General features: G+C 35.6%; 2 protein-coding genes and 1 long non-coding RNA gene across 3 annotated transcripts; 2 read left to right on the top strand and 1 right to left on the bottom strand.

Moving 5' to 3' along the window:
- Positions 1–20,842: 20,842 nt before the first annotated feature.
- LOC129257309 (5' exonuclease Apollo-like) lies at positions 20,843–24,976 on the top strand. Its single transcript, XM_064096969.1, has one exon. The coding sequence runs from the start codon at positions 20,843–20,845 to the stop codon at positions 22,703–22,705; it is 1,863 nt and encodes a 620-aa protein (XP_063953039.1). The 3' UTR covers positions 22,706–24,976.
- A 4,828-nt stretch (positions 24,977–29,804) lies between these two features.
- LOC129257310 (ER degradation-enhancing alpha-mannosidase-like protein 1) lies at positions 29,805–54,495 on the bottom strand. The gene is made up of 13 exons (XM_054895604.2): positions 54,039–54,495; positions 49,070–49,142; positions 48,386–48,489; positions 46,655–46,826; positions 45,099–45,282; positions 44,597–44,688; positions 43,514–43,596; positions 38,623–38,743; positions 36,832–37,002; positions 36,361–36,434; positions 35,243–35,339; positions 32,568–32,744; positions 29,805–31,967 (listed from the first exon to the last, which is right to left on the bottom strand). The coding sequence occupies exons 1-13, from the start codon at positions 54,359–54,361 to the stop codon at positions 31,890–31,892; spliced, it is 1,749 nt and encodes a 582-aa protein (XP_054751579.1). The 5' UTR covers positions 54,362–54,495; the 3' UTR covers positions 29,805–31,889.
- Positions 34,159–34,747, top strand: LOC135153749 (uncharacterized). The gene is made up of 2 exons (XR_010293252.1): positions 34,159–34,329; positions 34,680–34,747. It is a non-coding gene; the product is annotated as an uncharacterized LOC135153749 (long non-coding RNA).
- Positions 54,496–66,810: the final 12,315 nt, after the last annotated feature.

The raw sequence follows: 66,810 nt of genomic DNA, 5'->3' as shown, positions 1-66,810 counted from the left end.
GTAATCTTCTGCATGGATGGAAATGAGAGGAAGGAAAAACTTTCGAGCATAGATGTTGTAAGAATATGAACAAACACCAAGACATCAAGAGGCAGAGGCGTCGATCCTGGGGGGGGGGGGGGGGCAAGGGGTAGTCTGCAGGCACAGACCCTGTTGAAACTTTGATCAACAAGTGCGTCTCCACGCGAAGTATAGCACATACAAAACTTGCGAGATGGCCTTCGGTACGCAAGGCATGAGTAGTCTGCAATTTCAGACTCTTTACTCGAGTGAAGGGTTAGCACAGCAGACTAGGCAAGGGGGACGATTGCCCCACCAATGAAAATATTCGGGTGACAAGCATATCGTTTTGCCCCCCCCCCCCCCAATAATTCCATAAGTAAAAAAATAATAATATTACACAGAAATCAGCAAATTAACCATGCAAACACAATATAAAATATAGTTTCTACATCTATATTACAGTACAAAATAATGATTTCTCCGCCATTCCATGATTCCATCTATCATTGCAACTTTTGTTAAGGTAGGCCCTACATTTACGCAGGAATCTCATCACATAAGCATAGAATTCTTTTCTGGCAATGAATAAACAAGAAAATGGCAAACCCCCTTTTCTATAGGCGGATCCAGGTGAGTTATGTATATCTTTGAATTAATTCTAACAAACTACTTTAAAAAAAAAACCTTTCCATGACAGTTGATCAAAAATGTCAGCTCGAGATCTGCGCTCGCATCGATTATTAGAAATATATTAACCCATGCATCCTATTCATAGTTATAAAAGTGCTTAAATGTCCAGTTTTCATGCCTTGATATCGACAAATTTCGCGCTCTCATTAGGCTTTTTAGATTAATAAATAAGATAATAATTCCTACTAATCAAATTGTCCCTTTTTTAGATTGGAATATCGACAAGTTTAGGAAGAGGAATAGGAAGATAGCCATCATTTTCATATGACATTATGTCTTTACAATATCCCGGTCCTAAATTTTAAAAATAACACTAATAATATATCAGCTCGCGCTTGCACCATTTATTCATTGCGATCCATATCCACTTCACAATTTCCCTACACAGTGCTTGAAATAGTGCATAAATTGACCCTTCTTCAGATCGGAATATTTTTTTTTCAGCTCGCGCTCGCATTATTGATTTCATTATAAAAGAAATGTATTCAGAATGCCCAGAATCCAGTCCGCATAATTAATGTAGGAAGATACCAAATTACCCATCTTTTCATGATTTCCAAAACATTAGTAGTGTCCTATTTTTAGGTCTAACTGTAAAGTTTTCCTGCTCGCGCTTCGTGTTCGCATCAATTATTTAGTTATATACCTATCTTGTTCATGATTACAAAACGTGCCTAGAATTTTCGATTTTTTTTTTTTTGGTCGGAATGACAAAAAAATTTCTGCTCGCTCTTCGCGCTCGCAAGAATTATTCAGTTACAATACGCATCTTGTTCAGGATCACAAACATTGCTAAAAATGCTCAATATTATATTTATATATATATAAACCTCTCAAAAAAGTTTGGAAATCTGAGTTTGGCCATTATTTTCTCCCAACTCCCAATTTTACACAATGCATATTTGACATCATTCAAAAGATCATTTAATTCTCTTTAGAATGATACCATGCTTATTATGATCATGCCATCACGAAAAGAGCAGGATTCAAAAGTGTTGGATGAGGTCTGAATTGAAAAGCTGCAAAACGAGCAGAAATAGTCATGAAGGGTCAATACAGAACATGATTCTTTTGTCTGTGTCAGTAGAGATAAAAATCCATTTAAATCAAGCCCCTGCTTGATTTTTTATGTTTTGTTGTGGATTATGTAGTGATGGTTCTGTGACACTAGCGTACCTAAAGGGGGGGGGGGCAGACTGCCCCCCTGACAAGTCACAACTCATGCAGGGGAGGTATCCCTGCCCCCCCCCCCCCCCGACGAGTCACAACTGATACAGGTTATGTGCCCCCTATGAACCTGAAGACCTTTTTTTTTTTTTTTTGCATGTCAAATTTTTTTGTGGTAAGAAATCCTTTATTTGTGGTCGAAGACAATTCTTTTTTTTTTTGCTTGTCAAATTTTTTCGCGGACGAAATATCCTCCAAAAAATTTGCCCCCCTTCTGGAAAATCCTAGGTACGCCAGTGTTCTGTGAGATAACACGGTTTGAGCCGTGGTTTGAAATACCCATGCATGTTTGTTGGTTTCTTATGCGTTTGCTTGTGCAGAGGTGTGTTTGATTCCATGTTAATGTTAAGGTACATAAAAACAAAAGAAACCGCTGAGAAACTCACTCATCACTACGGAAAAAAAGAGCAGTAACTCAATATTGTGTCATTTTGCAACTTTTGAATTTTGACCTTGCCCCACATTTCAAGGCACTGCACCTCTATGTGAACCATAAACATATCATGTAGGGTACCATTTTAAAGAGACTCAAATGATCTATCTATTAATATTAATTACACAATGATATTTACTAAGACCGAGGAGGGATTTTCGATCAAAGTCAGATTTCCAAACTTTTTTTGAGGAGTTTATATATATATATATAATATATATATATATATATATATATATATATATATATATATATATATATATATATATATATATATATATATATATATATATATATATATGCATATATATATGTGTGTGTGGGTGTGTGTGTGTGTGTGAATGTGTGTGAGTTTGATTTTTGCGATCGGGCGCCTTTGTATTATTGTTGATTTATAACTCACGATTTTGCCCCCAATCTGAAAATGGATCGACGGCCCTGTCAAGACTGCAATAGGTAACACAGATCACTTCATAATCAAAGATGTAACCACCATTGTTCAAAATTTCACGTAAAAAGGGATTATGAAATGTATCCGATGTTGTAAACATAGGGATGTATTCAAGACATTGTACATGACATTGATAAGAAAATAGGGTTCTCATTAAAACTCGTATATGAAAACTTATTTTTAAAAAGTTTTGGTTTTTTCTGGTCTTGGTTGCAATTTTTTGTATTTGACCTCGTCAAAGTGCACTTGAAATGCAAAAAATATGGAATGTTTATTAATACCAATTTGTACCCTGCTGTGCAAAAGAGGGGTAAAATGTTTAAGAAAGTAGGATCAAATCCTATCTTGCGGAATTATCATGGACACGTTGGGTTTTTTAAAAGTACCACTGGACAACTCAAGACTGAGTGAAGTATTGAGTAGGCATTCATTGGAGAGTGTTGGCTCCTAGTACATTTGAATGTTGTATTGAAAAGGTAATATGTCATGAAGTCAGACTGGTTTCGATAAAAGAATAAAATAAAAGAAACGTAATAGTAAAAGGTCGTTGAAAATTCGGATAGAGTAACAGAGTTGTAAATCATTTTGCGACGTCACATGCGTGCGCCCCCTGTACATTCCATACAGGCCCCTAAAAGAATTGCAACTATATGGTGTCTTCTTATTTTTTTCCTTAGAAGTATGTGTTTGAAACATTTTTGATTATTTATTGAAAAAAATCACTGGTGTTAAATTTTCTGTACTAATGAAAAATGATGGTATTTATGGAATTTTTATTCAATGGCTGATCGTATCTGACGTCACAAAGTCACAGAACTATATGTTATTGCTGAAAAGGTTCCTGCTAAACTTTCTATCATGTTTTACCCATTTGTGCTCCTTTGTATAAGCTACCTTCATAATTTATGATGAACTTTACTTTTTAGTAACAACTCTTTATGAAGGCTTTAGGCCTACCCGTAAAGGTTCCTTGCAAACATTACAATGGAATTCTAAATATTATCTTACCATGACCGTAGCTAAAGTTGTCATCGTACTTTGGGATATTTTTGGTGCAGAATGAGATTTTATCATTCATATGGATTAACCATTAACTGTGTTTTTCGGTTTGAAAAAATAGTGTTAATCGGAAGCAATCTCTTCACATAGATTGAAACGCATGTTTAGATTTCAGGAAAGCTAGATCATAACATTCGTATTGTTCATAATTACTTATACATATATCGTCAGCTAGCTATGTTATTATTATTATTATTTTATTCGGCATAATCAATACATAAACAACATATACAAACAATAGGAATAGGAGAGTCACATGGATGCCGGGAAAGGAAAAAGATTAACTAAATAACTATAACCCGAAGGTCTTCCTTTCCAATCCATGTGACTTTACAAAAATAACATGCATACATGTACTACAAAATAGTAAAATACAACTATATAGTTGTTGAAGATGACAACAAATTAAATTAGAATTAAATCAAGAATTAAAAAGAAGAAGTGTCAACCTGGGTAGAAGTAGAGCTCACGAGAAAAAAAAAATTATTTCAAATAATAATTAGATGTGAGCACGTGCCCAGATTGACACAATTTGAATGAAGAGGGCGCTGTGCAATAAATGATTTAGCATGCATGTATACAAAATGATTGGCATATAAATTAAGTTTGATTAGACCCTATACATGTAGGCTGAAATGCCAACATTATGATTGAGACAAGAGATTACTGGTCCCCCCGCAATATATGACCAAAAGCAAGTTTTACAAATTCATTGATGTAAACTGAGAATAATTATGATCAATGTAAGGAATTTGGAACAATTAATTCAGAAAAAAAAACACGTTAGAGTCTCATGTACACTGCACAACAAAGCTTACAAAAATCTGGAAAGCTGTCAGAGTTAAAATTTAAATTCGTTGAAAATAAAATGAGTTTACATTCAACCGGTTGATAATACATGTTGTTTTAATTTATTAAGCCAGGTGTGAAAGGACAGTAGTACAATATCTACCTTTAAGGTAGAAGGTAGTGAATCCCACACACGAGGAAATGTATGAATAGCAGAACCATGCAATCTTTGGGTGCGAGCTTTTAGATGTTTGAATTGAATCACTTCAAAATGTCTTGGATTAACATGGATATTATATTCAACAGCTTCACATTTAATGAGGCAAAATAGTACTTTAACAATAAAACTCATCAAAAGATAATTCCGTCTAGAATTGAGGGTGTACCACTTCAAATTTTGAAGGCGTATGGGATACTCCATTTCCTGTCTTCTCTGCTTGAGAATAATGCGCGTTGCTCGCCTTTGTATTTTTTCAATTTTATCAATATGTCCCTTACTATGTAAAAACCAGGCTGGTTGCCCATATTCAATGAGTGGGAGAACAAGGCTTTTGTACAAACACATTAAAGTGTCACTGGATAGATGTTTTGCTACACTGATAATGAAGCCTAACATGCGGTTTGCCCTTGATACCACATAATCAACATGATTTGACCAAGTCATTCTGCTGTTTAAAATAACACCAAGGTATTTGAACTCTGAGACAACCTCGAGAGCCAAGTTGTTGATATGGTAATGAGGCTGCCCAGGATTTCTACCTTGGGTTATTCGCATAACCTTACATTTGGAAATATTAAGTATCATATCATTTTTCTTACACCAGTCACTGATTGCCGTCAGGTCAGACTGCAATAAATTTTCATCCTCTTGGGTATGGATAGCACGGAAAACCAGTGAGTCGTCAGCAAATAACATCTGACCAGTGCCAGTCATGACTCTAGAAAAAATATCATTAATGAGTAAATCAAACAGGAGCGGGCCGATTACGCTACCCTGTGGTATTCCAGAAGTAACCGAGTACCAACTTGAGTAACAGCCTTTGTAAACAACTCGCTGTTGACGGTCTTGTAAGAAAGACTTAAGCCATTTCCAGATATTACCACTTATATTAAACTGTGTAGCTAATTTCATCAAAAGTACATCGTGAGGCATAACATCGAACGCCTTGGCAAAGTCTAAGAAAACTGCATCAATTTTTGGAGGACAGGGTTTGTCAAGAATATTCAACCAGGCATTAATTACATTCATCAATTGTGTTACACATGAACGACCTTTCATAAACCCATGCTGCTGGGGATTCACCAGACAGTAGTCATCCAAATGGGCTCTAATAGATTTCGCCATAATGGATTCCATCAGTTTACAAACTATAGATGTTAGTGCTATAGGTCTGTAGTTTTTCAAGTTTGATTTATCGCCACTCTTGTGAACAGGCGTAACATTAGCTTGTTTCCAGGCGACAGGAAGTTTACCATTTACAAGCGTTAAATTAAATATTTGGAGCAAAATAGGAGAAATTACATCTTTGCAAGATTTTAGAAGTCGTGGTGTTATACAATCAGGTCCAGGGGACTTGTTGTTAGGTAGTTGTGTGATCAGTTCTCTAATAGTACATTCCTGTATAGAAACTGTCTTTAAAGGGGGAATTGCATATTCACACTCTGTAGGTTCAACTGGGAGTTCACCAGCAGCACTGTGTACAGATGCAAAGTATTGACCAAACAATTCAGATATCACTTCAGGTTTATACTCTACTCTACCATTATTATCAATTGTATGAGGACATGAACCTTTTCTCTGATCCCGTACAAATGCAAAAAATCGCTTTCGATTATCTTGAGTATCACGGAACAAACCATCTACATAATTATGATAAGATATGATAAGATGATATGATATGCACTATGTTTCTACTTATATAGGTTTATGCACTGTAAAAAAAAATGAAGTGCTAATTAAGCACTTCAAGTGCTTGTATAGTGACTGCACTACGAGTGCTGATATTCTAGTTCAAATTTGAACTAGAAAATCAGCGCTCGTAGTACAGTCACTATACAAGCACTGTATAAGTGAGTGGTTTTCTATTTTCCTTTGCTGAATTAACATCAACGACCAGAACATTGTTTCCCATTACATTGAAGTTGAAACCAACCCAAGTGGAAAGATTTTTAGTAATGATAGGAACTAGTAGGTAAGGAATCGAGAAAAAAAGGACAAACATAAAATCATTATTTTTTTGTAAAGGTTGTAAAAGAATGTAATCATTATCGATTATTACTGCCATAAGTTTGATAGGTAAAACTGTTAATTTGTGGTTCATTGATTACACTTTGTGCTTTAACAAAGAAATCATACTGGGATGTTATTTTCTTCGATGTATCAAAAGAGCAGTGGTTGTTTGCTCTTAAAACACAATCAGTCAAACTGACTTGATCCGTAGTCAGTTTGGTGTAACTGATATGTCAAGACACGTTTCTGACGTATATTTTAGTCAGAAATAACTCTGTTCTAGTAAAATACGACTAGAAAATAGTCAAATATGACTAGAATAACAGTTGCACCCAGCTGACCCGATTGACTAGTCATTTAGACTGATTTGTTTTGGGAGTGTTTGAAAATGAGGTGATATTCCCTTTACATCACTCCAGACGAATTTGAAGTATTTACAGAAATCGTATGTATTTGAGTCAAAATAATTCATATGTAATAATTTAGTGATATTGATTTCCATTAAATAAAGGTTTTCTATTATATCAAACCTTGAGTACATTGCATATTGTACAAATAATTAATACTACATTCACAGATGAAAAATGTTAATTAGAAAGTTTTTTTTTATTTGTTGCTTTTATGCTTTAATGATAACTACACCCACCCAAGTTGTGCATTTCATTAGTCTTTTTTGGGCTATACCCAAATACATATCTCATATTGGATGTTTTACGCCGAATCGAATAAATTCGATTCGGAATTTCAGGCTAAAATTTTCCAAAAAATAATAGCAGACGCCTAAAAATATGCTTTCTGCATCGCAAAGAAAATTATTTTGATTCTTAAAACAAATTCTGAAAATCGAAAATGGATATGACAGTATTTTGTTGGTAATGTTAATTTGTTGGGAGATTTTGAAGCATTGGTATCACCAATGCACCAATGCTTCAACCTCTAATACTGTATATTTCAAACTAAATATTTGTTGAAGTAAAAGTGCACTGAAATTATTATGGCCGTTATTGATTTCTATAATTCAATTCATGTTAAACGTATTTTCAAGAAATTGCTCACCGCTTTATAATTTATTTACCTATAAAAGCATTAAAGGTGTTAACTATTATCTCCTGAATATCATGATAATAATTATGTTAAGCCAGCAGGTTTTTTTTTAATATCTCTCATTCCGTTTGCTTCTTCTTATTAAACTAATTATTAAACATTTTTCATAGGCTTAGCATGACTGCCTAACATTTACCATTTTTGTTGGAAAATTGATTAGTTTAGTTGCTCTCTCTCATACTTTGTCTTTGTTATGTTTATGTTTTCATCGCAGATTTCTTGACATTTGATATCATGTGACAGAAAAAATAATACACAATATCATTGTTATTGTCGTTTTCTTAAAAGGTCACCTTATTGCATTTTATGCATAATTATTGTAAAGTTTATATTGAATACATACTGTAGATGTACAGGGTTCGAAAACATAGGTGCAATAGTGTATAAAGATAATTTGTGCAGGTGTTCACAATGGAATTTATTAAAAACTTAATATTTTGTGGAAGGGGTGCCTGAGTTTCTGCGTATTCTGTAAGTTGTCAGGGTTGTAGCATTCTATTTCATGTATTTGGTAGGCCTATGAATAAGACAATGTAGATGATAATACCAATGGGGAAAAATAACAATTCTTTTTCTAATATATTAATGAATACCCCGTCTTAAAACTTGTAATGTCTTCTTCCAATTAAATAATTTGATACCATTTTAGGTCGTAGCAATAAATATTTTCAGGAGATGTTTCTTTTTTTTTTCTTTCATGCATGGTGTTTTATGAAGTGTTACTTTGATTTGTGCAAACTTAAACTTTGACAGCAATGAAGGAACCCATGGGGCTGCATATTTTGTCCTCAGTCACAAAAATATTTTGGATCTTAAGTGTTACAAATTTTTTTTTTTTAAATTATGTCCTTTTTAATGTTGCTTTTAAAAAAATGTTGCATCATAACGCTATAGGTTCTGCATGGTCCTTCATTTTTTGTATTCATTGCCCCACTGATGACAATCACTTAAGAAGGTTTAGAAATTTGTTATCATACCAACTGCATGTTAGACAAAATTGATCTTAGTCAAATTGGACATATTGTAGCATATTACACCAACTTGCCATCAGAGAAAGTGGTCGTTAGACCATAGACAGATATAGACCGATGGGTATTGACCAACGGGTCAGACTAAACCGCAATATTGGTAGGGGATCAGAGGGAATTCAAAATCTATAATTGTTTGCATAATTTTGAAAGCGAAAGCGTATTCCAGTTTATTACTTTAGCTTTGTCCTAAAATTTTATGTTGTGGATGCTTAGAGAAAAAATTGTTTTGGGGGAGGATTTTTTTGCATTATTACATCAAAATCCCCCCCCCCCATCTTATGTGGAGTAATGGAGTGGGGTTCTGTCTCTAGGGCGTCAGCACCGGAGAAAGGGGCACCCCGACCGAAAAAAGTCACGTCGGAAAAAATGCCTTTTATTTCAAAATAATGATGTGTCCTATATGTGAAATGACACTTTTAAAAAAATCTGCGCATTTTCATCCCTAAAATGATTCTCTTTTATTTATGTATTATTTGATATATCTTTTTTATCGGCCCTGAAAGGACACTTAGCCCTATACAGCTGGGCCATTAAAAAAATGCCGAAAAATAAATTAAATTTGAAATCTTTTTCAATTCAGTTTCATTTATGGGACCCTGTAGGTTTTACAAGACACTTTAGCAAAATAAAGTGTAATCTAATCAAAATTAAGGAGGAGTTTACATGTATCTCATCCATACACAATCACACCAAGGAGATATCACTCATCCGGGCACTGATCACACCAACACTATAGGAGTGTCTGAAAATATAATGTGGATGACTGATATTTCATCTCTACTTCGTCTCATAGGCCTACACCTGAGATAATCATCCCTTTTTTCGTCTGTAATAAGTTGGAATGTTTTCAAAAGCATTTTTTTCAGTAGGAAAAGTTTTATGGTTTTCATCCCCTCTTCATAAAAAAATATCTGATTTCTTCCGTTATTAGAAACGATTTCATTTGTTTTTATTATACTCGTGTCCTTTTTAATTACCGGTGAATTTGTATCAGACGTGATAGGTCTACTTAGCATTTCCTGTTAATATTTCGGGTAGTTTTATGTCAATTATGATATAGCCTCGGTATAGGTGAAAAATTGCAGAAGAAAATTATATACGGTATGGTATGGCACCATACCACAGTACAGTTGAGTAAAGCGACATCTCTAGTCGACATCAGCGCAAGGCGATGGCGCGCCGAAAACTTTAATTCGACTATATTCCGTTGTAGGTATACTACATCTCCTCCAAATGATCCATGGTTTTTCCTACCAACGAAGCAGTGTCGACAACTTGACTGTCAAAGCGAAACTCGGACATGTGCTACATTACATGTAAAACAACTCAAAATAGGTAAGTAGAGTCTAAATTTTATTAAAGTTATAACGTTATGTCTTATGGTAGTTTGCATTGTGGAGCCAAGCCGGCAAGATTGCATCGGAGACCGAAGTGTTTCAGACGCCTCAGCTCGGGGGGCGCACAGGGCGTTTACCGGTACCGGTACGGTAGCTGGATGGAGGAGCTTCAGGTAGACTGGGGCCCGTATTCTGAAGTCGGGTTTAACTTAAACCCAGGTTTAAAGTTGTGGTTTGAGTATGGATAGCCAATTGGTACATAAATCACTAACAGTAGAGATATCATATTTCAGCTCTTTTGCCTCTAAACTCTAACGTCATTCACAATTGTCTAGAAATTGGGTACCTCGAGGCTCGAGCGATGCTCGTGCAGGCTCCACTTCACTACCGCTACACTACGCTCCACCTACCCGAACATCGAGCCCGTGAACCAATTCGGATATACCGAGTCACAAAGGTGGGATGGCAATCATGATATTGATAATCGTAAAATTTATTTAAAAAATATATAGGCCTAACGAAAAAGATGAATGACTTAATATCTTACATTACACCCGTATTTCACTCGGTTTCCATCCTCCGGTTATCCTCAAAATTTGTGATTTTGGGCCATTATCAAATTCCTCACGTATTATTCATGGCCAATTTCAAAACATTGTATGCAACAAACGTAGAGGGGAGCAACACACATCAGTGTTGCTATTAATTATATTAGGAAGGTCCACTCGATACACGTTTTGAAATCGGTGTGATTTTGAAATTTTGTGACTTGGTATATCTGAATTGGTTCACAGGCTCGATGTTCGGGTAGGTGGAGCGTAGTGTAGCGGTAGTGAAGTGGAGTGGAGCCTGCACGAACATCGCTCGAGGTAGGAAGCATAGGCGGATCCAGCTTTTGGCGAAAGGGGGGGCGCACTGCCGAGCGGCGCACATAGTTTTGCACTTCATCGGCGCCATAAAAGAAAATGTTGAAAAAAGGGGTAAAGTCTTACCCTGTCAAATGCTCTTTTCAAAATGTAGGATTTCTAGTCATGCCATTTTGCATGACCACACGCAGATAATATTTCCGGGGGGGGGGGGGCAAGACTCGAACGATAGAGTAAACGGACCGAGCTGCTCAATGGGGCAATTATTTTTTTTTACAAGTGTAATAAAAGTATTTAGTGCACATCTCACATTTGCACATTTTTCATAGTTTTCATGAAATGTTAAGGAAAAAGAAAGTGTTTTCACGACAGCATTCCCTGAAGTCCACTTAAACATATCTCATTATAACAGAAAATATACATCAATTTTAACATATAATCTTTCAAAAACATATATAGAGAGAGATTGAAAAACTTATTAAAGAAAGAAACTATTTTTACTATATATATATACACAGGGGCGTCGACCCTTTTTTCAGATTGGGGGGGGGGGGCAAAATCATGATTCAACTTTCCAAAGATCACACAAAACAAACAAACTCACACACACACATATGCATATATATATATATTTATTTATATGACTCATGAGAGAGAGACACATATCTCACCAACAAATTAATGCGAGCGCGAGCTGAAATTTTTTAGTATACTGACCTGAAAACAGGAAAAAGGTGCCTGTTTAGGACTGTTTGTAGTAACTCATGAGGATGATACATATCTCACTACACAGATAATGCGAGTGCCGAGGGCGAGCTGAAATTTATTTATATTCTGACCAGAAAGCTTGATATTCTAAGCATTTTTGTTACTAATGATTAAGATGGGTATCTAAAAAAACAATAGATGCAAGTGCTAAGCGCGAGCTTAAAATTTTTATATTTCGATCTGAAAAAAAATGAGTTTAATGGACGTTTTTAATAAAGAACAAGATTATATCCAACAAAAGATTATTGCAAATCGAAACAGGAGTTCTTTTAAGGTTTAGAACTGAAAACGGGACATTCTAGTCACCTATTTAATCATGAAAAGTATGGGGTTTTACTTTTTAAAACAGAAATGATGCGGGCGCGAAGCGCGAGCTGAAAATTTTTATATTCCAATCTGAAAAGTGGACAATTTGAGCATGATATTAAATAAAGACGAGTTGTGTAGCTCAATCTCGCTTGCTGATTTCTGTGTAACATTACCATCTTATTTTATTTTTGCACATGCGGAATCATTGGGGGGGGGGGGGCAAAACAATATGTTTGCCCCCCCCCCAATATTTTCATTGGATGGGCGATCGCCCCCCCTGCCCCCCCCCCCCCAGGATCGACGCCTCTGTATATACAATGATACTACATCATGAATCATTTGGAATACATCACCAATCCAGGTTTATATATTATCATTCAATTTTCATGTACATGTATGATGTATAGGCCTATATACAGAATTTGGTATTTATACACATATTGTAATGCTTTTCACTAAATATAATGCAATTTGTAATGATGAGTAATTTTTATCTAATTACTTTGATGAAACTGGATATAATGCTTAAGACCTGAATTCAGAAAGAGATCCTTCAAGACAGAGCTTTGGAAATAGTTCTCCAGTTTTACAGGTATCGTTATCTTTGTTTTTAAAGTTGAATTAAGAAGACGATTCCAAATATTGAGATATTTACATTAATAGCAACCTTACAACCCCCCAAACACTAATAGGTGATTCGACCCCCCATTTTCTTTTTTCAAAATAGTGAATTTGAACGATTTATCCCTACCCATTTTCCCTGAGTTCGCTCCTGCAATGCCTACCGAGAAGGGTGTTCTTTGAGTGTGACGTCACCGGGGGGTATTCAGTCCCGGTGTAGTGAACAAGGCAGTGCCGTTTTGTGTACTATGCACGTACTCCTTCATATGGAATAACATGCAGTTGAAGTTGTATCTGCGAGCCATAGAACTTGCAAAGAGGAAATGATTAAAATATTTGTGGCCGTACTATTATTCCAAATATGTGAATTCCCTCAGAATGATACCATAGACCCTAAAGGAATAATTTCAAGGTGAATAATATGAAATTTGATCGAGATCTTCTCACCAGTCGATAACGTAGCAGACGTGTTATTATGACATATTTATCCGCGTGTGACGCGGCTCTTGCAAAAAAAACACAGTTGGTTGCGGAATTGCTTTGTGCCGACCGGCCGCCCGCTCCGGCGCAGCTAGCTGTCGAGCTACCGTACCGTTCTTGTTGTCTTCAACCATAGAGATGTATACTAATTACTATATATCTTTCTGTCTTCAACTCACTTCCGTTTGTATGTGTGACGGTGACCCCTAGCGTAATTAAATATAGAAAACAACTCAGAAGGCCGAGAAAGAATACTATACGTTTGGTTCAAGATTGTTCTGTGGAATGAGCTATGAGTGGAAATGATCCAGAGGATATAAAAGTGGAGTCAAAGACAAAAGAAAAGAAGAAAAACGCCAGGGGATCGCTGCACGGCCATGAACTAAGTCGACATACCAGACCATAACAGTACACTCAATGCCTGGGTGTTGTGTGTACTAGTATTATGCGTTCAGCGCGCGCTGAGCTAGCCGCCGGAATTACTTTCCAGCTACTCACTTGATTGAACATCGTGATAAAATAAATGAGAAATAGTGAAAATATCATTCAATAACTCACTGTTTGCTATCTTACATCATGATTGAAGAGTTCATGGTGGTTATTCATACTGTTTTTTATACAGGGAAAGTAAAGATTTGTACATATCAGTCCTATTTGTTTGATTTGAGTTGCTTTGAAAAAAAATTGTAAAATATCTTTCTCTCTCTGCATAGCATTTCTGTATGACATTCAGGCACCTCTTATACTAAATTCCCCCCGGTGACGTCACACTCCGAGTGACTTTTCTGTACACTCGTCTCTCGGGCTCTGACAGGTGGCTAATTTCATAGACTTTCAAAGCAAAATATCGAGAAGGCAGAGGATTATTGTGACATGCTATGTGTTTGAACAACTTATATATACTATATATTGTATGTAGAACCTATATTTATGGAAACTCACCCCCTTCTTAATTCAACTTTAACTTCTTCCCGAGTGATCAGATGAATAATATTTAACTTAATGGAAGATGAAAATAAGTCAAATTTTGTGGCATAAACATTTAAACATTAAAACAAAGGTATTGACAAACTGTATTTATACATTGAAAATTATATTTAGTGGTTTAAGGTCTAACAAATATACGTCTGGTTGCGTAATTATACACTCCCGGTATTAGCAACGGGTTTTAGCAAAGTTTTGGACTAAAATATTGAATCATCTTCATAAAACACTATAGTAGCTGTCTTACACTAAAGGCCATAGAGGTGGCACAATGTGGAATGTGTAAAGAAGAAAAGTGACTGACCTTTTTTTATTAAAGCATTGGAAAATAAGATCAAAATTAAAGGATTTGCTCCACACTTTTGTATGATTCTGGGATTTTTTTAATAACAAATTAAAGATTTCATGACATCTGTGGGCAACTGCCCGCCCCAGTCCACTCTGTACATGCTGTAAGGGTATGCGATAAGCTTTGTTATTCGTTATGACCATTCAACAATAAAATGTATAACCAGGTGCCGCTGATCATTCTTGACCGGCGCCGATCTAGATTTGGTTGGCAATAGGCCCTTCTTTATTATTCTACCGGCGCCTATTTATTGGAACCAGGGGACGCTGATTATTATTGACCAGCGCCGATTTAAATTTAGGTGGCGCCGGTTATTAAGACAAAGGCAGCGCCAATTTGTCTTGACCGGCGCCGATTTAGAACAAGTAGTGCTGATTATTTTTACCGATGTCACGTAAGATTCAGGCAGCGGCAATTCATAATCGACTGGCGCCGATTTAGAACCAGAAGGCGCCGATTATTCTTGACTGGCGCCGATTTAGATTTAGGTGGAGCTGATTATTCATGAACGGCGCCGGTTAAGACTCAGGCAGCGCCGATTTATAACCAGATGGCGCTGATTATTCTTGACCAGCCCCGATTTAGATATGGATGGCGCTGATTATCCTTGATCGGCGCCGGTTAAGAACTCAGGCAGCGCCAATTTTTCTTTACCGGCGCCGATTTATAACCAGATGGCGCTGATTATTCTTGTCCGGCGCCGATTTAGATTTAGGTGGCGCTGATTATTCTTGATTGGCGCCAGTTATATGCAGGCAGCGCACTGCTGATTATTTTCAACCGGCGAAGTTGTTGGGAAAAGGGTAGTTAAAAGAAAAGATAAGGAAGATGATATGATTGTGCTTTGCTGGGGGATAGTCTTTCCTTTACTGTTGCTAATATTATATCAGTGTATAATTTTTTTAAGCGGTGCCTTTTCTTTTCTTTCCTTTATATTTATTTTTTCAAGCTGCACCTTTTCTTTCTTTTACTTTTATTAGGGGGGGCGCGCACCCCCAGTGCCCCCCCCCCTCCTGGATCCGCCACTGGGAAGTATAAAAAGATGATTGTCTTCACCATCAATGAATCAGGAAAGAGCACATTAAACATTACCTCGAGCGAAGTTTGTGCAGGCTCCACTTCACTACCGCTCCACCTACCCAAACTTCGAGACCGTGAACTCTTTCTGATATTCTGAGTGACAAAGGTGGGATTTTATGGAAGGAAAATATTAAATTCATGCAACATCACGATCTTTAAAAACAATTAAAACTAATATTCTTACTTTACACCAAGTTTCATTTCTTTTCCATGCTTCTATCAGTCTCAAAATTGGTGATTTAGAGCCAACATGAAGTTCCTCACACATATAAATAATTCGCTGCCTTATCGCATGCGATATGCGCGAGGTACGTGTCGGGCCCGAGCTCGGACCCTCGCGCGCGCATGCGATGTTTTGAAATCGGCAGCGGAACTTCGCTCGAGGTAATTAAACATAAGAAACATACAATAAAAATTTTGACACTTTTGGCTTCCCATAATTTTAGCACAGAGTTAGACCATGGTCTAAGTTAAACCTGACTTCAGAATATGGGCCTTAGCCTAGGGTCTTCTTAGCCTGGAGGCTTCTGGAGAGTAAAAGTCATTTACTGACGTAGGCTTACTCTCCACGAAGCCTTTGTAGTTTGTATAGAGCACTGCTTTGAGAAGTTTTAAGTTTTATTCAGAATATAAATTGGGGTTGATGGATATTTGCGTAATATATCTTATCAAATAAAAGAAAATGTAATTTATCCATAGGGGCTATACGGTACACAATGTACTGTACATACTACACTGCATATATCCTACCTCGGGCGAAGTTCGTGCAGGCTCCACTCCACTTCACTGCCGCTACACTACGCTCCACCGGGTAGGTGGAGCGTAGTGTAGCGGTAGTGAAGTGGAGTAGAGCCTGCACGAACTTCGCCCAAAGGTACATATATCCCTGCATTGACCACCATGATATATAACAAGCTAAGGCCTGTGTATCTATAGTGTCAGAGAAATGAGCTTCTGAGGTTTAGAATTAGATTATGAATTGTGAATTTGATTGCTTGTCAGCTGATGTAACCCGATGTAACATCAATTGCACATAAATATCACATATCCATATATCTTATACGTACATCACATTTTTAGCCATATCTTCTTCATTTGTAGGATTTTTTAACTGGTTGTGGTGTGTATAAATATGGGGTCAGATAACTACCATGGTAATGCTGATCAACAGCCAATCAGAATCAAGGATTCCATGCAAGTTACCATTGTATGGCAAAGTTACCATGATGGTAACTGTTATGTAACAGGGCCCAGAATAGCTACAACTACAAGTTCAGTATAAATGCCGTAATGTCAGGTTGACTACAGTCCATTGTTAATGATATTTATCTCTCTCCGCCCCCTGAATAAGCATATTTGACAAAACATGTCCTCAATTTCTGAGACAAAACATATCTTCAATTTCTTAGGTATCTAATTCTTAACCTAATAGCTCATTTCTATGACACTATAATTTATAAACAGACCTTGTTACATGTATATGTCTCGGTGGTCAATGCATGGACACACATGTATGCAGTGCAGTATGTACAGTACATTGTATACTATAGCCTTTATGGATAAATAACAGTTCTTTATTTAATAAAATATTTCTCAAATATCCATGAAACCATAAGTAGAGGAATAAAGGCAATATCTACATGAAACCGCTTGCTATTGTTGAACTCGCATTGTCTAATATCCAAGAACCACAAGACAATGAAAACTAACTTTTGGCTGGAAAAAGGTTCTAATAATTTGTAAATTTAGGTAAAATTGCCTTATAACTCTACAAATAATGGTTCAAAAGTAATAATGTTAGGAAAAACAAATTGCTTGCCCCCAAAAACATGTGAATAGACACCAAAACCAGATAAGAACACCACCAAATAAAGAAGTTGTGGCCAAAAATCTGTTTGGGGGGGGGGGGCGTTGGCGGCCATTTTGGATTTTGGCCCGGCACACTTTTTTCTCGGACCCAAGACAAAAAATATTGTCGTTTTATGTTGAGATACATTAAAAGGAATAGAAAAAAACTGTTGCCACATTAAAATGACAAAAGAGGTATTTTTGACCCATGTATAGCCCACTCCTACTACAAACAATGAATATATAGTATATAGGGGAGACAGGGGTTAGTTGGAACGCGGGGTAAGTTGAAACATTGTTATTTTCTTAAACATCTTTAAAATAAATTTCTGCAATACTGCCCTCAATTTATTGTCATTATCAACAGCCATCCACCATATTACAGACAACACATGTGCAACAAGCCTGGTGAAGTTGGAAAGGAATTTTTGTTGTTGACCTTCTGAGTAATTTTTTTCTCTTTCAGAAATGTTTTTTTTTATCTCAGAGAAGTTTATAGATCAAGTTGGCCAGTTTGGGGGTATAATAGACACTTGTACCAAGCTACAAAATGAGGTTATCGATATGCCATGGTGAAGTCCCTTTATTGTGCTGTAAGCTTATAAACGTCAAATGGGCCTCCGGGATTAGTTGGAACAAAATTGAAGGGGCTATTTGGAACATGTTCCAACTTACCCCAAACATAATTATGAATAAAAACATTGGATATGAGAAAAAACATATAAAGTATTTCACACTCTTCTGAACATGTATTGTATACCATGCTTGTTTTGTTTATCAGTTAGGTCTGAGTGTGCATTTAAAGCCCACTTAGGCCCCTAATGCAATATTAACCCTTATCAAACTGGGGGGGGGGGGTCAATTTGAGCCCCCTCCCCCTCGAGAAATTTTGTCACTACGCCGTCGCGCGATTTTTTTTTACTACACTGCTCGCTAACTTTTTACTTTCAAGTCTTTCGCATCATTTGAGACCAAATTTGCGATGCCTGTGCTTAATAAATAGAGTTAAAGGCAAAAACATACCAAAAAAAGCAAATTTAGGTCAATTTCATATGCTTATTTGCATAATTAATGAAAAAAATATAAACTATTAATTTTTGTCTTGTAAATTTGATGCAGAAGTGCATAAAATTGCTGATAGTATAACTGCATGTAAAATCAAACGCACCAAAATATGCGGAATTCTACTACAGTCTGCTTGCTTGAGTGGCTGTATAATAGAAAACAAAGTTCAACAAATCCACACTTTAAATATTTTGAACTTGAAAAAATTAAGCAAACAGGCTAAAACCATGTAATATTACAGTTTTAAGTAGTTTTAGTATAATTCTTAATTGACCATGCAGTGTTCCAACTTACCCCATACCATGTTCAAACTTACCCCGTATTGGGGTAAGTTAGAACGTTTGCGATGGTCTTGTTCAAGGTGGATTTTTTTTCAGTAACCATAATAGAGTTAAAAAATTTATGGGGTACATTTGAAGCCCTTATAAGATATGCTTCAAGCTGATATATTGATTGTTTCTGGAATAAAATCTATTTGGATTTTACAGCCATTTTTTTCAAAAATGTTTCAACTAACCCCGATCTCCCCTATAGTACTGAGTTATGCTAAAATGTCACAATTTGTGGCCCAACTTCATGGATAACCCACATATATATACATGTAGGCATATATATTGAAAAGTTCATTTGAAATAAAAGGCGTCTACAGGATTTTTTTTATCTCTCATTATGCAGCTCTATGTCCAAACTTTTCGCGCTTGGTCATTTATCTAAAAAATGATTAAATATCATGAAAATCTGCCCGGGGGACCACTTACATTGACGAGTGGATATCATGAGCGACCAAAAAATCATGTAAAAAGGATGTCTTTATCAAGATAGGGAGTTACGTACGTAACGGAATAAGGGTGTCAAAAACACTAGAATAGTGAAAAAAGGGTTATATATTTCGCTTGGAAAGCTAGGTGTTCAGGGTCAAATCTGTGAGGGTATAAAAAGGACTAAAATATTTTGAGGATGTACTTTATACCCCAACAGTCAACACTACATGTACGTGTTTAGAGTACGATTTGCACATGGTGTGGGAGGTGGGGCCGTACTTAACCCAATGATGTAGGTAAAGGTAAAACTGACAACAGATATCAGTGACATAACAATTTAAATATCGCTGTACTTGTTTAGGGGTTCAATTCAGGGAATACTTGCCAAGAGTGTCGTTTTGTTTCAAATACTTGTTGAGGGTAGGGTTTCATACGCCAATACTTGTTAAGGGGTGCATTTTCAGAATATGGAAAATAATTGTTTAGGGTGCTTTTCAAGACCCCATGGTTGCGCATGGTATCCACTCGTCAATGGAATTCCCCCCCCCCCCCCCCCCCGGGAAAATCTGACATCATCAACATGAAAAGGGGCCATAATTATATCATAAATTTCTTTTGTATGAGATCAGTATTCATGAAAATATTGACATATTGCTGTACACCTTTAGCTTTAGTGCCCATTCCAAACAAAATCTGAAATTCTGAAAAAGCAACAGGAAATCACCTTTGTCAGGCAGATACATGTATCATTTAAAAAATGCAAGTAAATAAGTTACTGACCAATTTTATAGCATTTTTTTCGTCCATATGATATAAACATCTCACCTTTTGTGCTTGTATGTTCAAATCTCAAAAAATTTTGCGCGAAATACTTGTGTAGGGTTGCACTTTTTTCAGGGCTGTTTTTCAGCTCAGCGCGCACTTGTCGATCGGCATAGAATTTTACAGTTGCAACTCGCAATAATGTTGAAACCTCTTGACCTACATGTACTTCACATTTTCATCAATAAAAGTTTAAAACTAAGTCTGCATCCTTGCCGTCAATGTAGTACATGTAGCTAGGATTTGTATGAAATAAGATATTCTGTGATTAGATTTTATCATGATTCTGTGATATTTATTTTTTAAATGTGCCTGAAGACTGGACACCCGACAGAAATACATCATAACACAGTATATGTGCTTGTACTTGTAGGTTAGAGGGTTTCCCTGGTATGTTCATCTCAAAAAGCAAAGTGTCACCTGTAAGCCAATGATAGGGCTTTCTAGGTGAGAGCCCTGCCCAAGATCAATGAGTGGGCACTTGTTCTGATTCATGAGAGTAATATGCATTCCTCTTTATTTCCTCTTTTCAGCAATGAACGGTACTGTTATTACAGGTACTCCGATAGCAGTTGACTATTGGCGATGTCAGAAGTCTCCATGTAGCAAAGTGTTCTTCTTGTCCCATGCCCATTCAGACCACACCAGCGGTCTATCTTCAACATGGCGTTACCCAATCTACTGCTCAGAGGTTACAGGAAAGGTTGTAGTTGCAAAGTGTGAGGTGAAGCAATCACTCATCAAATCTCTATCAGTAGGAAGCAGACACATCATTCCTCTAGATGAGAGTGGAAAGGAAACCATGACCGTTACTCTTATTGATGCAAATCACTGTCCAGGTTCAACCATGTTCCTGTTTGAAGGTTACTTTGGACGTTTCCTTTACACAGGTGATTTCCGCTACCATCCATGTATGTTTCCCAACACTCTCCTCGGGCTGAATCGTCCAGTGGATAGATTGTACCTTGACAACACCTACAACAGTCCCAATAATGACTTTCCAGGGGAAGATGATTGCAAGGTAAAGATCATGGAAGTTTTAGCTGAGTACCCCTACACAAATGTTGTACTTGGTATGCACCAGCTTGGAAAAGAAGACCTCTTGGTCGATATTGCAGAGTTCTATGGGGAGAAGATTCAAGTGACCCCTGAACGAATGTCAGTTATTGAACTACTGGACTGCAAAGATGTGTTCACAACATCTGAGGAAAGGATCAGGGTGGTACCAGTACACACTATAACCATCAGTAGGGTAGAACAGTGGAATAATGAGTTTCCAACCATAGTTATTATCCCATCAGCTATCTTTAGATCTCAACGGAAAAGTAGCATTGCGAATCATCCCAGTGTATTCATCATTCCATATTCTAGCCATTCTTCATACAATGAGCTTATTCAGTTTGTGAGATGTGTGAGACCCAAAAAGGTAATTCCCATTGTACAACCACCACCATCTAAAGCATCTGAAGCAGTTATTGCTAACATGGGTAACTTCAATCAATATCTAGATCCAAACCCTCCCACTCCAGTCAGTATCCCATCATCTGTACAAACATACATGAACTCCCACCTTTCAGAAGTGGAAAGACCCATTCTTAGAAAAAGACGGTCGGAAACTGACAAGAAGTGTGCTTCAAAGATTGCCAAAGGTGTTGTCTTTGAAGATACAAGTGATGATGAGAGTGAATGTAAAGAAAACACGAATGGAAATGGCATACATGAAACTAATTCTGACAACGATCTTGTGGAAATAGATTTTGATGAAACTCCAGAAAACAATGAGGATGACACCACAAAGTCTATTTGGGATATGAAACCTAACTCTAAAACTGCATATGGATTTGAAAAGCTTGACAGATTGAAGGACAAACTATCTATACAGGCTACAGAGGCTTTACAGAACAATGATGAGGAATCTGATCAGGACATTCAGGATAATGAAGCAAAAGAACCATCTAGAATGTTGCAGGTTTGTACTGGAACATTCTACAGCAAACCTAAGTGGATAAAGCAATCTTCTAGGAAAAAGACTTTACACCATGTTTGCAAACATTCTCAGTCTGGAAAGTCATGTCTTTGCAAGTATCTAGTTTTCAAAGAATCAAAGGTACATCTGACCTCCAAAAAGAGCCTGGATAAATCGCCAAGCAACAGTAACTCCAAGTGTACGACAAATAGATCAATTTGTGACCCTTACAAAAGTGCAAGAACTAACTTTAGTATTGTAGCAGATGAACCATGTGCATCCACAAGTGCAGAAACTGTCAGTCTTCATGAAGATAAGCAAGCACCAAGTATTATGCCAGTAGACCGGAGATCTAGAAAAGATGTAAACTGTTATTCTGCTATTCAAAATTTTTACAAGAGAGTGAAGTTGGGTAGCATTACATCTAGATGATTATAATAAACATTGTATATCTTTGTGAAATGGTGACCAGACTTGGGCCTGAGAATGCTATTTTAATATTTGAGTTATTCAAAAGCCCCCCACAAATACACCAAAAAAAAAACCACACACACAACTCTTTCCTGTGTTGGAATATGATCCAGAGTGATTAGAGATATTGATGGAACATGTAATCAGATTATCAGTCATTAAATGTGGTATTCAGAATTTCAAAAGTAATTCATTTGAGAATAGTGCAATACCTTAATGCAATTTTTCTCTTGTAAAATGAGGCCTTTTTGGCAGCAGTCCTTGGGTCTACTTTGCTATATTATTTTGCATTATAATTCACATAAGTACATGTAAAGCAGATTCAATAGGTACATGTAGGTATTGCTAAATTGAGCCCATTTAACAAAATCAAAAAGCCATGGATGTTCCCAACAACATTGAGTTCTGAATCTTGATCAATGATACTGAAAGTTGGTAATATTAGCATGTTGCCTGTTGTGATTTTCTTTAAAAGTCAATAATGGTAGATACATGTATCTCCTTTAAAGTAGCTGGCAGACTGCCATAATATGCTGAAAGAAACTACTTCTTGTGGACCCGTCTATTGTGCTACTGTCACTTGTTTCAACTCCAGAATGGGGAAACGTAACTGGATTGTGATCGCATTGGACAGACTTCTGTGTTCCAGAAATTCTGATTCAGGCCTACAAATGAACATTCAAATAATTGATTTTTTCAAATGCCTTTTCACTACAAAGTTTAGTCGGTTGATATTGGTTACCATGCCAGACAAGACCTCTGCTCCTGAGTAAAGTGTTGTAAAACTTGTAATTATGGTTCTAGGGATAAGGTTACATGTATCTGTTGGTAGAGGTTAGAAAGAAGGCTTTTTTATGTTTAGCTTTACAATAATGTGCACAATTTTTTCCTCTCCATGGCAGCTTTTGTTGCCAGAGCAAATTTTATTATATGATGAAAAAAATTATACATTTATGTCAACTTTTTTTACATTGAAATGTATTAACTGACTAACCGTTTGAAGGAACACCTTCAATCTTGATACATGTACATGTACATGCATCAGAGGGAAATGTCACAACAGTCATTGTGGTACCTGTACCGACCATACAGAAACATTGTTAGTCTAACAGAGCACTAACAGTAAGCCCAGTCACACTTTCCTGATTGTGATGTCAAACATCAATCCAAGATGTAAAAAAAAAGGTGTATTGTTGTTACATTAGGTATCGCTGCGTCATTAGAGGTTGTAACAGGGTATCTGTTCTCTGTAAGTGCTAACGTTTCTGTGTGGCCGGTCCTAAAAAATAGGTAGTTTTTGCTTTGTGATGCATGACAGATTCAAGAACAGAGTTAAAGGGATGGTCCGGGCTGAAAATATTTGTATCTGAATAAATAGAGTAAATTTCACAGAGCAAAATGCTGAAAATTTCATCAAAATCGGACAACAAATAACCAAGTTGTTGAATTCTAAAGTTTATCAATATTTTGTGAAAACAGTTACATGTATATGCACATCGTCATGAATATTCATTAGGTGGGCTGATGATGTCATATCCCCACTTTCCTTTTTCTCATGCTATTACATGAAATCATAATTGATTCCTTTTCTCATACAAGTGTAAATGATGTGTCTCCATTATGATGAAATAAGTTGCGGCAATAAATAACTAATGCACTTTATCAGTTGTCAATCCAATTGTTCTAGTTCTTGGTAGAAAAATTCAAAATAAATACAAAAGAACAAGTGGGGATATGATATCATCAGCCCAACTAATGAATATTCATAAAGATATGGTTAGAAATGTTTCACCAGAATAATGCAAAAATTTAAAATCAAATTTTCAGCATTTTGCTTTGTGAATTTTACTCTATTGAAATATAAATATATCCAGCCTGGACCATCCCTTTAATGTATTGCATTGTCCATCAAATGAACAGCTGGGAGCTCTTTGTTGAAATTGGGGAACCAGAGCAGCAGTTTTTAAGTTGTTTGTCCAATTTGTAAAGCTGCATTTGTTTACAGAGACAAGATAAATAAGAAACGTGTACACAGTATATTTGTTGCATCGATGATACGTCTTTAATTAAATATATTTTCTCAATAAATTTTATTTCCTAAGCATATATTATCACAGGTAATGTTTTATTTTGTATTTAAAATGCCCTCATCTCAACCTAAACACTTTTACTAAGTTATTCCTTTTGCATTTGATATGAACCATTAAAACTGAGGCTTATTGGAAACAATTTGTGCAGAAGCCTGTTATTTCTCTATGAGTAAAATTAATCTTCATATCATATTGGGTATGAAAAAATAGAAGTTTCATGTGGTGATTACTTTACTCTCTGAGCACCATAATCTTGGTAATTTCTTATGTGACTTAAGGGACAAGTCCACCCCAACAAAAAGTTGATTCGAATAAAAAGAGAAAAATCCAACAAGCAAAACACTGAAAATTTCATCAAAATCGGCTGTGAAATAAAAAAAGTTATGACATTTTAAAGTTTCGCTTATTTTCACAAAACAGTTATATGCACATACTGGCTGGTATGCAAATGAGGAGACTAATGACGTCATCCACTCACTATTCCCTTTGTATTTTATTAAATGAAATATTCTAATTATCTCATTGTCAAGTCAAACAACAATGGTTCCTCCCTGGACATGTGGAATTAGCATTGTTTATCAGTGCGTCCCAGAAAAAACGAAACCGAGATTTATCGATGATTTATCATAACTTAATCACAAATACAATAGACAAGTGACCTACCATTGTAAAGCTTAGAATCTCCTCTTTCATCTGAAATTACTGAAATAATTTTTAATTCACGCGTGAGTAAGCAAAAACAATTTGAAGAAAGGATACCAAAAACTCATTTGGCGGGGGGGGGGTATCTGAATTTCAAAAAGAAAATCACATGCCTAAAAAGTTCAATATCTGCTCTTTTATTTGATACCTTAATCACAGAAAATGGTCAAGAGGTAAAAAAGTTCTGTCCCCTCGAAACAATGCTTGTATTTCCATAATTTCATTAAATAAACATGTTTTCACCGGTTTCCCACAGAAGCTATCGCACGGTTAACAAAAGACTAAATGCATGGCTAATCGTCAACAAAACGGAGTGTCGAGTGACTCGGAACGCTAGCCTGTAAAACCTAATCATTTTATGTAATTATTGAAATTCAAGCCTTATTTCAAATAACCAGAACTTTATTATTTCTTGACCATTTTCATTGAGGTATCAAATTAAAGAGCAGATATTGAACTTTCTAAAAATGTGGTTTTCTGTTTGAAACCCAGATACAGCCCGCCAAGTGACTTTTTGGTATCCCCTCTTCAAATTGTTTTTGCTCACTCATGCGTGAATGAGAAATGTAAGTAGTTTCAGATGAAAGAGGAGATTCTAAGCTTTACAATGGTAGGTCACTTGTCTATTGTATTTGTGATTAAGTTATGATAAATCATCGATAAATCTCGGTTTCGTTTTTTCTGGGACGCACTGTATAGTTCAGTCAAGTTGGTCCTTCTAGTTATATCTGTACAAAAATGAAATAATGTGTAATTCAAACAATAAAAAACGAAAGAAATAGTGAGTGATGAACATCATCAACTGACACATTTGCATGTCACTGAGTTGTGCATATCACTGTTTTGTGAAAAATAAGCGAAACTTTAAAATGTCTTAACTTTCTTACTGTACATCCGATTTTGATGAAATTTTTAGCAATATGCTGGTTTGATTTTTCTCTATTTATTCAAATCAACATTTTCCTGGGGTGGACTTGACCTTTAATAATAAAAAGCTAAGAATATTTTCAATACAAGGTCTTGCCCCCACTCCGATCTGACATTACCTGTGTTACTATGGTTACGGTCAGTGATAAGTGCTTTCTCAGTTAATGAATACTAAAGATTTCACTGGAATTACCAGACAATTTGTACCATGCTAATATCCATCATGAAATGGTGCCCAACAGACCCATTAGGTGAATGAGCTTTGAGCTTTAGTTTCTCCAATTTTCTTTACTAGTAATAGCAACACTTGGAATTTCTTCCTGTCACCATATAAATTTTTGTCAAAAAGAACTGTACTATTTATCAGATCTACATGTACAGTACATGTATGTGTGTAAACTGAATAAGTTTTAGAAGTCCATTATCGTACACATTTTGTATATCAGAATTGTTCGAAGCATGTGAACTCTCCTAATGAATAACATGGTTGTTGGTTTAGGCAAGTATTGTAGTGCTAATTAACCTGTACACATAATTATACTTCCAACAGTACATGAAAAAAAAAAATGGAATGCCTCTGGCGGTCTCACCTGCATCACGTGATTCAATATAGCAGCAGTGCTGACTATGAAAACTACTATAAAATAATTATTCACCAAAAAGCAATCATGATACAATGCTACGTTCATTGACATTTCACCTTGATCATGTGAACTAAAACTTGTCAGTGAAACTTTATTACCCCTATATCCACATTTTATACACTATATAAACTTTGAAAGTTATGACAGCAATCTAATAATTACCTCTAAAATGGCCAAGGTTCAATGACCTTAAATGACCTTTGACTTTGGTATGTGACCTGAAACTCAGACGAAATGTTCAAAGATACTTCATTACTCTTGTGTCCAAGTTTCATAAATCAGATCCATAAACTCAAAGTTATGGTAATTCAACAGATACCCCCCCCCAACATGGCCAAAGTTCATTGACCTTTGACCTGAAATTCGTACAGGATGTTCAGTGATACTTGATTACTCTTATGTCCACGTTTTATGAACTAGACCAATAAACTTTCAAAGTTATGATGGTAATTCAACAAATGCCCCCAACTTGGCCAGTTCATTGACCTTTGACCTTGATCATGTGACCTGAAACTCGCACAGGATGATCAGTGATACTTGATTACTTTAATGTCCAAGTTTCATGAATCAGATCCATAATCTTTCAAAGTTATGATGGTAATTCAACAGATACCCCCAGTATGGCCAAAGTTCATTGACCTTTGTCATGTGACCTGAAATGCGCACAGGATGTTCAGTGATACTTGATTACTCTTATGGCCAAGTTTCATGAACTAGGTCCATATACTTTCTAAGTTATGCTGTCATTTCAAAAACTTAACCTTAGGTTAATTTTGATGTTGATTCCCCCAATATGGTCTAAGCTCATTGACCTTAAATGACCTTTGACCTTGGTCATGTGACCTGAAACTCGGGCAGGATGTTCAGTGATACTTGATTACTCTTATGTCCAAGTGTCATTAATGAGATCCATAATCTTTCAAAGTTATGATGGTAATTCAACAGATACCCCCAATTTGGCTAAAGTTCATTGACCCCAAATGACCTTTGACCTTGGTCATGTGTCGTGAAACTCAAGCAGGATGTTCAGTAATATTTGATTAACCTTATGGCCAAGTTTCATGAACTAGGTCCATATACTTTCTAAGTTATGCTTTCATTTAAAAAACGTAACCTTAGGTTAAGATTTTGATGTTGATTCCCCCAACATGGTCTAAGCTCATTGACCCTAAATGACCTTTGACATTGGTCATGTGACCTGAAACTCAGGCAGGATGTTCAGTAATACTTGATTAACCTTATGGCCAAGTTTCATGAACTAGGTCCATATACTTTCTAAGTTATGCTGTCATTTCAAAAACTTAACCTTCGGTTAAGATTTGGTGTTGACGCCGCCGCCATCAGAAAAGCGGCGCCTATAGTCTCACTCTGCTATACAGGTGAGACAAAAAACCAAAACCAATAATGTAGCTGCATGTATAGCACTAAAGTCACACTATTGATCTTGCAACCGACATGATCGGTCTTAATCATAATTTTGACTTTAATTTAAGCCTAAGGCTGTGCACTAATCTTGCCTCTTGAGTTAAAAATTGACAAACACCCTTTAATAAACAAGGAGTACTTGGATGATTTGTCCATTTTCAAAATAAAGGCACTACACGTATCTAACAAAGCATTACAAGAAATCAATGTTGTGGAAATTAATGACAAAAATGCATTGCCAAGGATTGTTGTTCAGATGTAAGATCTTAGAGCTGAAACTGTCCTTCCAAATATTAGGGTGTAGGCCCGTACATTACATGCCTATAATTGTCAGTTTAAGTATTGCTTTTCAAAACAAGGCACATAATATTATGCTAGGTTTTTGTGTACATGTACAGCTGTCTTAAAAAAAGAATAGGTTTACATACCTATTCATAAACAGTCTGTTTCCTCTGAATGTATTATATCGTCGGCGGTCATCTGAACTGTCGTATCAGTCAATTTTGGTCAAAAAATCGATTTTGAGATTTTTGCAGAAAATTAAAGTACAAGTCCTATTCTATTCATAACTAAATTTCTAGGCAGCAATTTATTTTATTTTCTGAGATATGACAGGATTTTCACGGCGATGCCATACATTTTTTAAATAAAATGCGAAAATCCCAATGGAAACGTGTCCCGCAACAGAGCGATACGACGTTTTGACTGACCGCGATTTCAATGCGCGCGGTCAGCCAAACTGTCGTATTGGCCACCTGCACTGCATTGACTTTGCACGTGAAAAGCGATACAACGTTTTGACTGACCGCGCGCATTGAAATCGCGGTCAGGGTTGTTGAATTCCCTATGGCGTTTTTGTACGAGGGAAATCTAAACCGCTCAAACCGAAATTACAAGCATGTAGCTCTTTTGCGATATTTTCTCTGATCCTTGCTTTTGTGTAAAAATAAGGATACCATTGTCAAGTAATTGTCTTGGTCTTTCCAACCATGTATTTTTCGAGCAATGAATGTTTTACGGCTGGGGAACTAGATGTGAAAATTAAAGTAAACTTTGAAGTCGATTTTCTCTGAAATGGGTTTGCACCGTCGTATGTGTGATACGACGGTTCGGAAGACCGCCGACGATATTTCATGTTGGAGTATTTCAGCTTGCATTAACGCCAACATCAAACCCTCGAGTTCCAAAACTTGCAAGTCAGACTGTTAAATACCAGGGTATGACTCTCTTGGCACACTACTTCTGATTTTGTTTTCATTAGAAATCATTAAAAAAAAAAAATTCAAATCATGCACAATGGTTTGCAGTGGCACGTGAATGCTCTAATCAGACAAGAGATTAGAGTACATCAGAAAATTCCAGCCTCAACTTATCTTTCCTATCACATCAACAAGCTCAGTATTTGTGAAATCAAATACCCACATTAATACAATACTATCCTGGAATAATACCAATATCAATGGAAGTGATTTAAGCTTTGCATATTAGGATGTTTCACTATCTTTAAATCTACTATAGTTATTAGTATCTCTGAAATTTAATACAGTAAAGTATAGGATACTGTACCAAAATTGTCAATTTGATGATTTTGTAATCCTTGGTTAAACTTGTTCTGTCAATAGGGGACGCATATTCGCCTTGTATGTTTCACATAATTTCAATGAATCACTTAACAGACAATCCAATTATCCATTTTGTCATGAAAAGTACATGTTTATCACAAATTAAGTTCCTAATAATTTAAACATGTCCGAAATTATAAGAATTAGCACCATCAATGTCTAAAAGTAAACCAGCTGAAGAACAAATTTTCATAACGTAAAAAACATTCAACTCTACCATTTTGCAGGTTTTGGTAGAATCTTGTATGGTATCACTGATATCCAAAAAAGCAAGCCCCCCCCAAAAAAAAAAAATCATGACCTAGAAAGAAAAAGGGAAACAGTATTTTATGAATACAATATCAAAATCTATCCAAAATTAGATATATTTTTTATTAAAAAGGTCAAAATTTTTGCCTGATTCACATATTTATAAAACTTTTGCTCTATCAGCCATATCTGGCCCCCTCAAAATGTTGTGTTCATTATGCCACTGTATCAAATGTTACACTTTTCCCCATGATTATGACCAGGGGATGCATGTTGGCATCTAGTCATTAATTTAAGTTACAACTAAAAGTGAAACATCCACTAGAGGGATCTGTCCAATATCTGGGTTTACTACCAATTATACTTTTAGAATACACATGACCTTGCACAACAGTTTCTGAATCATCAGCTATAAATTAAATGCAATATTTACTCAATAAAATTGTAAGGCACATGATTTATATATAAACTTTCTACCTCTCACCAATATACTTCATAGCATCACTTATTTATACATAATGTTACAATATCAAGGATAAAATAACAACTCACATGTAATCACATTTAAAATGAATACAGAGAAAACCTGTAATCAAGCAACAAATTATTAAGTAGAGTACCCTGTTGCACTGAGTGTGAAGTATTCTTGATTCAAAGGCAAGTTTTCAAAAGTCTGAACTGCATCTCTCAGTAGGAATTCACAGCAGCATTCCCATTTTCCCCATTATCTTGTCTATGATGAAAACATGAGGAATGAATAGCTGCTTGCTGGATTGCTGCTCAAAAGACCCGACTCTGGCTTTTGACAAAGTGCCTTATTACAAAGCCTTGTTCGGATACATGTATGGCAAAACAAAGCTCAGCAACATTTCCATAAAGATTGATAAGACAAATGGCTTCACATAATGCTTCAACAAATTATCCAAAGTTGTGAAAATTTTGGCATCCATTTCTTTATCAAGTCATTAAAAAAAGAGTGAGATTGGTCTGTATTATTTTATTACAAAGTGAAGAACTAATTTTGCTTGGCTCTGTACTGTGGATTTGTACACAAAAATGTTGCTGAGTTTTGTTGCATACATGTAGCTTGTCGCATCATGGTCTTATAGATTATTTTGCTTAAGTCTATCCCCCCTCTCTCTCTCTCTCTCTCTCTCTCTCCCTTTTCCATAGAACTAAAACTCAATTATTATAAATCAATATTTAATTATCAAAATCCTTAAAATAAACAATTGACAAAAAGAAAGGCATCGTCAACAAGTAATAAATTATGTAAAAGTAAACAATACTGTAAAAAAATAATCATCTTAGGCTGCTATTTCGTTATCTGAGGACATCAGAGGACACACCTGCTTCTCTATTGACTTTGTGCATGGATTAAGAGTTAGCCACTCAGTGATGTAACACATTACTAATGATGTTCTTGAAGTGGCAATCTTACTGGCATGGAGATTGCAGGCAGACAAAGAATAGATCTTGCGTATCGTTATATTCCAACCATGTGATCAATCTGATCCAGATACGAGATGTCGAGGGGCAGTGAATGCTTTGATACACCGATGCACTGACAGAATGAAGGGGAAAGAGAGAATAAACAATGGTTAAGTGGTAGAGTGGAGGTCCAAGGTAATTTTAATTTCTGTTTCTTTCTAAAATATATCGCACGACAGTAAGGTAACAACTATCACTCGAGAAGAAAAGTGAGAAACTGTCTTCATGGACAAGTTTCCTTTGGAACTCATTATTTTAGAAGGTAGAGCCCTTCTAAGAAGTCATTACATTGGCAAGGGGTGACTTATGCAAGTTCAAATATGTCACTTTATCTCAATTGAGTATTTTTTGTCTTCACAACATTCAGTCTTTTCTGCTATACTGGATAGTCTTAAAACTGAATTTACAATACAGGTCCTACAGCGTACCTTTATTTCAGTTTTGCTATTTGAAGTGGGGTGAATTCATTAAGAAATTTACAGGTTACAAAATAAATCTTTATGTTTCCTTCTCAATGACAAAATTACTACTTCCCGAAAATTAGTAAACCTGGGATCTATAATCAAAGTCTCAAATCAATATTATCTAATGACAATACTCAAAATCTCTCATATTTGATGATCGGGTTTCTGTGATCTTAAAAACTCAAATAGAGAAGCCTTTAGAATCTTACCTCTGTATTATTTTGATCCTTTCCTTTATCACATGACTTGTTGAATAAACAGCTATCAGTGTTATATTGCCACCAATCCTTAGATCTATACTGGCTCTTGATAGGAAGCACATGACCTTCAGTGTTGAATATATACCTAGAAGCTGCTCGGTTGATGTAGTTATCTCTATCAAACAACTAGAGAGACAGAGAGAGCAAGTGCGATGAGATTGAGTATCATACTTTGGAAACAATACAAAGGATCACTGATCATACAATGATTTTTTCTATTTCAGATACTCTCCACAAAATAAAGAGTAATAATCATAATCACACTTGCTTATGTAATGTCGGAAAGTGGAATTTTCATTTAGGTCACTTGAGAAGAATGTGCCTAATTTGCATATTATTTTTGTACAGGTGTTTGGAATTCTCTTGATCGGCCGGATCACTAGATAGGGTTAGGATGATTGATGTATGTACACTCGAAAAATATAATTCTAGTTATTTTCTAATCCTTGTTATGTATTTTAAAGGATTTTAAGGATTTGTTTTCTCGTAATATTGAGTGAAAACAATATATATACTTATATCTTTTCATATTGGCTGTTTCGAAGTTTAACAAATCCTTAGCGGAATGATATTTTTGTGGGTGGTTCCGTGACTCCACTGCTTGTTGGCATTTTACGTTAGGTAGATTATTGCACGTCCTGGTTCTGGTGCAGGTCGGACTGCAATCGAAGCAGGCCTGGGAAAGGGCTGATGTAAGTGTCGTTTTATCTTATTTTTGCATAGAATTACAGTAAAATGTAATTAATTTGATAACTAATCGTTTCTATACTATCATGGACAAAATTTTGAGAAAAGAATTACTTGTTTTAAGATTGAATTTAGTCACTTTTACTTTCATGACTTTAGCAAAGCAAGTGTATCTCGGTCAAGTTCAAAGACGAGTTGTAACTTACAAATTATGAGGATATTTACTGGTTTACTTTTTGTGCTAGACATTGTTGGGAATAATGAATATAAGTAATACTTGATATTTGAAAGGTCAGAAATTTAGGATTACTTGTTGAATTGAAGAGAAAGTTTTAGTAGATTATTTAAAAGATAACATAGAGGGCGTTCTATAGTAAACATTGTATTTCAAGATGGCGGCGCCCATAGTAAGGTATGCTTCTAGCTGACCTCGTTATATTATATGATGTGATGATTTATGATTATGGTTCTGAACTAAGAAGTTAGATCTATGACTTCTTTGCTTACTGAGCATACACATATTGTTTGTGGACTTAAATTACTCTTTTAATTGCAGTATCAGATGAGTAAACTGTAATAGAGAATGGTTGTGTTAAGCTCAATAGACAGAAATATGCAGTTTGACTCCGTTCGATAGAGCTACTTGCTCTATCAAGTACTTGGGTCTTGATCAAAACTTTGGAATTAATGAACATAGTTTTTACTAATTGGATTATTTATTCGTGCAAAAGAAAACATTAGATATTTGTGAGTATATCATTACCAATGATTATCCACACTGAAAGTAGTAGAATTGTTTGAGAAATATAATATTTTTAAAATATTAATTCAGGGAATTCTAAGCAATTTTATCATGAGTTGGAGTTATGATTATCTTATGGTTATGATTGTTGCTTTCTTTAATTATAGCTGGTCCGACTCATTTGATCCTCATCGAGATTTTGATAATGTAGAAGCTGCTACTCCTTTGTGGTATCCTGGGTGATGTAGGTGGTGTGTAACCACCAGTAGCCTCTGACTTTGGGTAGGCATTAATTACATGGACTCTTCTATTTCTGTGTATAAATGATTCATTTTAAGTGTATGATGCATTCTTATGTCATCTGACTAAATATGAGTAATATGCTTATTACATCTACTAAATAGTTTTGAGATGATAGCTACAACGATAATATTTACAAGCTGTTTTTGAGGAATGCATGTATTTTATCATTTCAGTAAATGATAGAGATGAATACACCCCACTTTCAATATCAATATTTTGCCATGTATTCAATATCTGCAGTCTATTATGTACATTGTGTGATGCAAGTGCTAATGACATGTTTTTGAAATGGTGTTATTGATAATCTTATTTCATTTCTGTCATTGCAGGGTTGTTGTTTTGTTACTCCTTTCATTTTGTTGGTTTTGGCAAACCTCAATAAAGTCGAAGAAGCTCAGATCTGGTGTCCCGTAGCATCTGTAAAGTTTGCTCCATTACGGTCTTAATTGGCTAACTCAACCCACCCCCCGACATCTCACACTTACTCAGATGTCCCTAATCTCTATAGAGTAATGAATATTTATGCTAGCTTTTATATTAGAATAACTGTCTCTTGTTGGATGAATCATGCCCCCCCCCCTCCATGTAAAATTAGAATCAGAATCTCAACACCACAGGGTTTCCATTGTACAGTCAAATAAATTAGCAGGCACTAATTAAATTCAATGTTTCGATCATTAAAAATACAGGTATTGAGGTTTCAAAATATTTCACAAGCATTTTATATGATTTTCTCATGCACAACATTAACAGTAAACCAATTAAATCATTGATTCACAATCACAATATCATGAAACTTCATTTGGTACATAGACATGTGTAAATAAAACATGAGATTCCAAGTTGTCAGTCATGCACTGATGTATTATCAAGAGTGATATAATGTACATACCAAGTAAAGGTACTTGCATGTTTCACTAAGGAAAAAACTCTCCATTCGATCTTCTTTTGTCTTGGTGATAACATTATGAAGAGTTGCATACCCACATCTGAGAAAAGGAGCAATGGAATTGTTTTACAAAAATAATATGATCAGTACACTGCTGATATACCTCTATTGGTGCAGGAGATCTATGCAGATAATAAACTGGAAGGCCATTGTCATTCCACTATTGCTAGCTCCTCCAATCTACTGTCTGCTCAAGAGCTTTCCTGCACCACTGCTAAACTATTTAAAGGTCAAGTCCACCCAAGAAAAATTTAAATAAATAGAGAAAAGTCAAACTAGCATTACGCTGAAAAATTCATCAAAATCAGATGTAAAATAAGAAAGCTATAGCATTTTAAAGTTTTGCTTATTTTTCACATGCACAACTCAGTGACATGCAAATGTGTCAGTCAATGATGCTCATCACTTCACTAACTATTTCTTTGTTTTTTATTGTTTGAATTATTTCATTTTTTTACAGATTTGACCATAAGGACCAACTTGACCGAACCATATAGTATTAAACAATGCTAACTCCACATGTTCAGGGAGGAATTAATCGTTGTTTCACTTGACAATGAGGAGAAAATTAGAACATTTCATTTCTCATATAATAAAATAAAAAGAAATATCCTCATTTGCATACCGACCAGGATGTTTTGTGAAATCAAGCTAAACTTTAAAATGTCACAACTTTCTTATTTTACATCCAATTTGATAATATTTTCAGTGTTATGTTTGTTGGATTTTTCTCTTTTAATTAAAATCAACTTTTTGTTGGGGTGGACTTGTCCTTTAATATTACTATGGAATTAATATACTGTAAATCTTACAACAAATATTGGTCAATAACAAATAAAAAATTTCAACAGAAGCCATTTTTTATTGTGGCTTGATTTAATTGTGAATGACTTCAGCAGAACATTCTGATACTGGGGATAGATCAAGTGTAATTTCAGTTTAGCTTCATTGCTCAGTGTACAAGTGCAAAACTTTCAACTGAGCTAACACACATGCCTCTGATGGTAAATAACACTGAAATTAAACTTTGCTAAATTTCCACCATGAAGCATGACACTTACTTGGCCTTTGTGTATGTCTCAATACTATCCATTATATCGCTCCCAACAAAGAGGTAGAACGGATGGCCAGTTGCCTGAAGAATATGAGGAAAATATTTTGTTTTGTACCATTACTTTTAGTTACTATTGAGCATGAAATCATCATTGCCATTGTGAACATCATGAAAAAAAATTAAAACCACCAACTTACAAACATCAATATCATTTTCATTACAACATCACCAACACCAGGACCACAATAAACCAGTTAATTAGTAATTAAACATTCCAAATTGACGCTTGACGCCAGCAAACCCAAAACATTGATCGAGGGATTTTGTATCAAACCATAAATTTGTACGGCACTTTTATTTTCAAAAAATCAAAATCAAATAGACCATGAGTAGCTAATGTTCTTGGGCAAAAGTGCATCTGTTTTTTAATGAAAAAAAAGTTTTGCAACCCTTGCAATACATCAATTTTATATCTTACCTGATATAGAAGATATGTAGATTCTACAAGCTCTGGGCGCAGAGGGTAAAAGAGTACATTAGCATTCTTACGGGACCAATCAAACCTCTCCGGGAGGGCACTAAACTTGCGCCAGATGGCATAGTAGTAAGCATGGGTACATATAGCTTCATCCAAATCACCAGCCAGTACCTTTGAATACAATGAAGGTCAATCATAACAACAAATTATATAGAGTTTCTTAAAGTGAAATAAAAACACTACCATGAAATTATCCCAAGTATTCCAATTTTCACAAAGAATCCCTAAAAAGCTTATTAATTATTAAGCTGGTATAATTGGGATGTTGGATAATATTCCAATATGTCAAATTACTGAACCTTTTACACAGACTTTTATAGGCTTTAAAATCGTATGGGCATCAGCTACAATAGGGAGTGGGTGATTTGATGACCCAAGACTTTGTAAGAAGCATTGAAAATACCTCTAAGTAATAGAGACTTTTTGGGGGAAAGCACACTCGATGAACCAGCGAGAAATTCTTTGGCCAAGCTTGGCTTTGGGAAACTGTGAGGCCAGGAAAGTGAGATAATGAATTTACCACAAGCCAATTTTAAAGGGATGGTCCAGGCTGAAAATATTTATATCTAAATAAATAGAGTAAAATTCACTGAGCAAAATGCTGAAATTAAAGTTTATCAATATTTTGTGAAAACAGTTACATGTATATGCACATCGTCATGAATATTCATGATGATGTCATATCCCCACTTTCCTTTTTCTTATGCTATTACATGAAATCATAATTGATTCCTTTTCTCATACATGTATAAATGATGTCTCCATTATGATGAAATAAGTTGCGGCAATAAATAGCTAATGCACTTAATCAGTTGTCAATCCAATTGTTTTAGTTCTTGGTAGAAAATTTTTGAATAAACCTAATTTCATATAAAAAACTACAAAAGAACAACCGGGGATATGACATCATCAGCCCACCTAATGAGCATTCATGAAGACATGCCTAGAACTATTTCACCGGAATAATGCAAATCTTTAAAATTCAATAACTTCATTATTTGTTATCCGATTGTGATCAAATTTTCAGCATTTTGCTCTGTGAATTTTACTCTATTTATTGAGATATAAATATCCCCAGACTGGACCATCCCTTTAAGTGGTACTACATAATGTCTGCTAATCATTAATCTCTTCCATACTCTGTGTGATTGGCATCTGAATGGTTTCAATTTCCATGACTTTAAGGTCAAATTGTAAAGTTTGGTTTTATGTGCAGCCAGTGGCGGACCGTGAGCTGGAGGAGACAATGATTGGAGGGGCACTCTGTATTGTTTGTGAACAATGCTGTGCCCCTCCAATGCTTTGTCTCCTCCGGGTCACGGTCCGCCACTGTGTGCAGCAGGAGCAAATGTCATAGAATCCACAAACTCTATGAGTCACTTATATTTCAACCAGGTGAAAATGGGTAGGAAAAAATGCCCATGGGATGGTAGATTATAGATACTAATATGGATCTATGGAAACCTAGCACAAAGAAGACCCAATATTATAAAAGGAAATGAAACAGCATTCAAGTGAACTCCCAGAAGGGTCACCAAAGATCTCAAGGAAATGGCACTTTTTTAAAACTTCTGTTGCCGCCTTTTCCTCCAAAAGTAACTGGAAAAAGTTCTGTATTGATTATAAGCAAGAAAAAAATTGTGTGATAATAATTTATACATGTAGCAAACAGTAAAATCCCTCAATCTACTGTCTTTCCACAATTCAATTAATAATTGAAATAGTATTTACCTGGATTCCAGGAAACGCTGCCTGTAATGAATCAACCCAATTGTTCATAAGGTTTCCTGTGTTCATGTTCACATTCACATATAAGGGACTATCGCCAACACCAGATCTGCAGAGTTTACGTCTGTACAAGAGATACAAAACAAACAATAAAAATAAATAATCAAGTAGGTCTAAAAAACTTAAAGCATAGAGAAGTGATCTTCTGGTTGTACAGTTGTCATTCTCCAGGCGGTACATCACAAATAGGTAAAATCAACATTGGAAAGATAACGAGATAGATTCCACCTCCACTATTGCCAAATCAAGAATGTCTAACTTCTAAAAGTGTGAAATAAAGATCTCTGTAATCTTGGACTTATGACTTTGAACTGACTTTGAACCAATTCTCATTGGAACATTGTTACTCATACATACATGATTCCATTCAGTCAAGTTTGAAGTTGAACCCTAAAAAGGGTTCTTCAGTTACAGTGAGAACATAATATTTTCAGGTATGTAATGTGACCTTTCACCTCCAAAAATCGTATCAGACCACTGTTCCTCCAAAATGCAGATATAAATCAGCTGTTTAAAATTTATACCTAAGACTGTCTACATTTATTACGAGAACAAGATATTTTGATGAAAATGACCTCAATATTGACATTTGATGATCCAAACATCTAATCATATCAATGTCACTCTTACACGAGCCAAGTTTGAGGTTGAACCTAGATCTTTAGTTAATGCGATAACAAGATTTTAGGTATATAATGAACTACGTCACCTTTGATCTCATAACCCCCCAAAACTACTAAGATCAAGTATACATCCTAGGACCATGTCTGAAGCTAATCCAAAAAGTATTATCAAACGAACGAAAACGGTACAGACGACAAAAAAACATGCAGAAAATTTGCACTTAGTTTCAATATCATTCCTCAGAGTACCAGTAATAATAATGTTGCCTTCATAAATTGATTTACCAAACCTTGGGATCAATACAAGTATAAGAATTGCTATAACGGCAAAGAACAATGTGGATCACTTTGCCACATTTTCTCTGAACCCATCCTGTGCGCAAATGAGAATATGGCAGTGTGTACATCGCCATCTGGCCCTATGAAAGCAAAGCTCAAAGACACGGACAAAAGCTTGATTTTACTACAATCATGCTCATTATACAGTCAAACAGATACCAACAGAAATCAATGCGATACCAGCTAAGTCTCGATAAATGGTTCTAGTGCTGTTATCGAGAACCTCTTTATCATTAGTCTTGTCGATAATTGCTTGTTTTTTGCCATTTAGCGATATCGATAAACCTTATTCTCTTTGTCGATAATACCCGCTATTATGTAATAATACTCGCTATTATGTAGGGACATGACAGTGATTTTCCGCGATTGCGGAAAACGGACGGAATTCACGGAAAAGGCCTTTTGAAAGTGGCTTTTCAAACGGAAAATCACTGAAAACATATTTTTCCTCAAAATGCACAGAACAGCCACAATAATTACTCCAAAATCTCAACAAAATACAAATATTTACTAGCCACAAAACACAATCTCACTTTACTTTACTACGTGCACGATATCAAAATGGCGGATAGGCGAAAGACGTTGACTGCAGAACGATGTCCAAAAAGCCTAAAAATTATCAATAAACTTCATCCAACCCTAAAATAATGCTAATAACGTTAAAGGTGAGGATCATGTATGTATGCTAAATATGTTTGTTAAAAGATGTTCTGTAATTGTTTACATCTGATGAACGCAGATTTTAATGCGTTCTTGGTACAGTGGCAGATACAAATTTTGACCAACGTGAGTAGTGCGACATTATAAGTGCATACAAAATAAGTATTGATTAGGCCTATGTTCTTTTATCAATATCGGTAAGATATTTTTCGCGATATATCGACAGAGAATTTTCTTACCGATAACAGCTCTAAAGGATTCTGACAATTAAATCCAAAATTCCTAAGAATATTTATTCAATAGGAATATGAAACTTGAATAACTTACATATGCACTCTAAAATTGATGGACAGCAATAGACAATCAAAATTGGAACCATTATTGAAATTAAGTTGATCAGGGCTGTTGATCAGCCCCAAAAGCTGTGAATCCCCCCTGATAATTAGAAAGTTTTGATATCGATGACATAGTCAAAAATCTAAAGACCTTTGACCTTGATCATGTGACATGAAACACATGCTCCAAAACTGACCAAAAATCATAGTCTTATTAAATTTGTAAATGGAAGAAAACCATGATCAAACAAAAATAATACAAAAAGCAACTAGAGCCTATATATATCTCAACACTGGACTCTTTGACTAAAATCTAATTAGCATAAATTACTTTTGAGTTGAAAACGCAGCCCACTAGCATATCACCTATTCATGCCAGCCGAAAAAAGGCTGACATAAATAGATAATAAACAAGGCCAGCATAAAGGTTAGCTGGGGATATGGTATGTTGCAGAATCTTGTGTTGTTTAATGTTATGTTAATATATTGATGTGGTCACATCATCACGTAATGACGTGACTAGTCATGTATTCTGTTACATGTGTCACTGTACACTGGCCTTGCTTGCTCACTGCCTCCAGCTGATGAGCAAGCAACACCATTCTTATACCCCAGCAAATGATAGGCAAACTTTTTGACGGTTAGTGAAGATAGCATCATGCCATCGTTAAACTTCCCAAATCTCATGCATAAAAATGATGTTTGACAATAGACAATAGTGCTATCATCCAATAGGCAGAGAGGAGGTGAGAAATTTCATCATTCATTCATGAATACAAATAAGGCATCGATCACATAAATCTCTCTTCACGTCAGCTTTAAATCATAATGAGTAGTTCACAAAAGGTATTCAAATGTGAAGTCTTCAATAGACCGGTTTACTAATGTAGTCAAATTTATGGATGTTTCTTCCCTCGGGGCCTAGTAACGAGTTATCCATTAACCTGTACCTAATAATGGTATTTCAATACTTGAAATCCACTTTGCATGCATTAGTTGTTGCTATGTCATGCAAACCTCGGCAAGCTTTCCGGTTGTTAGGGGCAACCTTTATTAAACTGGTATGCATAAAATTTGAATATGTTAGTAAACCGGTCTATTGCTAAAATGCCTCTGGTTCATTGAACTTCAATGGTTGATATTCTTCCTCTACTAAAAGCAAAGAGAGAATAATGAAGGAGTGCATCACCTTCAGGAATTTGCCTAACAATTGTGGAATACCTTGATGATTGTTGAAAGGTCAGGCAATGGCCAGTTGGTTTGATAATTCCATCCACAGGTGATGCATACCTTCGAAACAACTATGAATGCATGGCTCATGACAGTTGCTAGGCGCAGGATACTACTACATTAAGGTTTGGGTAAGATATTTATAGACTAGCCATTATTCCCATTGAGCCGAATGTCCAACAAAACATGCTTTGGTTCATGGAAAATGAGTATCATACTCATTGGGGCAACACTACAGGGGCAGCGAGGGGAGGTGACAGCCCCCCAACCCCCCCCCCATAATTTTTAATGTACATGTAGTAAAAAATTAAAATTAAAAAAAAGAAAAGAAAATACTAGAAATTTGACGTGTCCAATAGGCACAGATGCCCCTGCTTTACAAGATCAAAAATTCATTCTATGATTGAATTTAACATTGTGCAGAAACCAATATGCATTTATATAATGAAAATTTAGACATTTGACCTAAAGACTCACCCTTCCCATAATAATCTCTGACAGAAGACATGACAGTCAGGTCATTTGATGAGACCTGACTGTATTTTGGTGTCATCTACCCAAACACAAAACATTTTTAAATCTGGTGAATATTTCCAATGTTATCATGCGGAAACCAGCTCGCATATTTCATGCGCTGTGACCTTTGACCCGAGGACTCCAAATTCGAACTTAATCTGTATTTTGATGTCATCTACCTACACACCAAACAAATTTTCAAATCCTTTGAATTTTTCATAAGTTATCATGCAGAAACCAACTCGCATATTTAATGAGCTGTGACCTTTGACCTGCAAACTCCGAATTTTAACTGAGCCTGTATTTTGGTGTCATCTACCTACACACCAAAAAATGTTGAAATCCGTAGAACATTTCATAAGTTATCATGCGTAAACCAACTCGCATATTTAATGAGCTGTGACCTTTGACCTGCGGACTCCGAATTCAAATTTAGCCTGTACTTTGATGTCATCTACCTACACACAATTTTTAAAATCCATTAATATTTTTCAAATTATTGCGCGGAAACCAAGTGGGGGGGAAGGATGGACAGAATGACGGACGGACAAGGGCAACGCTTAATGCCCCCTTCGGACTTTGTCTGCGAGGGCATGAAAAAGGTACCACATAGATGGGTAGTAGGTCATGTGCATGTAACTATACTGTATATTGCCCATATACATGTTATTCAATTGCAAAAATAATCATGTCATTGAGGGGGGGATTACATTAATATCAGTTGATTGACAGGCAAATGACCATTGCCTCATGACCTGAAATTACATTCATCCCTTTGCCATTACTTGATAACCATTAGGCCTGAAAGAAAATTTTATGAAATATGTCTTTACACTTTCACATTATGACATTTCAAAAATTTAATGTTGTTTAAATGTTGATATCACATGGCTAAAGTTCACTTTAAATCAAAAGATGGTCCTAAAGAAATTTTGGAAAGTGATGGTAAATATCTGCTGTAAACTTGGGACACATTTTTTTAGTCTTATTTGTTTCCAAGCAAAGTGTATCAAATTTCTGAATGAAGCAGTATTACAATTGTCAATATACCTTTATTTAATTCTTGCAAACACAGCTCAAATTGTATGCTGTTGATACTTACACCATACTGATATAATAGAAGTAACTAACCCTTTTCTCATGTACTTCTTGACATTGCTGTATAGTTCATTGAATGCATGAAGGTACTGTTGATCCCCAAACATGATGAAACTCTGAATATCAAGAAAAAAATGAACAGAAATTATATGTTTAGAAATAGAGGTCAACATGCATGATGAATGGCAGCATCTTTTTTGTTGAAAAAAAGATCCATACCTTGATCAACATAAAAACATTACATACATGTATGTACATGGAATCGCCTTTCAGTACCTAAAGATAACACATGTTAATATTGAAAAAGGGTATCCAAATATACACAAGTATGTATATATTTTTCTTACTTAAAAGGAAAAGTCGATCACCAATGCTTATCAAATATAATGCCTAGATTCATTCTGTTCATAAACCAAGTCATCACATAAAGCAATACATACAAAAAGGTCCAATCAGGAAAATGTATTGTGATGAAAAAAAAGGAATTTTATCAAATTTATATATGCCAACAAACCTCCACCAGTACCAGTAGAATGAATGTGCCTAAGCCAGTGGTTCTATTTAGGAGGAAAAAAATTTACATAGGTATACACAACGTAGAAGTATGAAACAAATAGTGGTTGCAAAAGCTCATGCCCTTACAACATATTTATCTATCACAGGAGACGCATGAGTTGAAAAAATATCTTCTTTACTTTGCTTGATACAATCTACACTTGGTATTGCAATACTAATAGCAACTTGAGAAAAATGCTCTCATTCTGACAATGCTTTGATAAAACACAGTTGGTAAAAATAAACATTTACTGCTTAGGTTACCAGCTCAATGCTTCAATTGAATCTAATTTGATTAAATTATAAGGTGATGAAATAGGCAAACATTTATATTAGATCACAGGCAGTGAGTAATGGGTTCAAACCAATCCTGTAGATTATCAGATTTATAATGGATTATTCAGGCTTTAAGAGAAAGCATTTATATCATCTCTTTACATAGATTTCTTAAATTCTTTTTTTTTCCAGTATTGTGCATAATTTTTTTCAGCAAGCCATGATAAAATCATCTTACAGGCAGCATTATATGAATCCTGGCAGGACAATTAATGTGAATCTTACCTTCAATAAGTACTCATAGAAGGAGTCTTGCCCTGCTCCTAGACCACTTTGAACTCCAACCCATTGGCCTGTCTGAATATTCATCACATTACCTATACCAGCATGAACAAAAGAATGAAGGTGGCAGTTACATGTAGAAGATAACAACCATGAGAAAATATTACAAGGTTTCCTACCAAAACAAGAAAAATTATTAAGATGGTTAACAAGCCACGGGAATTTACCGAATACATAAAACTAATAAAGATAGAATATTTCAACATCCTAAATCGTATATGACTATATATATGTCTTCCTTTCATTAATAAAACTTTACATTGATTTTAAAAAAAATTGAAATCACCGAGAATGAGCCCTTTTGTACATACAAAAACTTGTTTTCTATATCTGAAAACATGTTGAAAAATGCATAGATTTCTATTTTTGTCTCAAAATAGACTTCCCTTCATTTCCATAATAAAAGGATCATGAAATATTTAACAATGCTATTAAATCTTCTTACCAAGCAAGCCAGTATTGTTTGACTTTCTCTCAAGCAATGAAGTCATTGCCTTCCTGGCAAGGCTTTCAAAGACAGGATCCTCAACCAGGGTACTAAGGAGCCCAAACTCCAGGAGCAAGGACCCAGCTCCAGCAGTGCATGTCTCCTGGACCCCTCCTTCAGGGACACCTGTGCATAAATTCACCTGGAGAACAGGTAGATAAGCAGTTTATGACAACAATAGATTTCCTTTAGTGTCAGAAAAATGCAAACAAATCATCTTGGTTTAATCTTTTTTTCATTGGACTGTACAATACATTTCTAGGATATGAAAATTTGTTGACAAGTTTAAGGACACCTTACAACCATTAAAAGTCTAAAACTGAATAATTTCAATAAATACAGCACATTCAATCATTGAAGAATTATGGCTTAAGGAAATTTGTATTGATATTGTGTTTGAAATCATGTTTTCAAAGAAATTCTTGCTTTTAAAACTTGCCCGCCCTATATATAACATAACTTCAACAGCACTAACCCTGACAATATGAATTTGTTTTTGCAAAATGTCTGAGATTTTTAAAGTAAAACAAGTGGAATGCCTCTGGCGGTCTCACCTGCATCACGCGATTCAATTTAGCAGCAGTGCTGACTTTGAAAACTACTAAAAAATAATTATTCACAAAAAACACCATTCATATAATGATACAATACTACGTTCATTTATATTTGACCTTGATCATGTGACCTAAAACTTGTCAGTGATACTTGATTACCCCTATATCCACATTTTAATTATACACTATCTATAGACTTTGAAAGTTATAACAGCAATCTAATAATTACCTCTAAAATGGCCAAATATCAATGACCTTAAATGACCTTTGACTTTCGTCATGTGACCTGAAACTCGCACAAGATGTTCAGTGATACTTGATGACTCTTATGTCCAAGTTTTATGAACTAGACCAAAATACTTACAGAGTTATGATGGTAATTCAACAAATACCCCCAGCATGGCCAAAGTCCATTGACCTTTGACCTTGGTCATGTGACCTGAAACTCGCACAAGAAGATGTTCAGTAATACTTGATTAACCTTATCTTCAAGTTTCATGTACAAGTCCATATATTTTCTAAGTTATAATGACATTTCAAAAACTTAACCTTAGGTTAAGATTTTGATGTTGATTCCCCCAAACATGGTCTAAGTTCATTGACCCTAAATGACCTTTGACCTTAGTCATGTGACCTGAAACTAAGGCAGGATATTCAGTAATACTTGATTAACCTCATGGCCAAGTTTCATGAACTAGATCCATATACTTACTAAGTTATGCTGTCATTTAAAAAACTTAACCTTTGGTTAAGATTTGGTGTTGACGCCGCCGCCGCCGTCGGAAAAGCGGCGCCTATAGTCTCATTCTGCTTCGCAGGTGAGACAAAAACATGAAACTTCATGACTACTTTTATGACTTTATGAAAAGTCAGTCACATATCGATATAGGCTAAATAAACACCCCAAAAATTCTTTTAGAGAAAGGGTCTAAATAAAATTATTGTAAATATTTGACTCACTCTTGGATGGGGAAGCCCTGTTGTAGAGTTTTCAAAAGCTGGAAGAAGTCTTGTGGCAAGATCATGTGCGAGATGAAGTAGGTTGTCATCATAGTCTGGAGGCGCTAGATCCCCTAATGGTTTGTTAGGATCTAATATAAGCAGGTGGGCTGATAATAATCCTCCAATTATTCTAAATGAATAAAAGACAATTTTAATCTGGTGACAAAAGAAAGGCTTCCATTCATAAAGACAAAAATAGACATAAACATAACCAATAGCATAAAGTCCTACGAAGGACATCCACAATTATAATAAAAACAAATTAGTTTTTAAATAGTGCTTCGATTCTAGAACTTTTGAAAATACTAAACTTTTTTATTTTCTTAATTCTCACAACTGCCTGCTCCAGATCAATACCTACAGTATATCACCACTTTTACATTACTTTAATAAACCTGTCTAAAGTAGTCCCACATACTTCACTCAAAGTGAAGTTGTTCAGCATAAACTAAGAGATATCATAAGATACGCTGAACAATGATGGAACAAAAATGTGGTTGGCAGAGGGCTTTCTTTATTTCCAATTGGTCTAATGCCAATTCATCTAATTACCAACTCGTCTACTATCATTTGGTCTATCATCAATTCGTCCACAATCCATCATGGTCTAATTTCCATTTCATCCACTCACCATTTTGTCTAATAACCAGTTGGTCCAACAGCCATTTAGTTCTTAAACCATTTGGTCTAATTGGATAAGTGTTAATTGGGCGAAATGAATGAAAGGAAATTGGTATTAGACCAACTGGTTATTAGACAAAATGGTCATAGACGAACTGGAGACTAGACAAAGTGATTAGTGGACCAGATGTTTGTTACACAAAAACAGAATGACATTAGTCTAAATGAAGGTAGACCATGTGATGAGTGGATGAGTTAATGGTGATGAAAGCAATAATAATGAAAAATATGATGATGAGAAAGAAAATGGCAATATTGATGATGATGACTGATGATGATGATGACGTTGATGATAATGATGACGATGGTGGTGATGACGATGATGGTGGTGATGCTGATATTGGTGATGATGAGACTGATTATGATGTTAACTGATGAAAATGATAACAAATTATGACACCTAGATAGATCATTGTCATTTGATTGGTTGTTTGTCATCAATCATTCAGCCCATTTTACAATGGCGTCATCATTTGTATGATTTTGGATCCATTCATTTTGCAATTTTGGATCCATACAATTTTATCCACTGCACGTTCGCCAAAACCACCGTTGCCACACGGAAAAACACAGTGTGCATGTTGCAGGTATGCTGCAATCAACAGACCACACTCACACTGATGGCACATTTACATTCAAATTTTTCTATTTTCAGGTGTCATATAAAACAAACAATACATGCATGTTTCATTTGTGCAATAGACAGAATACTTCATTTGGTGAAAGATGATACTGTATGAATGATCCATTCAACTCGGCTATGCCGAGTTGAATGGATCATTTCTTCTTTAACTTCATGAAGTATTCTGTCAATTGCACTCATAAACATTCATTATTTGTATATCATGTGTCAAGTAAAAGAAAATATAGTAAACTACTATAACAAGAAAATTTTGGGGAAAAAGATTTTGAATAGACACATCGATGGAGATTTAACTCATTTCATCTTCATTAGAGGAATTACTGCAATTTCAATCTAAAAAGCTGAAACTTCCTTAACTAACATACCTTATTGTTGATTCAAATACTTGGACGGTGGAATTTTTTTCAAATGAAACTGTATCTGAAACAAGCTGCACAGCTTTCTGGAATTCACTAGCATTCCCAATTATCTACAAGAAAAAAACAAAAAACAGATGTCAGTTTAAATGATTAATGACATGTAAATATATAAAGGTTAAGACATTTAGAGAAAAAAAATTCACTCCATTACTGTCATTAAGTGACCTTCTAGAAATCGATGGATCTCTCTCCCAACACTGAAAAAAGACATAAAATAAAACAATTAAAAAATCAAATGCAAGTGATGTGTTTAACCATCATTCCAGAATGTACAAATAAAAAAAACAATCAAATCTAAAGGATCAAGTCTGCTGTATTACATATATTCAGTGGTTTGTGGGAAGGGCTTGTTTTTATAGAACTTTTGATTCAAATCTACATGTGGGGCTCTTTACAATGAATACAGAATCAAATATCTTTTAATTTGTCTCACCAAATAAACAAAAAAGATATATGTATGTCATTTTAACATTATTTTGCATTTTGATGTGTTGTCGTTCTTTCTTAGAGTTTTGGACCATCTGGTAAAAAGGTGAAAGGTTAAAACTGTCTCAACAACAAAAAATAACACATTACTGTTTGCATAGAACCTGTCTACATGTAGTAATTGTGAAGTATCATTATACTTACTGCAAGAGTATCTAAGCTGTCTATTAATGTCAATGAATAGTCTCCAAGAACATCATTAATATTTAGATTACCCCTGTAAATAAAACAAAAATTATATAAGAAACAGAAAAAGGAATAAAATGTGAAATCAAAAATACCGTAGTCAAATGTTAGCACTAGTTAAGAAAACAAAGTAGAAGATAATAAAAAACAAATATATAAATCAAATTAATCAGTAAACACTCACCCTATACCCTAACATCTTACACATGTACATGTATATAGATCTCTTCCCCAAATTTTTGCTTTTTCATTCAAGGATTTTTTTTTATCAATGACATAAACTGCATGGTGGCTAGGGAAATTTAAGGGGAAATAGAGTTGTAAAAATATGCTGATGCATTATCCCAGATTTTTTTCAAGATGATTGAGATGCATGTAGTCACAATGAGAGTATTTGCACAATGGAAGAAAGCAAGCTCATTTTAACTGGAAATTAACTGTTGACAGAGTAAGAAAATCAAAGTCAAAATATCTTTATTTAACTTACAACTATACATCTAGATCTAATCTCTGAATTTTACTCATAACTGGGCTGTTCTTCCAAATTTCATAAACTGTTACAATTTATAATTAATTCCATAATTTCGAGACACGGCTAAAAAAAGCCAGCTTGTAAAGCCCCCATCACACTTATTCGGAATCAGCAGGAATCAAGCAGAAGCTGGAAAGAAAAAATATTCAAAAAATCTAGAAATTTTTTGGAGGAACTTATGAATTCACCAAACTGGAGTTGAAATTCAGTAAATTGACCAGGTGTATCATCATACACTAGTCAAAATGAACCGCAATGGAGTCAGATTGACAATTCGTGCTACATGTATGTTCTTGGACATTCTAAATATCCTGACTGCATTCTGAGTGCATTCGAAATATTTTTGTCATTTCTTTTGGCCGTCCCGAAGGTTTTGGTCATGTTCAAAACATTCGAGGGATATTTTCGAATTTAAATGACCAACTGGTGGTCAAACAATAGTCCTTTCATTCAGGCCAATTCTGCTTGATTCGGAATAAGTGTGATGGGGGCTTAAATAGGCCTACATATTGCTAGCTCCTTTCTTCAGTTTAGGAGTGAGATACTGTAGGATGGTTATTTTATTTATTTCCTTTGACTTGTGTTTTCTTCAGCTGTTTTACATTTCTGTTCCATCTAGACTTGAGGTCATTTGCATTTCTTTTCAGCACTGCCCTTGCAGTCTGAATTTAGGATATGAGTTTAATGATATTCAGTTGCCATTCATTCATTCTACTCTGAATCCCTTTCCTCTCACTGTCTCTTGTCATCTTCATTCCTTTTCTATTCAGGTGTTCCACTCATTCCATTCCTCACCTGACTCCTTAGTTTCTATTTCCATTATTACATAATCAACCAGACATCTTTGTCATCTACATCTCCTTATTGGTTTAACTTATGAATTGGGGTCTCATATTTTAGTTCGATTATTCCATTATCTTTAGTTTGATTGGTTGTTATTGCTAATCTAAATAAATTATGTAAATTGTATATCATTCTGAGTTTTACTGAGGCAAAGTAGCCCAGAGATTAAAACAGTGCACTGCCAGACTTCTTCGGGTTCTGTTCAATTCATTTTGCGTCTCTACTTCAGTTTCACTTATTTTCCCCTTTGGTTTGATGATTGATTGATTTGAGCTAAAACTTAGAACTTAGAATTTTCTACCCCTGAACTTATAATTTGTCAACCTTACAATAGGTACGGTGTACATGCAAACTAATGCCAAATGAAACAAAGACTGAAATTTACATGTGGTAGAAAAAGGCCCCTAAGAAAATTTGATCAAAATAACTAATTTTTTACCTTCAATTTTACTGATGACTACACACCATAAAGGGGTAGTAGTCTTGATCATGTCTGATTTCATGATCATGAAGGATAAAGTGACCATGCAGTTGGATACAAATGATAAATGTTTATGTGCACAATGGACAGAATACTTCATGAAATGATCCTTTCAACTTGAACGGATCATTCATTTTATCTTTCACCAAATAAAGTATTCTGTCCTTTTGCACGAACAAAAAACATTCATTATTTGGTTTATGATACCCAACTATAGATCCTTGTCATTGGACATTTGTGACCTTTGATGCTAAATATGCTCATTACGGGTACATACAACACGCGCCCTGCAAACACTTGTGTATTTACTTGTGGTATCTGGGGTCTCAGTGTGCGCTAACCCAGAGAGCAATGACCCGTTTCGCAGGCCGGAGCCAAGAAGGTAACCATAGGCTGCCACAGGTAACAAATACAAACATGGGTACCTTTGGGTACGCGTCTGGTAGCGCTATGAGGGCGGCAACATCATAAGCGGTGCTAGATAAAAAATTTGTGCATTTGCCAATAAATATGAATCTCACCTCGATGCTAAATATCCCGCGCGCTAGACCAGGTGAAGCAAAATAGACTCGGCCAAATTCGCGCATGCGCCCTTGGTATATCGATAGGCCAGTTTTTATTGCAATTTTGAAAGCGAGTGAATGAACGCGGTCTTTTTTCCCCTTTTTTAAAGGTCTGGCTACTGCCTCAATGTCAGGATTCTGCTGTCCGTTAAAATAATAGACCTTCATCCATAGGTGGGTGCATGATTTTATTTTTTTGGGGGGTGCTTTTAGTTTTGGTACCCCAACCTCGAAGGTAGATATATACCCATGTAGTATTTGTTACCTGAGCTGTGGTAGCCTATGGTTCCCTTCTGGGCTTGCTTCGTGGGCCGGAGCTCTCTGGGTTAAGTGTGCGCATGCAAAAATATAGACAAAATCATATGGATCCAACAGGCAAAATTGCTTGATGAATGGATCTAAAATTGCAGGATGATGTCATTGTAAAATGGGCTGAAACTGTTCAATATCAAACAACCAATCAAATGACAAGCAGACAATGATCTAGAATCTATCGAACGTTGGGCGTCATATAATTCATCCTGTTGGTATGGTGAGACTACCACATATCGACCACCTCTTTTGAAACCGACCACCTTGCGCACGATAAAATCATTGCGTATTACAAACGATACGCGCGGGAGAGTAGGCGCAGTGTCCATAGAAACGGTAAGAATCGATTTTACAAGAAAAAAAGAAGCAACAAAAAGTAAAAATTGAGTAGAATTAATCAAAATTGTATTGACCAGACCCAAACCCTGCTGAAAAACCAAGAAATCCGATAGGAAACGGCTTTAGAACAAATATCCGTCGTCAATCGTCGAATCATGTGCCGGAGCTTGCAGTGGAAGTAGTGAGACGATAATTTAGCATGTTGACATCATAGAACTGATTTTGAAGAGTAAAAATATTTCACCACCGCGACAAGAATCGGCCGTAAACTTAGCGTAACGCGGGTGGTCGGTTTCAAGACGGGTGCGAATGAGCAAATGTAAAATCGTCGTATTCGTTGTTCGTCGATATATACGCGGATTGAATCGGAGTCGCCGAGCGAAACATGGGAATCTGATCTGCTCAATTTTCTGCACAAATGAGACGAAAACTGGGTAAAATTGATGAATATTTTCGCAGATACGATGCTTAGAAGATTTAGGTGGTCGATAAGGGGTAGTTCCAACCATACAAAATGCAGTTGTTCCCACCTTTGCTTAAAGGACAAGTCCACCCCAACAAAAACTTGATTTGAATAAAAAGAGAAAAATTCAACAAGTACCGTATGGGTACTAGTATTCAACCCGGCATAATTCAAAGATTTTGACATATTCCCCAAAATATTTAGAAATAGGGAATTTATCTTAATTTCATACCTTTGTTATGTACAGGGTAATCTGTTGTCGGTATTTTCTTTATCAATCTGTCGACTGTATGCGCGGAGGATCGAATTATGCGGCGATGGCCTTTTGCACTGAATGGTACTAGTATTCAACCTAGTGAGGATTGATAGCAAATCTCAAAAGGGTTTAGATTGCTAAATTAGATCTAGATCTATGTAAGTCTCTGGCTTTGATTAATTCCCTGTTTGGTCTCATCTCAAATGGTCTAGTCCATAGTCGGTTGGGACAAGGGCAGATTGAGAGACAGGGCCATCTTTCATCGCTAGGTTGAATACTAGTGCCGACGGGTTGAATACTAGTACTAAAATCCGTCGCCGTATAATTCGATCGCCCGCGCAAGCAGTCAACTGGTTGAAGAAAAAAATAACGGAAAAAGAATAACCAGCATTTGCTCTTGGAAATAAGACGGGTCTGAAATTCAGGTAAATTCTATATTTCTATATATTTGAGGAAACTCTCCAAACGGGTTGAATACTAGTACCCTTACGGTATAACACTGAAAATTTAATCAAAATCGGATGTAAAATAAGAAAATTATGACATTTTAAAGTTTCGCTTCATTTCACAAAACAGTTATATGCACATCTCGGTCGGTATGCAAATGAGGGAACTGATGACGTCACTCACTCACTATTTCTTTTGTATTTTATTATATGAAATATGAAATATTTTTATTTTCTCGTCATTGTCATGTGAAATGAAGTTTCATTCCTCCCTGAACACGGGGAATTCCATTATTTTAACATTTTGTGCTTCAGGCAAGGAGGTCCTAATCATCAAATTCGTAAAAATTGACATATTGTATAATAAAAACAATAAAAAACAAAAGAAATAGTGAGTGAGTGACATCATCGACTCTCTCATTTGGATGTAACTGGCTCGTTCATATAACTATTTTGTTAAAAATAAGCGAAACTTTGAAATGTCATAACTTTCTTATTTTACATCCGATTTTGATGAAATTTTCAGCATTGTGCTTGTCTGATTTTTCTCTATTGATACAAATCAACATTTTTCTGAGGTGGACTTGACCTTTAAGTTTAATACCGTCTGAATTCAGACTAAGTTATATGTTTTCTTCTGAGCTTTTGCCCAACATCAATAACAACAGACGGGACCGAGCACAAATACTCACGGATTTTCTCGATCTGGGCCCCGACCGGTACAATGTATAGGATCTAATTCATCTAAAGGAAATGCATATTTCATATAATTATCGTAGCCAAATTGAAACATTCGTTTAACGTCCTCAATTCGTCGCAATCTTTCTGATTCAGGAAAATGGTAATATTTATGGTCGTGCCATATTGACATTCGCTTTCGCACAAATAACGAGTTCGAAAACCACGACGAAACATAACTCTGTCCTTGCGAAGTAAACACGACCAAAATGTACAAAAACCATCCAAGAAACGAACAAAAACTGAAAAATGTCATAGCTACATTGGGCTGGACCATTGTCAGCACTTCATGGCTCCTGATGTTAATATTTTTGCCTTTTCCTTGGTTATTCTCAGAGAAATGCCAAGTGTCACGGAACTACTGGATTGTTGTGATTACGTCACAAATAGTAGGAGGTATCATGTTTAGTCTGTAATTACAGACTTTGGTAAAGTGATGTTGATTGAGTTGATTTTTTTTTGTCCAGTGTAGAAGAAAAAAGTCACAGAAACTTTTGTCTCACTATTTATGTTAAAATGCATGTTCTGTCAGTGTGGCCAGAATCATCGAAAAACCCAGGAGGTAGGATGTTTTTACAGATGATTGAATTGCATGACTACATCTTAAAAATCAAAAATACAATCAATCACTAAACTTTGTGTCACGGGACCATGATTATCTGGAAGAGTATCCATTTCCGCAGTGGCGTTATGAGCCAACAATTTGGAGAGGGCAAGATATGGCTAATCAGGCAAAATTCATTAACAAAAGTTGCGAGTGAACAAAGCAAGCGAACAAAAATTTCGACATTTTTTATTTAGAAATTCAATTTTGTGATAGATTCTAACATTATATTAAGAAAATAATACCATATTTCACCCTTCTCTCTTTCCTTAACTCTCCTTATCTCTTTGTTTTCAATTTTTGGGGCAAGTACCCTGCAAATTTTTCATGACCAAGAAAAAAAGCCCCAAGACCCCCCCCCCCCCCCCCTTGTGTATGCTACTGCATTTCCAGGATCAACTTCAGCTGAATCGTGGTCATTAATTTAGAAAATGTTCTGTTTTTCAGTACACTGGTGGAATGGGGCCTAAAGCAACAATGGTTGATGACAATGCCTATCATAGTTAAGCTTTTTTTTTAGTCTTGGGTTATTAAACAGTGAATTTTAAACAGCAAAAATAGATAATGTACAATCAATACAATAAAATACAAAAGAAATGCAGTGAGTGAGTAAGTGTAATCATCACTGACTCTCTCATTCGCTTAATGTGCGTGTAAATGTTTTATGAAAAACCAGCGTCGTGCTTAGTTGATTTTTCTCTTTTCATTCAAATCCACTTTTGTTGGGGTGGGGACTCGCCTTTAAAATAGCAAACCTTAAAGAAATTGGCAAGCATTCTTTCTCGCACCTTTTTAGAATTAAATTTTGCAACTATCCTTGGTGACGGGATCTCAGGGGAAAGGGTGAAAGGACAGACGATATTGTATGTGTATTCTAAAATGAAATTGAACATCGCCCCCTTACGTCAGAATCGATTCTAAGAATCTGGTTCGGCACAAATCATTGAAATATTTACATCATCTCGATTTCATTTCCATGTACGAAGAAACATCATACAATAGTGGCGTACGGGGCTAAAAAAGAAATTCACGACCAAGAAGGAAAAGAAGAGGAAAGAGAGAAGGGTAAAATATGATATTATTTTCTAAATATTATGTCAAACTCTATCACTAAATTGGATTTTTGTATAGTAAAAATGTCCAAATTTCTGATCACTCTCTTCGCTCGCTTGTAACTTTTTAAGTATTTTTACGTAATATACGCCATATCCCGCCCCCTCGAAATTGTTGGCTCATTACGCCATTGCATTTGAAGTTGTGGTAATGATGATGATATAGCAATGATGTTTATATCGACGCCAATTCCAATACACACCAATTTAAATTGATATGCAAATACAAAGAAAAAGTGACCATTTGGGTAAATTATCAGCATCGCAAGCGAATAATATGCTGCAGAAGTTGGCTAATAAAAAGAAATAAATAAACTTCCATTGATTCTTTCTCCCGATGTCTCCTTAAAATGCCTCCTATTCCTAAATGTATATAAGAAGACTAAAATGAATAGCAGTGTCTAATCTAGGGAAGTGGTCCGGTCCCTTCCCTTGGAAAACACGGACCGCCAATTATAAAATGCACTGGACCCCGGTACAATCAACGGTGATAATTACTTCTTTTTTCCTGTGAGATTTTCAACATGTTCAGGGGTACTCCATACTGGAAGTTAGGTGATTTTTTAACAGAGGAAGATCGTGTAAACAAAAAAAATGAAAAATTTATTAAACTTGGACAAGGAAAAGCAAAGTTATGACAATTCAAAGCTTTGAAACAGGTTATTCGTTTGCAGTTTATTATATTTGATGTTAATTCAAATGTTGTGCTCCAAGAATGCAACAATTGGATTGAATACTGACTTTATTAGATAATCATTGTCTTAGCTAGATTTGTTGCACGAGATACATATTTTACACACAATTTATATTTGAAAATAAAGGAAATTATTTGATTTAATGTAATATCTTTTTAAAACAAAGGGAAAGTGGGGACATGAAATCATCGAAACGTTTATAGCATATTCATAACGTCATGTAAATAACCAGTTCCCCAGAATTTTGACAAAATCCATAATTTCTTTCTATATTTTTATTTGATTCTTTTTTTTTTGTGGATGTCATTAAGCTTCAATCATTTTGTAATGGGCATATTATATCGATTATAATTATGTAGACCACGCCATAAAATAATGAACATGTATAATGACTTTAAAGAAAAACGAAATTGAGAGGACTGTAAACGATTTCCATTATTTTGATTATTTACAAACACAGTTGAAAACTGTACGTCTTATGTTGTTTGGTGACCTTGTGTAGTATTTCTTAATTTTATGTTAGGGAAATTTCCAGCTTTCCCATCATTATTTTTTATCAGACTCGAATCTAAAATTAGATTAAACGCCATTGATAATCTTAAAAATTTTGCTTTAGTTATCAATATTACATTAAAAGAATCATCATCAACTGTTTTATATTTTCATTTTTGTTTATTATTATTCAGCTGTTATATAAACATATATATATATATATATATATATATATAGGCGAAAAAATTACAAGACGATTTGACGTTGCTTGGAAGACCACAATTTAATCAAGCTTTCGGCCTTAGGCCTTCTTCATGGGTTCTATAAATAAAAGCGAACGTAAAATCGTCTTGTAATTTTTTCGCCTAAGTATTTGGTACAAGACACAGTAGTCATGTTAAAGAGTGGATGCCTGTTTACATTTATATATATATATATATATATATATATATATATATATATATATATATATTATATATATTTATATGATTATATAACAACTGAAAGGGGTATATAGGCACGAGTAAGATGGGGACAAAATTCTTTTTTTTTTAAATTTGTAATGGGTAAGTTTAAAAGAACCATAATAAAGGTCAATTGGTCAGTATTATAATAAAGTAAAAAAAATGGATATCTATATCTGTGAAACTAAGTTGAATAAACACAGTTAAGGGATGGTATACGAAAAGAGGCAAACAGCCCTTGTCTACCATTTTCTCAAGAAAAATGGCACTGATGTCTGAGTTTTGGATCTTTGAGCACTTAACCATGGTAATGAGTGATAACAGAAAGGGAAAGGGGGTGTCTTAGCAGCCGGTAGGTCAAGGATTTCGTGTAAAATTAGGCCCTACTGTTGAAACATCACCCAACTGATCTGTCTTCGTATATACAGTCACTTCTTAGGTATGTCAGGTGAATGCTTATTTGAGTAGTTGATCTCATTCAAGAAGCAAGATGTGATATCTTTGTACAATAAAAAAAGGGTGATTGCAAGTAGAAAATTTTATGATTTTGGTCCTTGTTATCGCCTCCGTATATCGCCCCAATTTCTTTGCTACGCATTTCAATACTTTCCAAACCAACTATATAATAAAAACGGACAAATATATATTAACATGATTAAGGAAGGACCTGTTGTTTCACAATTTGTTGTAACAAATGATATAATAAGATAGCTCATTATTAGTAGAGTAATGATCTCGTAATCCGATGATCAGGATTTGATACCAAGCCGATGTCTTTGATGCCCTTTATTAATGTATTTATCCTTATCATTTCCTTCGGGAATGACTTTAAGCCCTTTGTTGATATATTTACCATTATTATCAGTCCTTCTTGCAACCGAACCTGTGGATGCTTACTGAATAGCATTCAAGCTTTCTTTGCAATCATTGCTGTAAGAAAGTTACGCACGACTGGAATATGTTCATAGGTGCTAAGTCAGCAATACAGGAATATATCATACAACACAAACACACCCTCACGCACACCCGCACACACACACACAGACACACACACATGTGTTTTTTTTTCTTCTTCGAATAAGCAGACAATTGATTGATTGATACCACAAACTAGCAAACGATTTTTTTTACCTGAGGTTGATACAAAAAATAATCATACAAGTTCTTTTTTTTTTAAGGTTGGTACCCCTAAAATAACACACGATTTTTTTCGACATGAGGATGGTACCCCCCCCCCAAAAAAAAAAAAAAAAAAAAAAAAAAAGCACACGATTCTTTCGACATGAGTTTGATAATCCCCCAAAATAGCATGCGATATATTTTCACATGAGGTTAGGAAATATTTGTCAAAAATTATGGACAAAATAAATTCAGGAGTAGACCCCCCCCCCCCCCACACACACACACACACACGTTTTATCTTTGAATACCTAAATAAAGACATAAGTGACTAAGTTCATGCAGTTATAGGGCGGGGAAAGAGATGAGGAGAGAAAAGGGAACTGGGGTAAGAAGTGAAAACCAACGCTGACGGCGGTGACTTCTAAAATATTGTTGAACAAGGCAAGGGTGACGGTCACATATTTGTCTTATAAGATCTCTTCGTTTCAACATGTCACGGATGGCGTTTCGAAAATAAATTCAGCAAATATCACTTGGGGCTGTGTGAAGAGGAGGGACACGAAGAATATGAGACAGATTATCACCATGGTTTTAACCTTGACATACTTATATTTTGGCATAAGACAAATGCAGAAGGGATTATTGCATATGCTACTGAAATCATATATATCTTTGAGGAAGGTGCACGTCCCAAATACATAAAAGTAAACGACATTTGTGATGTTCTGTAAAGAATTCTAACGAATTTTCAATGTTACCTAAAGAGTATTTCAAACAAAGCTTCACATTCACTGATAAGATGATCTCAGTGCAATCCAAAACGCCACAGCCAATAAGATATACAAATGTATTGATTGCGTCATGCATATGGCAGGAAAAGAAAAATGTGATCTCAGACAACCTCTGTTTAACTTAAAGGTCAAGTCCACCTCAGAAAAAAGTTGTTTAGAATCAACAGACAAAAATCAGACAAGCATAATGCTGAAAATTTCATCAAAATCGGATGTAAAATAACAAAGTTATGACATTTTGAAATTTCGCTTATTTTTCATAAAAATAGTTATATGCACAATTTAGTCACATGCATATGAGAGAATCGATGATGTCCCTCACTCACTATTTCTTTTGTTTTTTATTGTTTGAATTATACAATATTTCAATTTTTACAGATTTGCCAATAAGGACCAACTTGACTGAACCATGTAATGTTAAGCAATGGTAACGCCACATGTTCAGTGAGAAATAATACTTTGTTTCACAGGACAATGAGGGGAAAATTAGAATATTTCGCATTTCAAATAATAAAATACAAAAGAAAAAGTGAGTGAGTGATGTCATCAGTTCCCTCATTTGCATACCGACCAGGATGTGCATATAACTATTATGTGAAATTAAGCGAAACTTAAAAATGTCACAATTTTCTTATTTTACATCCGGTTTTGATGAAATTTTGAGTGTTGTGCTCGTTGGATTTTTCTCTTTTTATTTAAATCAACTTTTTGTTGGGGTGGACTTGTCCTTTAAAAATAACGATTATTGTGAAAATCATAAAGAACATTGCAGTCAAACAGTCTCTCTGTTAGATTTTAATACATATAAAAAAATGGTCGTAAATTTCAGCTATCAAACTATTCAAATCAATTCTCATACAAGTATAAAACTAAAAAAAAATACTTACTGGTTGTACATTACTGTGATATTCAAAATTAATACAGCTAATGGGGAATGGCGCCGGAGTACTTTTACGAGGGGAACAAGATTACATAAAGGCGACATTATTTTTCTCAATAAGAAAAAAAAATTCAATATGATTTAGAGTTCTTTCACACAGCCCAACTCTTTTCATTTTCCCTTCTCCCCTTCTCCTCTTCTTGTTCATTTATTGCATGGTCCGCTGTAAAATCGTTACCCCTGCCCCCACCCCCCCCCCCCCCCCCGGTGACGCCGAATGGCTTTTCAAAAATCTGTGAAGTTACATGTAGTTATACCGCGATGGCAGACGATGAACTGGTTTTCCGTGAAGCCTTGAGGTTTTGTAATTGATATATATTGTCTTGATTACCAACGACAAATGGGATACTGAGTTTATTACAACTCCCCCCCCCCCCCACCGGCCCCGACCCACATACTTGCACAACATCATAGCTTACCGCATCCGCGTTAAAGATTTTTCGGGTAAGGGGACCATTTCCGACAATTCGGTATTTTTCCTTCCATCTCCAATTTTGACAGGAGGGGGTATTTTGACATTTCTTCGTAACAAATTTTGAAATGAAGGTAACTTTGATTCTTCAGTTCTTAAAACTCATTCGTAAAATGGCAAGTAGAAATACTGGGCAATAATGATAACAAACTTAATCTAAGATCATCTACAAAATTGTTGAAAATAGCATTAAAAACGAATTGATCACTCATGAAAAAAAAATTATCGTAGAAAAAAATATCCAGACGCTTTTCTCAACAATTTTGTTGTTCATAACTTGGTCCGCCAGCGACAAGTTCAAAATTTCTTGATGTTCTGCAAGAAATCAAAATGTGGTCACGTATAATCTGTAAGTTTATCTCGGTATCATTAAATGCGTTGGCGCCGCAAATGAAGGCTTTACCTGTATTACCTACGGCTGTAAAAGGTGTGGGTAATAATAAATGAACAATATAGTTATCAAACTCCATTAGATGTGGAACTCCCTTTGGCCCTGCACACCTACATGTATAATACTAGTTGCCAATGGCAAGGTATTCAAGGACCTGTCACATTCTGCTGTCTAGCGATACTATCTGTCTCTGTATGTCATACGTCTACCATTTTTCAATAGACTGTGTCACACGATCCAAACTTAAATTTGGACAGGTAAGGCGCAGAGTCGAATAGGGGCTATGATACCAGTCAAAGAACGAATTAAAAGTCAAGTAAATGTTTGCACTGGTTCTTGGGATGGAATCATTAGATGGCAGTAACTATGTGACAGACACTTACACCATCTTTAATTTCGTCATGATTTCTTGCCCACTTGTTTCAAAGTTTCACATTTTATATATTTCTCGGGGTTTCATTCGTGGGCGAATGTTTTTCTGAGAATAGTAGGAGGTCTGTATTAGCCTTCTTGCCCTCATCTTTTGAGCAACCATAATTTTATTTGCCATTTTTGGGGGTTCATTTTTACGTCTTTTTCTTTTTTTAAATTCTTTTTGGTTCTCCTTCTTCTTTCTCTTCTTCTTCTTCTTCTTCTTCTTTTTCTTCTTCTTTTTCTTTTTTTTTCTTTTTCTCCTTATCATTATATTTTTCCTTCAGTCCTTCATCTTGATTTGTGTTATCTGGAAATCAGCGAAATTTTTCAAAAGAGATCTAATTCGAGTTTTTAAATTAGCACATTTAAGTATTGCATTTTGATCTGGATAAAAATAAATAAAAAGTACCGGTAGAAGCAATAAGCGACCCAAAGACTTGCCGAAAACGTAAAAAGAAACTTAATGCGCTATATGAACATGTCATATTTGAAGAGGGGATGCAAGTAATCTTTACAAGAAGCTACTTTCAAAAGTGAAAACATATCAGCCAAATAAATAGCGACGTTTTCATGCAGCGTATTTCCAGTTGTTGTAACATGTGTATTATGTAGATATATGGCTTTATCATGTTTATAAGGAACATATCCTTTGTTTGGTCGATTACATTTCGGTATATCATCGTCACCGTTGATCATTTATCTCAGCATGTCAGTGGAACTTTTATCAAATGAACTTTATATTCTGGATGTGGTTGAATGTAACATCAATATCTCAATCGCCTTCATCATTAACATCACCATCGTCATCTCCATCACCTTCAACATTCCCATTACCATCATCATCTTCATCGTCTTCATCGTCACCATTGCCATCATCATGTACATCGCCTTCATCGTCACCATTACCATCGTTATCTCCAAAGCCTTCATCGTCACCGTTACCATCATCATTTCCATGGCCTTCATCGTCACCATCACCATCGTCATCACCATTGCCTTCATCGTCATCTCCATCGCCTTCATCGTCACCATTTACCATCGTCATCTCCATCAACTTTATCGTCACCATTTACCATCGTCATCAGCATCGTCTTCATCGTCACCATTACCATCGTTATCTCCAAAGCCTTCATCGTCACCGTTACCATCATCATTTCCATGGCCTTCATCGTCACCATCACCATCGTCATCACCATTGCCTTCATCGTCATCTCCATCGCCTTCATCGTCACCATTTACCATCGTCATCTCCATCAACTTTATCGTCACCATTTACCATCGTCATCAGCATCGTCTTCATCGCCACCATTTACCATCGTCATCTTCATCGCCTTTCATCGTCACCATTACCATCTTAATCTCCATCGCCTTCATCGTCACCATTTACAATCGTCATCTCCATTGCCTTCATCGTCACCATTTACCATCTTTATCTCCATCGCCTTCATCGTCACCATTTACAATCGTCATCTCCATCGCCTTCATCGTCACCATTACCGTCATCATCTACATCACCTTCATTGTCACCATTACCATCGTCATCGCCTTCACCGTCACCATCACCATCGTCATCCCCGTCGACATTTTTTTTTTACATTTGTAACATAAATAACAAATGCTTCTACATACATGTTTCGAATTGTGAAACCTACGGATAACTCTTCGTTGACGACTCACCAAGGACATGTAACAAGCTGTTACTGAGGTAACGGTAACACTTTCTTGATTAAACCATATATCTAAACAAGTTTTTAAAAAGAAAGGGAAGCTGTGCTGTTATCAAATAATAATCGACTGTCATACCTTTGCCCCAACTTTTTCCCCCTTTATTTGAATATTATAACTCAAATTTTCCTCTTGATAGATGAACTTATTCGACTTTCATTAGCGAAAAGATCGTCATCTTCATAGACATGGTAGAGCCTACCTTTGCCGTTATTACATTGGCTTCGTTGATATATCACTGCATGGAAATGCTGGAATAAAACTTTGACCTAGACTTGCCCCAAACTTCAGGATAACTTTACTTCCCCATGGGTATCCATTCTGGGATGCGTTCCAATATCGATCATCGCGATGTTAAACATATTTGCCAAACTAGCATTGCCATGCATGAGAATCTTTCAATATTAAAAGTTCATCACAGTTTTAAGTTTCCCTTCCCCCTCTCTCCTAGTCATCCTGCCTGTTTATCTACCCCCGTCTCTTACGTTCTCCGTCGTTCTTTTTTTTTCTTACCATCTCTTCCACTCTCTACTTTCATCATCCCCTCCTCTCTCCATTATATCTTATCTTGACAAATGTCTTGCAAATTCTTCTTCCGTTTTTCTCTCCCCCTAATTGAATACCATAACAACATTTTTTTTCTAATTTTCCCCTTTGTACATGTAGTTCAGATCTTATACGTTAATTAAATATGTGCTTAAACATTATTTACGTTTCCTTTTTATTACAATTTTACATCGAATCGTATTTCTGCGCCCCCAAATAAAAAAAGGAAACAAACAATTTACAGAAATAGAAGTAATATAAACTTTTTGTCAGCGCGTGCATGACATTGATTTGAAACAATCAGAAAAATTAGAACCAGTCACTCGGTTTTCATCTAGCGCAGCGCATCCCTTTTGGAGCCTCCGCTCACCGGTTGTCCTTTTACAAACTCCATTGTCCTTCTTAACCAATCCATGCAATATATCTCACCCAGGTTAATCACCCTTTTCATCTTCTCTCTCCTCACCTCCTCTTCATCTGGGTTATCGCTCTCTTCATCAACAAGCAAAGCAACATCATCATCTCATCACCATGGTTACCTAATCTCGTCCACTTAATTTTTTTCTGGATCAGAGGACTTGCAAAATGATATGCTTAACACAAAAGCTAATCCTTACCCTCATATTAAAAATTTCCACCATTGATACCTCTTCAACAATCCTCTTTACCTCTTTCTCTCCCCCCTCATATTCCCCCCCCCCTTCCTCCCTCTCTCTTCATCACTCTCTCTCCTATTCAATCTCCACCCCATATGACTCTGTCTGTCGTTCTGTCTCTCCTACTCTGTCTTTGGTCATCCCCCTTTATTTGTCTTATTCTTTTCACTGCAACTTCAAAGGTCTCCTGGAGCAAAGAGAAAAAAGATTCCCCATGATGAAGCCTTGTGTGTTTTGATAGATTTCATTAAATTGATGATTATACAAGGCTCAGATAAAAGGAAATAAAGAACACTACTTGATCAATAGCTTAAACTGGATAGTTGATTTATTCTCGACGCAACAAGCACATCTTTCAACAATAAAATTTAAAGGAAAAACAACACGAATGAAATGGATAGCAATCAAGGCGTAACAAAAAGAACATATTGATTCGATGAATGCACTAAGAAATGTTTCAACCTTTAAACAAAAACGAGAATATCTTGGCTTGGCAAACCATGCAGTTGGAACTGAGTCAGAGACATCTTAAAGAGAACCGATAGTTGACGAGTAATTGGAGGGAAATCTGATCTATATCAAATAGTGTATTGACTGATTGCCCTCCCTTAAAGCCCAATAAAAATATAATAATGGAAAGATAATGGATTCAACGCTTGGCGGTGGATACAAAAAGTTGATTGAATCCAATTGGAAAATACCTACAGTTCGTGGACTCCCCCCATGCTATGTATTTATTTCATTAATTCTCGCCCAATAAGAACGCGAGAAATATAACTCTTAATATTGGCGAATCACAATCTTGCGTTTGCCCTCGACCAATGGGGGCGGGCATAACAAGCCGACACAATCTCAACTTGCCAGGTGCATGATCTGCTGTGACCAAGGGGAAACTTACCACGATTTTATGATATGCGTACCAAAGTCTTATTTTTTCTTCATCTTTACAACACTTTTGTGGACGTAGTAGCCCTAATATGATCATGCCGAGTGCCTATTCACCAAGATACATACCGCGTGCCTCTAAGTCTTTTGATCTCATTGGTCCATTGTTAACGTTGATGCGATATCATTTTTCTTCCTCTTAAAAAACGTGGCACTGGAGAAGCGATATTTTTTTTTAACTTACATGAACGAATAATTTTGGAGGAGTGAAGTGGTGATCAACATCCTCTAAACCAGACATGGTTGTTAGGATTCTAATCGGATTCTTACGTTTGCTTCTAGCCTTTTTGTTAATGAACTCGTGCTTTGGGTGAGTGGAATCGTTCTCTTTTACCCTTTTCCCACCTCTCATCCATCAACAATAACATTTACTATTCATCTCTTTGTATAATCTTACTTATTGATGTTAGGTTTAATCTCAGCGGTCACATTTGTTTTGCATCTACAAAGACCAAAATTGGAGGGAAGGTAGGTGAAAAAAAAAAATCAGTTTTCAAGATATAAGTAGCATTGACTAAGAGTCAAAACTGATAAGAATGGTGGATGGTATTGGGGTTATTCATTGAGAGGGGTGCGTGTAAGCATGGTAAGTGTGTAAGGGAGGAAGAAAAAAGAAGTGTGAAAATGACAGAGAGAGGCAGAGACAGACAGAGAATGGAAAATGCACTTGTATATCAAAATTTAACTAATGATTAGTCAGGACAATGTCATTTAATGTAATTTATGTTGACCCTTTCGATGTCAATCTTCGTATACCATGTTGCGTGCTTTTGTAAGTTTGATTCGTTCTTAACAAGAGCTCTTCAATCATTACTTCGTTGATTACTTGGGTAAACACACTAATAAAATGAACAAATAAGCAAACAAATCGTTGTCTTTAACAGATGATAAATCTTCTTGTAGAGTGAGTCTCTGGAGGAGTAATGATACAATCATTTAAAACGGTTAAAGAACTAGCCGTAGACACATATTGACTTGGAAATGGCAACTGTTAAAAGACAGTCCACTCCAACACCAAGTTAACTTGAGCGAATTAAGACAAATAAACATGCATAAAACTGACATTTTGATCAATAACTGGGTTTAAAACAGGAAATTATGACATTTTAAACTCTTATTTAATTCACAACAAATATAAACACAGGTGGTATTCAAATGAGGGAACAGATTACATCATCAAATTACTATATATTTTATATTTCATTATATGAAACATAAATATTTCTTTTATTTCCTTATTTCGTTGAATCCATGAGGTCGCTATGATTGTGAAGTATTGTGATTCAATCAAGAGATTCCATAATGTGTCAATTCTACAATAAAATGAAAATTCTGTTTCATTGTTTGCAATGCATAT

The sequence above is a fragment of the Lytechinus pictus genome, chromosome 3 (genome assembly GCF_037042905.1).
Source record: "Lytechinus pictus isolate F3 Inbred chromosome 3, Lp3.0, whole genome shotgun sequence".
Taxonomy (NCBI): Eukaryota; Metazoa; Echinodermata; class Echinoidea; order Temnopleuroida; family Toxopneustidae; genus Lytechinus; species Lytechinus pictus.
Note: the sequence above shows the minus strand (reverse complement) of the source record. Positions and strands in the feature narration are given on the sequence as shown.

Bases quoted from the DNA above. Each gene is read 5' to 3' on its own strand.
- LOC129257310 (XM_054895604.2), bottom strand. From the start codon at position 54,361: ATGGTCCAGCCCAATGTAGCTATGACATTTTTCAGTTTTTGTTCGTTT. The intron at 43,597-44,596 runs GTAAGATTCACA...CTTGATATTCAG, and splicing joins TCTATGAGTACTTATTGAAG to AGTTTCATCATGTTTGGGGA. The intron at 35,340-36,360 runs GTAAGTGTCATG...TCCTTTTCTCAG, and splicing joins GAGACATACACAAAGGCCAA to ATGTGGGTATGCAACTCTTC.
- LOC129257309 (XM_064096969.1), top strand. From the start codon at position 20,843: ATGAACGGTACTGTTATTACAGGTACTCCGATAGCAGTTGACTATTGG.